Raw genomic sequence first — 72,089 nt, 5'->3', positions numbered from 1 at the left:
GATGGACTTACCTGTCTAAAATGTTCTTATTAACACAGGGGACTCTAAGTGGAACAGTCACTGCACGCTAATGAGATTTAGCTTTTCATCCCAGACAAATAATTAGGATGTCTCTCGCCTCTGGGCACATCAGTTAATTGCACACTGTAAACGCCAGGAGTGCGGAAACAATTCCCTGGCTATTATGTTGATATGCAGCAAGAGTTTGGCTGGTAAAGTTTGTGTAGCTGAACAGATCTAAACTTTCAGGCCTGTTACGATATGCAGGATATTTTGTTCTACTGGTGTCTGGAGTAGTGATTCCTTAAAGGTGCTATGTACTGTAGAGTCATTTTTAATATAAAACATTAAAAAATACCTATATAACAACAGAATGTGAAGATGCCACTGTTATGACGTAGTGCTCTGTGTTGTCCAGATATACACTGAAATTAGCATGCAAACCTGCTAGCAGCAGGCCGGCTCTCTTGTAATAGTACGCTGTACCATGTGTGGCCTCTGTATTAAATACATTAGAAAAGTGTATTTCTATTGTCAGTAGAAAAGTGCCCTGTGGCTGCGTTCAAGACAACTGAAAGCCTATAGGATTTCACACAGCTGCTTTAAAGAATTCTTTAAGCTCTAAGCTATGTTGGTCAACGTCACTTCTGTTGACGTTCAAACAAAACAGAGAGCTAGCTCGCTACTCTCTCCCCCTCCCTCCTATGCAATTGAAACTCTTCTAACCGTCCATATCGTATTGTATAATAAACTACTTCTAGTAAGGACTTAAAATGATTTGTATTGTCCGGTCGCTCTCTAAGTGGAAACATTTTCCTTCCGGTGTCTGTGGAATGACCCAACTCTTTCTTGTGGACTTAAAATCAAATCTCTGTGGAATAGGCGTGATTCTCATGTGTTGAAAATGGCTGCAGAGTTCCACTGGACTTTAGATGTAAGAGAAAGAGGGGTAAGTGTTACTCTCATAAGAGTGTTTTCCCTTCTTCTGTCTGACAGAAATAGGAGCTCTTACTACACTGATGAAAGGCTTTGGCATTGATGTGACATGTTGGCTGAGGTGTTAGGGGTAATACTTGTATAATTGTTTTAATTGTTAAGACAGGGGTATGATATGTAGAATATGTTTAGGTTAAGGAGGCGTTCATTTTGATGTTTGAGTATCCCATAACCTGTTGGTAGATGCTAATGCAGAAACGTTAAAATTCAGAGCACAGGCAGCTTGCGGATGGTGAGGTGATGTTTGCTGTATGTGAGAAAAATGTTTTAGAAACTATACGTAGCATCGCTTAGAGCACCTTTAATTTAAAGATGAATGAAGGGAAAATATTCAAATGTTTCCCAGTAGATTCATTCACTTGAATCTCCCTCTCAGAGTAATTACATCTTCCGAAATTAATTAACCTCTCAGGTAAAGTCATCAATGAAATTGTCATCCCTATCCCACATATGTACAGTATGTGTGCAACAGGTGGCAAAGTATCTATAATGAGTGATGCCCCAGAACTGACCACAACTGACCAGACTACAAGGTCACACCTGCCAGATTAAAGCTTCTTCCTTGTTAAAGAAATTATTATCCCTGTCAACTACAAATTCTCAGGCTTTTCCAAGTCAGGTCTTTTTGTGCTCAGAGTGAAGAAGCAAATACGCCAACAACATAAAAAAAAAGCCTGATGATGAACCAACCCAGCCAAGAGAGAAAAAGCTGACGCGTGCAAACAGGTTTGGCTGCAGAGCACTAAAACAGCACTCTCCAACTAGTCCACAGAGAGCAACAGATGCCCATATGCATTTTACATGAAGCCAGGAGAGGAGCACAACTCCAGGGCAATGGTGTCTAGAGTCCAGATGGACGCCCACACAAATGTCAGGGATTTTTTTCTTTCATTATTATTATTAATTATTTAACCCTCAGACAATGTTTCATTGATGTCCATCCTGGATTTCAATACATTAATATTGATGTTCTTCATTTTGATTATATGCCCAGTGGGGATATGAGATGTCTGGAGCTTCACAAAAAAATGTGAAGACATTGTCTGTCCTGTGTACAGTTTAGGAGACTATATAATGAAAATGTTGAATCATAACTTTCCTTTTTTATCATAATGTTGCTCTTATGTGAACAGCCATCATTTTCCAGGTGCAAAGACTGTTGTTACGTTGTTGTTGTTAAGACTGTTGCAAAGGTGTTAATAAGGGATTTAACAAAAGAGTTATATTGGAATGTAGCACTTAAAGGCACCCTATGTACGTTTTTTTACCTTAAAGCGGCAGTTGGCAAGATTTTTTTGATCATATTCACTGAAATCGACACTATGCTCCGACAGAACAACATAAATCAGCCGGTTTTAGAAAAAAACCTGCACTTCTACCTCCACCTAGAGCCTGTTATTTGTTTTGCAAAAATCCATAGCTCCCAGTTCTTCTGGTCCAATCAGAGCAGGGCTGTGTGAGATCTGATTGTCAATCACAGTCTGGTGCAGTCTGGTGCGCACTGATGAGCACAAACTCGATGAGAGGATGCTTGGTGGTAGTGGGGGAGGGGCATGAGTTGTAAACATTTAAAACTTTGGCTAAGTCTCCTCAATCTGTCAGACTTGCCAACTGCAGCTTTAATGTAACAGCTTCAAAGTCATTTTGATGGTAAACAAACTTGTGATGGGGAGAATCGTGCACCTACTGTAGCATAGCTTGCACTGCAGTACCCGACTTGCAATTTGGCTGACAGCGACTCGGAGACATCTCGCGAGAATCGTGAAACATTACCTGATCTGGCTCTTTAGAGATGTTGCTAGTCCTGTCATTCGGTTTCAAAACAAATGCACATGTACCATGTGTAGCACCCACCAATGTAATAACTTCCCACCAATGTAATAAACCACCAACGTAATAAACCACCAACGTAATACAAATCTGCACAAATCTGCAAAACCAATAATTTTTACGTTTGCAGGAAGTTATTACGTTGGTGGGAAGGTTAAAAAAGTTATTACATTAACTTCCCACCAATGTAATAAATGACTGATTTAGTGAAATGACATCTGTTTTGAAAGAAATGTATCATATGAAGGATAATCCCTTGAGATGCAGCATCTAATTTTTGAGGGGGTCAACTGCTTATTTTTGTGAAAAGTAATTTTAACAAAAATGCAAAGGATGCAAAGGATTCTCATTTGGTATAATAACTCAGAAGATAGATGTGAGGAAACATTAAGTAGCAACTCCACCACTATGAGCGCACCCCTGTCTGCTCTGTACAAAAAATAATCATGAAGTTTAACGTCTTCATCGCCCATATTACTATTTAACCAAGTCTCAGACAGTGTAATGACACTGGGCTTGTTATAAGAAAGCCAGCCACACATGGTTATCCACATATCTGACTGATGCACATCCTGAAAACACACACTTAATGGTGACCACGAACCAAGTACACGTTATGCACGTACAGTACACACACACACGGCCATAAGATTCCAGACTTATCAACACAAACGTGACCTGTGACACCGATCCTGAAAAGCACTGAGCCAATCTGCTCTGGTTCTAAGCTGCGTGTGTGTACAGTATGTGTGTGTGTGTGTGTGTGTGTTTGTGTGTGTGTGTGTGTGTGTGTGTGTGTGTGTAGAGGGTTCAGGGTGACTCTGGGGCTTTGAGTTGAGTCAGAAAAATTAATTTTGTGAGGTAAACTCCTGATGTTCAAACGAATAAGAAATAAGTCTTTACCCATGTTGATTACTCAAAAAATGGGTAAGAAAAGGGGTCAGGGAGTGAAGGGTAGGGAATAATAGAGCAACACATGCAAACACACACACACACCTCCATACTCCATGCACACACAAACAAACAGACTGGCCAAACCAAAACATAAAAAGAAAAAAAGCAGGCTCTCTCTGCTAATATTAACTGGAAATACATTTACTGCTTCCCTATGTACAAACCAAGTTATACAACAGCCAATATGAAATAAAAGATATATATAATATTCTGATTCTTGGATTGCATGGCTGATGCACAGGGAAGTTCTCTCCCCTTAGAAGAAGCTGGATCAGGCCGGCCCATAAATCCATGGATATCATTACCCTCCGACTTTTCAGGAACATTTATAGAGCGCAGGTTATAGGCCCTGCTTCGGTTTTCAGCATCCTCCACCTTATACTGCAGGTAGGAGTTTTCACTCTCCAGCAGTTTAACACATTTTCCTAAGTCGGATCAGTCGTCTTCGTTAGCGCTAACTCTGTTTGAGCTCTGTGACATGATCTCCTAAGGTAGATAGGGAGCTCGATGGAATATTGTCCATCGCGATTGAATATTGTCCATCTTCGCATTTTTTTGACTTCAGAAAAATTATTTGGAGACTGACGGCTCCATAGTGAATGCCAGGTGAACAAATCAATTTAAAGCTCAGAAGACTTTGTTGCAAAACTTCAGTTCGTAGGCTAAATTAAGATACAGTAGTTGCATTACAATATAGGGAAATCTCAGGATTAATTGAAGGCAGAGATTATCATGTTTGCATACCAGTCTGTATGAAATGCTCACACCACCGCCATGACAGTGTTTTTATCAGTTGTAAGGGTATAGTTGTCAATAATTGTCACCGTCTAAAAACAAACAATAATAGTAAATAACAGCATAAAAGGGCAATAGTTAAAAAAAGATAAAAGATACATTTAAAATGTGTAAAATGCATTTGATCAGTAAGCAGAAAGCATCTGAATACAGTTTGGTCTTATGTCTAGATTTAACTAGGTTAGAAGTTGAGGAATAAAGATGTTCATTTTGTGTTTGAGCTTGTTTCAAATCTGAAATCTATGAAAATGAATCTGTAATGTTAATCCAGGAGTCAAATTCAGTTCTTCACCTCTGCAATATGATTTAACTGAATCTGTGATGGAAAAGGACAGCTAACATGATTGACCAGGAGCTTCAGTCTCCAGCTCATACACTCTTAGACCATATTCAATCCTTTTCTGGTTCCTTCTTTTTAAGCATTTTACTATAATTACTTGGCTGATGGCCCATGAAATGCTGCTGTGGCATGTTACCAATGAATACTATTGGAACTGTCCAGGGTCCTGAGTCTTTTCAATGGGACAGTCCCTCCAGCACCCGAGACAGTCTGCAAATGAATATGGTTGCTCTCCATGGTACTGATAGGGTTCCTTAACAGTATTGTTGCGCTCAGATAACAGTTTTTAAGTCCAGGTGCGTTATAACTAATAATGTGTGAGGCTATAAGTGGTTCGCACTCGCAAAAGGCGACTAGACAAAGTCTTGCAAAAAGAGCACTTTCTTAATGAAGAGCAAGAGCAGACGTTTTAGCCATCCGGCTATTCTCAATGCTTGCCTGAGTATGATGGCCTGGTTATTTGATTGTTTATTTACTTGTTACTTGTTTGTATATCTATCTATCTATCTATCTATCTATCTATCTATCTATATTTATTTATTATAGTGGATGGAATCCACTATCTTGAAATCTCCTGGCTTCTTCTTATTATTATAACCTTTTTTTCTTTTTACCTTTTCAAGAATTAATGCGACTCTAACCGCTTAACGTACAGACATGTTGAAATAACCGTTTTGTAGGTCTGGAGTTGGACAACAGAGTAACTTTTTCAGATTTTCTTAAAAATGTATACTTTTTGAGATATAGGGGATTAAAAATGGTAAAAAGCTATTTCCCCCCATAGACTTGAATGGCTGTGATGTCATAATGGCCTAAAGCCAGCTGCGCTCGTTAAGCTCCCAGAGTAGTTCCCGGGCTAATTAGAACACTGGCACAGGTGTCACCTGTGAATTCAACTGTCTCAGCTTCTAATGCATACAATCTGGTGCTCCCTAAAACTACACATCCTGTTTAAGTGCTTCCTGTGTGTCAAAATAAAAGTCACAGCCATATCTCATGCTTTGCGCATTATATCTCCAGAACGGTTTGACGTATTTGCTTCAAATTTGGCACAAGTGTTTGTATGGACTCAAAGATGAAGTGAGTTGATGTTGGAGGTCAAAGGTCAAAGGTCAAGTCAATGAACACTCTGAGTGCGATATCTCAAGAATGCCTTGACATACATGCCTGAAATTTGGTATGAGTATTTGTATGGATTCAAATATGAAGTGAATTGATGTTGGAGGTCAAAGGTCAAATGTCAAGGTCAAAAACACCTTGAGTGTTATATCTCAAGAACGCCTTGACACACAAGGTCTTTTGGCACAAGGGTTTGTATGAACTCAAAGATTAAGTGATTTAATGTTTTTTTTCCAGGAATTTCCCCACCAACTTTAGCAGCTTTCCATCCACTATTGTAATTCCTCTGGCATTACATTCTAGTTATTATTATAACCATTTTTTCTTTTTACCTTTTCAAGAATGAATGCGACTCTAAGCGCTTAACGTACAGACATGTTGAAATAACCGTTCTGAAGGTCTGGAGTGGGGCAAGAGAGTTATTATTTCAGATTTTTTAAAAAGTTTATACTTTATGAGAAATAAGGGATTAAAAATGTTAAAAACCTAATTTTCCCCCCATAAACTTCAAAGGCTGTGATGTCATAATGGCCTAAAGGCAGCTGCGCTTGTTAAGCTCCCAGAGTAGTTCCCGGGCTAATTAGAACACTGGCACAGGTGTCACCTGTGAATTCAACCGTCTCAGCTTCTAATGCATACAATCTGGTGCTCCCTAAAACTACACATCCTGTTTAAGTGTTTCCCGTGTGTCAAAATAAAAGTCACAGCCATATCTCATGCTTTGAGCATTATATCTCCAGAACGGTTTGACGCTTATGCTTCAAATTTGGTACAAGTGTTTGTATGGACTCAAAGATGAAGTGAGTTGATGTTGGAGGTCAAAGGTCAAATGTCAACTCAATGAACACTCTGAGTGTGATATCTCAAGAATGCCTTGACATACATGCCTGAAATTTGGTATGAGTGTTTGTATGGACTCAAAGATGAAGTGAATTGATGTTGGAGGTCAAAGGTCAAATGTCAAGGTCAAAAACACCTTGAGTGTTATATCTCAAGAACGCTTTGACACACAAGGTATTTTGGTATGAGGGTTTGTATGAACTCAAAGATTAAGTGATTTAATGTTTTTTTTTTCAAGGAATTTCCCCACCAACATTAAGCCAGCAGATTTCCATCCACTATTGTAATTCCTCTGGCATTACATTCTAGTTTATTATTCATTTTCCCCTGGAGTCTATGAGTACAATATTGCAATCACCAAATGGGTAATTAACTGAAAATATTCCCTAAGATGTGGTGCTTAATGTGAATATTAGTTTTTTCATAAATAAAATGAAAAAAAAAAAAAAACAGAGATCAGTTCAGTGGCAATAATGCTGAACCTTGATCCAACAGGAGAATGACCCGTAAATTAATTTACTATCACACTATTGACAAGTGCTGTAATGTGATCAGGAGAACATGCAGAGGTGCGATTCATGAGTAGAGGGGGTGAGGGAGGGGGAAATCAGACAATACCTCTGTGAAGGAGAGATTCCAGACCAATTCCGCTGAGTCATGGGCTGACTTATTCCCCCAAATCCACTCCAACAAGCGGCTAATTTGAATATTGTTCTCAAATTCTTCGGAAAATCTAATGAGAGTTGATGATTTGTTGGAGACAAGGTTGATCCCATGGAGGTATTATGTAGAACTGTAGAGAGAGAGAGTACAGCCCCCACTCATTTTAATATAGGCTACTTTCAGTTTCTAGTCATAAACATGGTTACTACCCCCAAAGCAGTGGAAAGGGGGAAGAGTGGTGAGAGTTATCTGTGTGACAGCACTGGGTAGTTTTGGTAATTTTTGGCAATTCCAGTTATTTCAACACTAACAGAACTATTTGAGTGGATTCATAAAGTAACTGTTTTCAATGGCCAGACTGTTTAGCTCGTTTTAGCAAGCTAAGCCTTATGCAATATAACACCACATACTCATACATTGCACCTTAATTCCTTTTAGAATGTTCATATAAATAATGTTACACTGACAATATACAGTAAAGTTAGCTAGTTAGCAAGCTAATGAAGCTAACATCAAAAGTTAGCTACCAGACAAAATTTTCTTCAACATCAGGACATTGCTACGGTGTTCATTTTAGGACATCTTCAGACTCAGGTGTCAGACTCAGAAAAACATCGGTCATCTTCAGACAAAACTGCCTCAGCGTCAGAAAAACCTCTGTCATCTTCAGATAAAACTGCCTCAGCGTCAGAAAAACCAGACTCAGGTGTCAGACTCAGAAAAACATCTGTCATTTTCAGACAAAACTGCCTCAGCATAAGAAAAACCTCTGTCATCCTCAGATAAAACTGCTTCAAACCAAACTGAGTCAGGTCTCAGAAAAAGTGGAGTCAGGTCTCAGAAAATCAGGTCTCAGAAAAGTATTAAGTATTAAATAAAGACAAATGTGCTATGCCATGATGTAATACCATATAATACCATTATAAAACGTTAGCAGTTGTCATTGTCATTGCACAACAATAATAGACAGACATAAAGATAGACAGGTAGGCTATTTGAAATGTAATCCCCAGGGGACAATAACTGCAGCGTTGTTGAATTCATTTGATATGAGATGTTATCTTAACTTATTTAGAGAAATGTGCCTTGTTGTTGGTACCTGCTATTTCATGTATTATCATAATGGTATTATATGGTATTACATCATGACATAGCACATTTGTCTTTATGGGGGTTTTGGAATAATGATGTGATGATAATGATGCAGGTTTCTTACTGGTAGGTAGTGTACAACTGGGAAACGGTTAGCAAAAGTAAGAAATAATGGTCCAGGTGTCGTTCTGGACTTTCGTGGTGGAAAAATGTTTAACCCACTTTTCCCTAGCTCATTGAATGTACCGTAATCCTACGAAAAACAAATTATTTTGCTGTATGTAGTACGTAGCTTACTCCGGTATATGTGCCTTACAGCAGCTGCTAATGTTACTAGCGAAGTGAGGTTAGCTAAGTTACATCCATGGATTTCCTACAATGTGTATACCATTGGATCACTTTCTACCTTTACTTATAATTTCTACATCTAACCAAGCACCAAATATAACATGCCAGCAGTGACAGAATAACGTATTAAGCATAATATTAAACTCACCGTTCTGTATCCGTCGTCTTCTTCTGTCCCCACAATAACTTTTCATTTGAGACTTTTTCGTCTGACTGTTTTTTCTGACAGCGTTTTTTCTGAGACCTGACTCCACTTTTTCTGACAGCGTTTTTTCTGAGACCTGACTCCACTTTTTCTGACAGCGTTTTTTCTGAGACCTGATTTTCTGAGACCTGACTCCACTTTTTCTGAGGCAGTTTGGTTTGAAGCAGTTTTATCTGAGGATGACAGAGGTTTTTCTTACGCTGAGGCAGTTTTGTCTGAAGATGACAGAAGTTTTTCTGAAGCTGAGGCAGTTTTGTCTGAAAATGACAGATGTTTTTCTGAGTCTGACACCTGAGTCTGGTTTTTCTGACGCTGATGCAGTTTTGTCTGAAGATGACAGAGGTTTTTCTGACGCTGAGGCTGTTTTGTCTGAAGATGGCCGAGGTTTTTCTGAGTCTGACACCTGAGTCTGAGAATGTCCTAAAATGAACACCGTACATTGCGGGTGAATTAAGTTGATAACGCTCATTGGACAGCTAAGTAAACATATTTGTGTTGTTGAAATTGTGTTCAGAAACAAGATGAACCCCATCTGAATTTAAAACAAATGTGTGTAAAAAAGTGTAACTGCATGCTAGCAATTTTCCAAATTGACTCAATGGGATGATGCTAGCATATTAAAAGCATACACTTTTTTGAAGTGTAAACCCAGTTTCGTCTTATGCTTTGTTGATGGAACTGTGGAAACTAATGTTAGAGTTTTACTGCAAGGCTGGTTACCCTACCAACGTACTGATATCACGCAATCTGGCAAAATGTTCCTTGGGTCACTGCTATCTGAGATTTGCAGCTCCTATTGACTCCCATTCATCCCAAAAAATTATATTTCAAAATGTGTTCAATACGCCAGTGAATTTTGACAGAAACCATGTCAATAATCAACAAGATTTTTGTACAAGATATGCAGTACAGTACAGCAAGAATAATATAAATCCATCAGAGCAACATGGAGAAATTTTATGAAAACTGTCAGCTCACATCTGACATCTGGCAATATGATAACAGGAAGTTCCGCTACCCGTCATTGATGAGCACGTCAGACACCATTTTTAAAGATGGTGGCGGCCTGCTGGGATGGTAACTGGCTGACCCTAACCCTCCAAATTCTGATCCCCTGGTTGATCCCAAGAGGGAAAAATAGTTGGGGGAAAATGTTTTTACTTTATGTGTAAAAGTATAGTGACTGCCCTGGAAACAGAATTTGCACAGATTATGTAAATTCAGGTTTCGTTTTATACACAAAATGTCTGCAAAATATTTCAGACAGTCTTCACTTTCCTATATTATCATCATTGATTAGGGATTCCAGTGGGCCTTGAAGATCAATACAACTTTGAACTTCCACATGACTAATCTGCATCGGCTGGTGATTTTGTTAGTCACATGAGATACACAGAATATTAGAAAGTTGGGCAGAAAAATGCTGTCAATCGATGGACCTCTATAGTCTAGAAAAATCAATGAGGATATCATGTTAGCATGCTAAGCACACTTTCATCTGAAATCTGTTTTTTAAGTACATTTCTGCCCAGAATATATGAATGACTCTGTAACTGACACATTCTTTTGTAAGTCTCAAAGAAGGGACAGCAACTGATGCAAGCCTATTTTTTTTATGAAATGTCAGAATGCTAGACATTTGCCAGATGTATTCACATATTCGCCTGAAATCCTGCTGCAGAGCTGCAGCATGCCCAAGAGTGCATTTGAATAGAATGAGAAAGGAGGATTAAAAAATCCCCCCTAACACTCGCTTGCGTCCATTTCTCTGCCTTCAAGTCATGTGTGTGACCTTTATTGAAATTGGTTTTTCATTTTCTTGTTGGAATAGGTCACTGTTCTGAGAGTGGTGGTGAGCCTAAGAGTCATAGTTCAGTTTAGCGTGCGTGGAGCAATTGAGGTTGAGCTTTGACATCTCAGTTATTACGACTCCCCACCAGCGCAGCCACACACTAGACAACAAGACGCAGCTTTGCCTCTGCTGTCTGCGACGGCTCTGGTGAGAAATGCCACACGCACAGGTGTGACGGAATCCAGCTATCAACAGCCCCCATGAATATTACACATTCATATTTACGTGGATGCCCTTCTGATTCTGCTGCTGACCTTTTAAGAAGCGTACAAGGTCAGGTGACAGTTTTCCCTTCTCTTCCACCATCTCCTCTATACAAAAGTATGTGTGGTATAAATTGGCGAGAAACTGCCCCCTTCTTTCCAAGTCGGGATAACTACATAACTTTGGGGAGTCTCTCGGAATTTCATCACACCTCGCTGCACAAGTTTGGCCCGCCTCGGAATGGAAAAGTACTGTTTCATCACCTCGGCAGAGTGAGTGATTGTTCCTACGGGGCCGAGGAGCCCTTTTCAGTTAGAAACCCTCGGGTGGAACGACGTCTGAAAGGGGAGGGATAAAAGAGCTGTGTTAGGACACTGTGCCCTTCCATCTTAAACTGTCTTTCCACTTCTGCGATACCCCAATTTTCATGAGCCTCACTGTTGAATTACACCCCCCTCCACACACACACACACACACACACACACACACACACACACACATACACGTTTCAGCGCCACAAAGCTATGGACGAGAAAATCAATTCAGTGCACTTCACATCAACTTCAGTGCACATTACTTACCAATCCACTTCGTCATTGCAAACCACTGAACTCTTGAGCATCTCTTAGTCGTATTGGAGCTGAGAAGACCCAATGGGGGCATTGCTCCAGCAATTTCACAGGTCAGATTTCACATAGCATTTTAAAAGTGTGAGCTCCCAGTGTTGCACGCCAGCTAGCGTTGGTGCCCCAGCCAGGCATCCACATTCTTCAGTTGAGTCATACAGTATATGCTTATCTTTCAGCAATTAAAACAATTATATTTCCACAAGAAAAGCCTTATAGAGTCTCAGCTATCGTGGAGTGCAGTTACTTTGACATGGCTGACAATTAAAGGGCCCTTTACTTTATAACAATAGTAAAAACCAATTAGCTAAAAGCCAAGAAAGCACAATCCATCTCAAGAACCCACCCTCCTTCTGCTACCTCAAGTGAAACAGATATTCATGAACTTTAGAATAGATTTCAACCCATGCATGGTAAAATAGGCATGATTATGTGAAGATCCTCGTAACCTATCATTATACACTCATCAAAATCTTTTATTTCTGCTGGATTCCCTGCTCTTTTGACTGTGAACTGCATGCACTTTGTAATACCGCCTATATTATGTATTACACACTCACTCTCTCTCACACACACACACACACACACATACACATGATCAAGCAAGAGTTCTGATATTTTCCAAATGATGCTGCCTATGACACCTGCATGGAAAAGCTGTGCTTTGCACACCCCTGCAGACAAATGGGGTTTCTGTGAATCAAGGACTAGGGAAGTGATCTGTCACTCCAACTAAGCTTGCCATTCAAAAAAGGAAGTAGCTGAATAGAAATTTGCGAATGAAAGCAGTGGATTATTTATTATGCTCTGGATGCCATTTAACGACAGATGCTCAAGGGAAAAATTGCTCATTTGATAAAAATAACAGTCAGTAATGAGCCTTCAGCAGCACCCTTTGTAAAAAAAAAATGTTTGTTTCAAAGAAAAAAGAACATAATACATATCTGCAAAAGCTCATTTCAAATTACCCCTGATTTAAGAACAAAGCAGCCGGTGGTGCTTCAGGACACTCTATTTCGGTCATTTGATTAATTCAATGACAATTACGGGAACAAATCCCTGTGGATAGCTTTCTCTCCCTTTTACAAATGTATGTATCACGCTGTCCTCACGGTCCATTACTGACATACTAATATGTCAAACCAGTGAAGCAAGAGCTGGAAGCTTGGACGCATCTTTTTTCCCCCTTTCTTTTTCATTCCACATTACAAACACGGCACTCTAAGCGGATAAAGACAATGGATGTGTCTCTGTGCCCCCCTTCAGGGCAAACAGGACGGGAAGAAGTGATGGGGCTGTATGATAGGTATATGATTACTCACCCCCCCCCCACCCCACATATACCCCCCTGCCATCTGCAGACTCTCATTGTCTTTGCCAACATGAACAACAATATCCAATTAACACTTAGACAAGCAACAGAGGGATGGAGCAGGCCCTGGCAGTTGTGTAGTCAATGTCCAATGGATCACATTGTTTTTCATTTTTGGCTTTCATCTGTATCCAATTGGACTTTAATAATAGGGTTTTATTGCAGGGAAATTAAACCAGAACGTGTCAAGGGAGAGCAGACTGAAATATGATGAAATTAAGGCTGTGAAATTGGTTGACAATTACAGTAAACAGTGCGCCCATTTTCATGGCGCCCTTCTAATGTGAAAAGGGCATTTTGTGGCAAGAAAGCGCAGTCAGTATATCATGGAAAACGACAGAAAACAAAGCGCTGCTCAGGAAAAAAACTCACTAATTGGACACAATAGATCACCGAGAGGGTAGTCACATTGAGTGCACATGATATGAGAAGCCAGTCTGGCCATTACTGAATTGTCATTCATTACGCTGGGAAACTCAAGGATACATTAGAGGATACCCTGTTTCTCTTTGCAAGTACAATATTGACACTTTCATTAACAGGATAAAAAACATTTTGTGATTATGTTTCTTAAAACTGAGTTGGTATATTATATTGCAAGACTTCCTTTAAGAAATATTATCTTCATTACAGCCCACTTAAACACTGGGGAAATTATACTGCTTCTAATAAACAGCTTATGTGGCACAGTTAAACTATTGTACTGTAAAACTCATAATTAATGTAAGGAAACAACTCCATGCTCAAGTTCTCCTATCATGCAATGATTTGAAGAAAATAAGGACAAAGTTTGCATTCATTTTACTTTTATTTGTCTAGCATAGCCACATGTACATGTGTCCTGTATGGGCTGGAACTATCCCATTGAATACCAGTAGCTGAGGGATATAACGAATTAACATCCATCCCATTTTTAAAAGACATTGACTACAGTAGATTAAATAGATAGATAGATAGATAGATAGATAGATAGATAGATAGATAGATACTTTATTGATCCCCAGGGGAAATTCAAGGTCTCAGTAGCATACAGACATCACACACACATTCACTAACAGCAGAAAAAGTAATTAATATAATATAAAAAACACAACTAAGCAATAAGGACAGTAGAAGATAAACAATATACTAAATATACTAAAATACAAATTATACTAAATAACACTTAATCTAAATCAATTCTAAAAACAGTATCCACATAGTGGGTGATTAATCAATCAAGATGCGCTTGCAATGACTGAGGCAGGGACTGAGCCTGTGATTCTCTGTGCATAGTAAGGTAAGGTAAGGTGCTCTGTGTGAGTGAGTGTCATGGTGCAAATGAGTAAGTCCAACAGTGCAAGAATAAAGTCTATATATATCTATATATCTATATATATATAACTATATTAAGAAAAGGTATAAGTGTGGCCACAGTTCGGTTGTGGCATGGAGGGAGGGGTTATGCATATGTGCTAATATAGCACGCAAACAGTGAGGCAGAAAGACAGTGGTAAAAAGTGGCTAGTGGACAGACAGTATCCAAACATGGAGGGGGTGAAGAGGCAGACAGACGAAGTCTATCTCTCCTCTTCCCTTAAGTGAAGCATTGAACAGTTCAATTAGCCTGGAAACCAGACTCTGACTTCACAGAGAGTCTGGCCTAGATCCATAGGCGTACGTTTATTTCCGGGTGGGAGGGCACAGTTTGAGGTTTTAAAATCATTGGAGTTCCTTTGAACCGCTTTGAACCATTTATAACAACCGGCGTTTCGTCATACAGAGAAGTTTCTCTGCATCACGCCCATAACAAGCAAGCGTGCCTCTTGTATGCTAGCAAGCTTGTATGCGTTGTCGTTTTCGGGTGAAATTACCTTTTGAATGGGAATCCTATAGGGCCACTACTTTTTTGATACTAATCGCGTCAAAATCGCTATTTTTCAAACACTAGAAGGCTCGACACAACATGAAACTTTGATCGAAGTATCATCAGTGTCTCTACACATGAACTCGAGCATTGAGAACATTGTTGGTGTACACAGAGTTTACTAAAAGAGAGATTTTGAACAACTTACTTGTTTTTTCTGCTCGCTTCCATCTTGCCATCTTGCAAGGAGTGTGTTGTCCAAAATCTTTCTTTTTAGTAAACTATGTGTACACGAACAGTGTTCTCAATGCTCAAGTTCATATGTAGAGACACTGATGATGAAATCCAATATCAGGCATCCTATATTTCATGGAAAATATATGTTCATTTTGAATTTGATGCCAGCAACATGTTTCAAAAAAAGTTGGGATGGGGGCATGTTTACCTCTGTGCTGCTTCACCTCTTCACTAAACAACATTCTGTACCCTAAATGTTTAGGGACTGAGGAGACTAGTTGCTAGAATTGTGAAAATTAAATGTTATATAGGATGCCTGATATAGGATTTCAGTTGCTTAACAGTATGGGGTATTCTTAATCTTGTTTTTCATTCCATGATTTCCCTAATTTGACAGGTCTGGACTGTAGACAGGCCATTTTAGCACCTGGACTCTTCTATGGAGAATTATTGTTTAAATATGAAGAAAATAAATATGGAGAAAATTAAATTTGGCATTGGTTTCCTGAAATATTCAAGGTATTCCCTGGAAAAGACATTGTCTAAATGGCAATATGTTGCTCAAAACCTGTACATCATTCAGAATTGATTGTGCCTTGCCAGATACACCTCAGGCCATATCATGACAGTCTAAAGCGTATGTCACTGGTGATTAGTTTAAACAAATTTCGGGGTTTGTCCAGTCCATATTGGGTGTGGTTTATGAAATGTTATGAAACGTCTGGCGCAAGAAGGTGGGCCTTATGCACGTTCTCTTTTTTAAACAATGCGCCAAGGGGTGTGGCAATTAACAACCTAAGGAGTGGTATAGTGCACTGTCTAAAAATCACTATCGTACACTACCTAAAACACATTACGTCACTTACCAAGAGAAACCTGGTCAGAAGTCCATGGCGAGTTTTTCATAAGTTATTTTAAGAGCGCATTATCAACAGTGATATGGTCGGATGCACAATGCACCATCCTTCTATCATCCATGAATGCGCACCAGCGCACATCCATGCAAAACATTAAAAATTACACGATTACAATGGGAAAAATAATTAGAATAAAGATATTACGAAATGCATCTCACAATAGTTATTCACCATTTGCAAATTGGTAATGACGGTTAAAAGTGATTAGGCGAGAGGCAAGACACGTACTGTACTGTACTCTCAAAGGATGTCAGGTTAATCATACACATGACATTTGGTGCAGTTCAGAACATCTCAACTGAAGATAGAGGCCGTGTAAACAATATAATATTGAATTTTTATTTTTTACTGGGGGTGGGGGTGAGGGGGGGTGGTGTGGTTATGGGCTAGGTTGATGCAGGCCCTAACATACCATATAAATGTCGTCATCCTCCATGGTTCAGGTAGTTATTTAGGAAAAACTGCATTGAAAGACTGGAGTGTAATTCTCTGGCCCCTCTAACCCAAGGTCTCATCTGAGCTGTGCTTATATTTAATTATAGGGTTAAGCCAGAGGTGAAGATATGTATAAATGCTCTTCTCTAATTGCATCCTCTGACAACTCCGGGGCACCTTGCTGACACCGGGGTCTTAAACTGTGAGCAATAATTAGAATAGGAGTTGCAATCAAGACTACAGCTAAGGCACTGCCAATGTGTGCAATTAACTCTCACCAAGTATAAATTAATAGAACCCCCCCCCCCAAAAAAAAATAATACAAAAAAATGAAGATTTATAATAAGATGCTGATCCCCTAAATATCCATCAAAGCTAGGGTCAAGTTGAAACATGAGGACCAATGCTAAGTCAACTGTCTTATCACTTCCTTTAGTTTGTGTGTTGATGCGCACAAAACAACATCTATTGTAGAAAATCAAACCCCACTTTGCGTTTGATGTGGGTTTCCGATTGAGCCAAATGGATATTGACTTGTGAGAAACATCTGTTGATTGAACTAAGGAAGTGAAAATGAAACGTGGTGCCACATGCTCAATTTGATCAAATCTAATGTGAGAGCAATAGTTTTCTAGCCTTCTAACTCATCTATTTCAGTCAACGGTTGTGCTGTCTACAGGTGATACAGACAGGGTTGGGTCAGATTACTTTGAAATGTAATCCATTACTGACTACAAATTACATGCCAATTTTTGTAATTAGTAACGTAATCAGTTGGATTACCAAAAACTAGGGCTGTCAAAATAACTGATTAATTTTGATTAATTAATTTGAGAAAAAATAATTGATTAAAAAAATTAAGTGAAAAAAAAAACTGTTGAAAATAAAGTCCTCTGCAATGTCTGCAGCAAGGAATTTGCATATCACCGGAGTTCATCAACTCTATAGTCGCACATCAATGCAAATAAATAAGTGTTGACATTGACAGGGGAGTGTTAATTAATTTTCATTGTGTCCCCTAGGTTATATCTGTGGCCTGAAATGCCTTGTATGTGAAAATAAAATAAAATAATTTCCTCAGCATATTAGGTCATATCATAGATTATTATGGCAATAATAATAAAAGAGTTTTAAGCTTTAATGTCACTAATGCTGATTATTCCATGATTCATTTGAATTTAAATATTTAAAATACCTTCACAGCAAAAATTATATATGCGATTAATTTAGATTAATTAATCACAGAGTATGTAATTAATTAGATTATTTTTTTAATCGATTGACAGCCCTACCAAAAACATGTAACGTAATCTGATTACTTTAGGATTACTTTTAGATTACTTCAATAAATATGCCCATTAAGTAAAAGACACCACCACAGAAGAAGGGCACACCTGGACAAAGAATTTAGCTTTCGCTGGATTTTTTTGACCCAGGGACATGGCCTGAGATTGGCATAAAAAAGGGAAGCATTAAACCCAAATGACACCATATCCATTTCAATTGTGGGGGTGAGAAAGCTGTGGTGGTAAATAAAGATGTGTCCAGTGATTGGTATGAGAAAATCAATATTTGCCAGGGGTATTAATAATTTTGTTCTTAACTATATCTTAAAAAAGTCTAAAAAGTGAACATCCGAATGAACTGCTTGTCAAATTAATAGGCTATCCTTAAAAAGTTGCATTATTTGCATGATAAAATGTAATCAGGTAATCCCCAACAATGTAACTGTAATCTGATTACACAATTTTTTTTATTGTAATCTGGGCTGATTATAGTTACTTGATTTTTTTTAATCTGATTACGTAATCCAGATTACATGTAATCCGTTACTACCCAACCCTGGATACAGAAGACCCGCAGTATCTGAGTGTTCAATGTTTTCCTTCATTGACTACATTTTTAAGATGTGCCTTTGCGAGAGCCACTCATGTTTGAAATTAGGGCTCAGTTGTAAAGCTGTTTCAAGGTAGAGAATAATTCAAAAAGCACTGAAATTATCATCTGCTGAGCATTTCATTGTTGTGCCTCATTCATGGAACAGTTTGATATCAACAAATATTCTCTGGCTTTAGAGTATACATGGGTCATCGGCAAAGAAAAAAAAGATGCACTCTTTTGGTTAATTCTGATTCTTTTAGTGAAGAAGTTCTCAGTGTCATTTCCATGCAGACATCTCTGAATCTCTGAATATGAGGCTCTTATGTGTCCCCGCCAGTTCACCAGAAATGTTCCCTGCCACCTTCAGCCTGATGAGCACTCGTTATTTATCCATTTTCACTCTGATTGCACATCCTGTGCGCTAATGTAGACTAAGCTAATTTCAATTTTGTCATGGATAATACCACCTCATTTTCTACTGCAGAAATCCAAACAAAGAATCCATCCATCACTCACCATGATATCATCCTTGTCAGGCATTTAAAAACTAATACATATTTAATATGAAATCATAGTTTTAAAAAACACAGAGGAGGAGAGAGGCTTTGGTGTCTCCTTTCACTCAATTGTAGGGCTATCCATGGAGTGGCAAAATACACTCAGTGTCAGCTGTTCTGCATATTCATGAGTTTCTAGCATAATCCAAGACTACACTGATTATTGTTGGCATTTCATTCTTTTCTTTTCTATTTTTTTATGGGGGGGTACGTTGACAATACATTCTGATGGTTCAGCTGTGAAGAAATTTACAGTTTTTTGTTAAAACACTTAGTAAATAGTGAAATTTGGCCAAAGCTGATCCATATGTACACTGTATATCAGATTGAAAAGTGTTTAGGGTGCAGAAAAGTCTAAAAGACAGCTAAATTATTATTTCAGAAAGACAAATACTGAGCAGAAGAAGAGCATAGCATTACATTTAGTATCTACAAACCCACTTCAGTTCATGTGAACGCCTTGAGTGAGCAGGAGTTATTTACAGAAGTGGCCAGCAAGACTTGTGAACTCATTATTTATCAAATCTGAGACAGAAAAATACAGGTCTTCACAGTGCCATTTGCAATAAGATCTGTTTCATTTTCACTATATGACTGCTGTCATTTCTTTCTCTGTCATAACATCAGCAGTCATTCAGTTTTAAACAACTACCAAGCAAGTGATGTTCGCACACATGAAGGTGTTTTCCATCAGTCACAAAGACCTCATCATACTCGGGCTTAGCAGACTAGAATGAAAGCTGAGACAACCAGAAAATAATTAAAGTACATTCACTCCCTGCATATCAGAGCAGGTGGAGACAACTGATAAGGAATGTGTCTTCCACTGCAATAAGTTCACAACTTCTCTATATTGTTCAACAGATTGGTAGTAATTTATTTTAATTATGGCGAAAAAATGAGAAAAACAAATATGTAAATACAAGTTGAGGGCTAATCTAGACTGACATGGATTTGCAGTGACTTTCGGAATGAGATGTAAGGTTCTATGGTTATCATTTAGCCAAAGCTGTTTTCTCTATTTTCCGACCTATCCAATTTGTTTTACGGCAAATTAGCATGGGTAAGGCTGGTGGATAATGTATGTGTCAGTGTTAAAATCAATATTTTTCACTTTCACAATGCAAATTTTAATTAAGCCCTTCAAATTTCGTGAACTCGCCATCATTAACTTTGAGTTTCTTTAACAATGGCAGAAAACGTTAACATATTTTTACATAATGCTTGCTCTGCGAGAACAGGTATTATTTTGCTAACTACAGCATACATAACATATTCAACATACACATAACACAAACATATAGTGGCCTTTTCTATGGATCAGAGTGGAAAGCAAGCAGCAAGGTGTACATCTATGCTGTGCTGACTGTTCCACAATAATCCAGGGGTCACAGAAAGGGACAAAGGATAAAAAGAGGTGATAAACGTAAAATGAAATATTCTACCTATTATTTATGGCTCATCAATAATATGGACTAAATGTCTGAAACTGGCCTTTTGATTAACTCTCCTCATTGAATTCATTTATCTGGGGCACTGCATTCCAACAGAGCTGCAGTCCACACTCGCCATCAAACACCAGGGGTTCTCACGAGGTTTCGTCACTGTACTTGAGAGAGGTGTCTTTGAAGTGTGTTTTTGCTTTGCTGTTGATGTCACACAGCCTATGTCATGTTTGAACAGCAACAAGTCCACTGAGGGAGAAAGCATAAATTGATTTTTATTTATAATCTTGTTAATAATGTATGTAAACTTGTCGACATTGGTGCCATGTTTAGTCCCTCTTGCTCTTGTCTATGTGCCATTTAATGGTCTCTTAGGATCCTGGGGATTTGTTTATTTGAAATCACTATAAACATTTCGGAGGAGAAAATGAACTGCAGCGCTGCTGTAGCAAGGCAGCTCACTGCTCCGGGTTAGTGTGTGCTTCACCTCACTGTGTGTTCACTGTGTGGTCTGTGTGTTTACTAATTGACGGATGGGATAAATGCAGAGACGAAATTCATTGTATACACAAGTATACTTGGCCTAGAAACCTGATTTACATTTACATTTTTTTCTTTACAAGATAGGCAAAGATCAAAAGCCAGTGCAATCCCCAAAAAGATATGTTCCTACAGTGTCAGTGTAATATTACGTGATATACTGATAGGGTACTGATTGCAAGCAGTACCATAAATAAGTGAAGAGAAAGAGAAATGTATGACAATGTTTTTTTGTTGTGTATGTGATAAGTAGAATGGAAGTGCACACATTCTTACAGTCTGTGTTGCTTTTTAGAGCATGTTTGTTTGTCCCTTTTTTAGCAAAAGACGTCAGTTAAAACATCAGAAATGTTATATTCAAATGCAAAACTCTCCAACAGATGCTTAGACGCTGTAATGTAAAAGCACATGTTTACAGATTCAAGTGTAAAAACTGCTGCACATTTTCTACTGCAGGTGTTTGCAAAATCTGATGGCATGAAAAACACACAGGGTCCAGTTCACATTGGGAGTGTTTTCGCTATCAAACATCGGGCGGATGGCGCAACAAGGGGTTAAAGCAACACCAAATAACTTTTCCTCTGTCGCACGCACTATTTGTTTATCCAGCACCAGCTTTGCAAATAACAATGTCCACAGACAAGATAAAATATGTTGCATGATTTTATGAAAGTACGATGTATTGCGACATCAGATGCAAGTCAAATTTGTAGTTTCTCATGTCTTATTCCATCGAACTACAGATCCGCTACCCAATCTGGCAAACTTACATAGTGCGGTTATAGCCGAGAGAAGGCCGCGAAGCGAATGCAGAAAGTGCCGTTCACCCTGTTACGAGTTGATGAACCACTGAACCGATTTTGGAAACATTATTTAAGATACAAAAAACTCTTTGGTGTTGCTTTAAGTTGGCTGTGTTTCATGGTTGTGTTTTGGGCGTAACATAATTTAAACCAATAAGAATGACATCTGACTCATTCCCTTTCACAGCAAGCAGCGCAACTTCAAACAGCGCATCGGTATTTTGATAGTCAGCGGCGCATTTGAATGAAATCTGCTTGCACGCGAGATCGTATGGAACAGTTATGCCACTAAACCATGCTTTACTAAAACCTAGCAGAGTATAGCCTACACGTGGTGTCACTTTACCGTGGTGTCAGTGAACGACAAAACAGTTAATTACTTTCACCATTGACTGACAATGGGTTACCATTGAAAACATAGCCTGGAAAAAGCAACACTTACCCCGATAATGTTCGAATGACTGAATAAAAAACATTTATCCTGCAGAGGAGTTGCTGCTTACATCTCGTGACAGTGCGTCTTCAGCTGTGCTTCATATTTGCCTCTCGCCTCTCGCCTAATCACTTTTATCCGTCATTACGTATTTGCAAATGATGGTGAATAACTAGTCATTGTGAGATGTATTTTGTAATATCTTTATTCTAATTATTTTTCCTATTGTAATCATGTAATTTGTAATGTTTTGCATGGATATGCGCTGGTGCGCGTTTGTGGATGAGAGAAGTAGGGTGTATCTACTGTACTGTTTATAGGGAGATAACTACAGTGTGTAAACTGCACTGCCTACAGCCACATGGACCTTTGCTTTAGCTCCCATACCAGCACACCCTCAAGCTGTGCCTGAGGTTAGAGGTTTGAGATCAGTGTGTGACTGTGAATGTGATTGTATGACTGTGTTCACACAATGCAAGCCACACTCAAGGGCAGATTCACTGTCAATGTCAATTGTATTTATAAAGCGCATTTACAGACGGCTTAGCCGCAACAAAGTGCTTCACAATAAAGTGCAATAAATAAAAACAGGAAGGCACAAAACAAAAACAAAAAGGGCTACAGTTAAAATAAATTAAGAAATGCAGAAAAAATAACATTTAAAACTAAACACTGGGGCATAAAGGGAGACACTAGCCAAAGGCAAGTGAAAAGAGGTGGGTCTTAAAAACATTTAGAGACTGAGCTGAATGGATGTGGAGGGGGAGGCAGTTCCAGAGTCTAGGGGCTGCCACTGAAAAGGCTCTGTCCCCCCTAGTTTTCAGCCTGGCCCTGGGTTCTCCCAGCCGCATTTGGTCTACTGACCGTAGTGCTCTGGAAGGGGAATGGTGGTGGAGAAGATCAGACAGGTAGGTGGGGGCCAGACCATGGAGAGACTAACTGACTAACTATGGACAAATTAGAGTATGTGTGCCTGTGCCCAATGGTGGCCTATTCAAGCCCCATGCAAATGACCTCAATCACAATTTCATTTCAAGAAGGCCAAGGCCTATTCAAATGACTGTTTTGCGCAAGAGTGCTTTCTGTTTAGAAATGCAATGGCTTCGTTCAAGCAATTTAAAAGCTGCGGACAGCATATGACAGCTGTGATGTCCCTGAGCCACATGCCACAGTATGCTAAAAAAGGGAGAAAATCACAATTTAACTAGCGGTACGAGACAATTTTCTTCAGATTTCATAAACGTCATAGCCAACAAGTTCAGCAAAAACAAGACAATTTACGTGTTGTTTACAGACATTGTTGTTTTCCAAGTATTAGTAAGACTCTGACTACCATCAGGTTTGATAAATCAATGCTAGTTGTTGAGCCACCCAGTCTCTATAAGACCTATTTTGCAGTGCTGTTGCTGGGGCATGGTGCATGAAATTTCACAGGCACTTGAACAATAAATTAACATAAAATAACATCACATTTTTACTGCAAAAACTACATCCTTTCCCTTTAACCAGCTAATTAACCAGTCATTTTTATTTTGGCACTGAAACAGTGCAGGAGATCTATATGAATGTGCTCTCTGACATTCAATCAATATGGAATACATTATTTATATATTGATTAAATAAGCAAGTCCTATGGAATGCGTCATTGACGTAATATGACATAGCACTTCTAGATGTATCCAATCCCAGTGATGTTACAGCCAGTAAAGTCAGTCCTGATATATGTAGGCTATAAAATAATCTCTCCAAAGCCCCCAAACAATTAACACAATAATTATTCATTTTATTGTGTATTACACAGCAAGAGAGACCCTCTTATTATCCCGTCTCCTCAAGTTAATTTCCCATTTGTGTTCTATTTTTGTTCTGTGTACTTTTGCATGTAACATGTGGTAGCTGAGATAAGACAGAATTACTGAAACTGCTCAGCTTCGTCAATACATTGCTGTATGAATCTGATTAGCTCTGCAGATATCGAAATGCATTTTAAAGAGGGCTTGATGGAAACAGGAGACATGCTCGCACCATACCAACTAGCTTGATATGCTGAGATCACACAAAATGACTTGGAGTCTCTGTGCCCGGGAGCCTAATGAACCATTGTTGATACAAGGACAGCTCCACTGAAGCAAAATACTGCAATTACCCCAAAACATTTCTGTCGTTAACACCACTACCTCTACAAATGAGCAGCTGCTTCATTGACTGCTCCACAACAACTGTGCATTTCAAAGCCCAGGCCCCTGCTGAAGAGCTGCATATCTATCAATACTGCTCCTCATGGACCATTTTCATGCTCCTCAGGTAGCCCCCTCTGCATGGCTTCCTATATCACATAAAATGCAGAGAGCGCTGCTAATTATCTGTGTAGCTTCATGCATCAGTAGAGACCGGGAAGAAAAGAGACCTTTTAATGGCTAGCTCAACTCTTGTCAAGCATGGTTTATCAAGAGGCTGCCCCCCACCCCCCCCACCCCCCCAAACTCTGTGTTCACCGAGCCACCATGACTCATGACTCATCTAAATCCATCTACTGCATGGAATCAGATTATTATTACAGATGTTTTTAATACACTACCACTTGATCACAACCATCATGACAGAATGTAAAATTCTTTGATTTGCAATATGCATCATGTATTAAGTGTCTATGTGTTTCAACTTGTTTGCTGCTGCCAATCAACTCCACTGTAGAACAGATTATGCACAGAGGGACTAGATTGATTCCATATGCTGTTTTAAGCATTCAAATTTAAATGCTAATGCAATTTATGTATGCACACACACACACACACACACACACACACACGCCAGACTGATAAGACCAGTTGTTGCACAAGTGTATACTTAAAATCCAGGAACTGCTACGTGCAGGGATTGCCATTCCTGTTGTTTTAGTTGGGGGATGCTAATGACAAGACTTTCTGCTGGCTCCTGTGTTGATACTGTCAAAGTGTCTAGTTAAACAAGGTGCTTGTGAGTTTTACAGGCAAGGAATGTGATACATGTTTTCACATCTTAGGCTTGCTGCATTTGATACCCTACAGATGAGTAATGCTATTGGAACATAAACACACCCAATATAGCCCCATATAAATACCATCAGAGTCAAGTTTCAAATTCAGATTTTTTGCTCAGATCCGATATTTTTGTTTGGCTGTTCACATTACCTAAATGTGGCCTATATCAGATTGATTGTGAACTGTTTGCGGTTTCGAACTTTCGAACATGCGCAAAAGAACAATAACAATGACATCAGCTAACTGCCGTGGCGCATAATTGTGACAAATGTCGATGTAGATTGATGTAAAAGTCACATCAAATCTGCCTTGGTTGTTCACACTGCGGCCGCTTTGAAATAAAAATCAGATCTGGGTCTGATTCAGGACCACTTATGGAAGTGGTCTAAATCTGATTTGAAAAAATCAGATCTGGACAAGGTTTGAGTGTTTACACTACTTCTGAAGAAGTCTGACCTGGTCACTTGACCCCCAAAAAACAGATTTGGGCCACTTTTGCCTGCAGTCTGAACAGGGTCCAAGGTTTTACACAGTATTCACATGAGGCCTGCCAATATTTGATATCACTATGCATGTACATGTATTTGTCAAGTAGCAGCAGTGTTGAACTTGTAGGCAAACACAACTTTTCGCTCTTCATGAATTGAAAGACGTAGGACCAACTTATTTGTAAGTAAGTATAAGTATATATACTCTTTTGATCCCGTGAAGGAAATTTGGCCTCTGCATTTTCCTGAATCCCTGAATTAGTGAAACATACACAGCACACAGTAAACACACAGTGAGGTGAAGCACACACTAACCCGGAGCAGTGAGATGCCTGCTACAGCGGCACTCGGGGAGCAGTGAGTGGTTAGGTGCCTTGCTCAAGGGCACTTCAGCCGTGGAGGTGGGCATGGGAGAGCAGTGCTCAACCACTTTCCCCGCCCACATTTTTCCTACTGGGTTGGGGATCGAACCGGCAACCCTTCAGTTACAAGCCCGAAGCCCTAACCAGTAGGCCACAGCTGCCCCACAATGCCCATATAGCCTATGTTGCTTTTTTCAAGGCACCATTTGTGAATTTAGAGGTTAAGGCCCAATTACCGATTTCATGGCTTCTCATGGTGGATGTTCTTTGCCAGGAACCTGACATTTGTATGAAACTCTCTCTTTCTCTCTCTTCTGATATCTGTTGATCAAAGCTATGAAGATTAAACTCTGTCCTTGCAGTGCTGCTGGCTGAGGTACCTGTGGTGAATCTCTGCAGATTTCCATGTTTCATGTGTCATTCTCACAATCTTTTCCTCCCTCAGCCACATTAAATCACTAGTTTAGGTATGCAGGGTGCTAACTTGAAGAAATGGCATGTCACAGCCAAAGTACTTGTGATATTCTTTGAGTTGTGTATCTCCGCCATGTTGGAATGCACATTAAACAATTTTAAACTATCACTTACCCTTCAGTGCCGACTGCAACTTTAAGATCTCCAAATCACTGTGTGTTTTATGTTGGGCAGACACTGCAATTTTTTTTTTCAGTCGCATACGATATGGCAACTCGCAGTACCAGTTTCCATCAGATGCAACAGCTGTGCTCACACTGTACATTGGACTGCTGACGGGAAAATACCACAACGGCTTGGACTGAGCCGTACAACCAAGTCACACATCGCTTCAGCTGAATGGAGGGAAAGGGCATCTTTTGGTTCAAATATCAGCAACCTTTTCATGAGCTCAAAATATCAACAACATTAGACTCAGATTGAGGATCAAAGGGTTTGAATCATTTTGATTACAAATAAACATAACTGAAAGCTGTGACTGTCAGAGACAGCATGAACCACAGGGTGGAAAAATCAGTGAGTTGTTTGAGCTCATGGCAAATGTCTGTATCTTAATTTACTTCAAACCCCAAGGGTCTATCCCAGTCAGTATACAGTACACAAATGTCTTGTTCCTTGTCCTGAATACAGTATGATTGGGATTCAGCAGATGCAGTCATCTAAAGTGACAAGGACTCGCAGCAGTGGAGTGACCCTACCATTACCCGGTGGCAACGCTAATCACTGCTCCACTGTGCCCCTTCTATCTATTGATCAAGATCAGAGGGGATGACCAGGATATGAAGAGGTGTAGATTATTTCTATTCCTCTGGATCTTCACTATATGTGTAAAATCCATTTTACGACACATACAGTATGATGAAATACAGCCTTATAGAATCCATTTTATTTGGACACACTACTTTAATTTTAGATACTTGCCTACAGTGTGAGATGTGCTTGTGTGGGTGTGTCTTAATTACAAAAATGGTAAATAACATTTAAGGCTACAATGCTATTCTTCATTTTTGTAAGTTGCTTTAGATAAAAGCTAGCCTTGTTGACACCAGACCGTACCCTTCTCAATTCAGAGTGGGTATAGAAAAGGTTAATTGACTTACGAATTCCAACAGGGACATAGCCTAGCAGTGAAATTAAACTTAAATTGGTGCATTATACTCTTTTAAATGCAATTGTTTACTCAATTCCAAAGAAATACACATCCATGGCGGATTAGGGATTGTATTTGCGTGCCCGTGTTTTAGGGACATTGGAAATGGGCTTTAATGGCCTTTTGGCCAGACACACCTGCAGAGCAAATCCCAAATGTGCCAAAGGTTGGTATGGGTAATCCCAGGCTAGATAAAAGTGTCTGCTAAATAATAAATGTAAATGTAATGTAGCCCTATATCACCCTGCCTTAGACACAACCAAAACACAGACACATAGAGCTGGCATTCAGCTGTAGGCTACTCTCTGACGCAGCAAGACCCTGAGTCACAGAATCATTCCCAGAGAGTGTAGGTGTTATTCAGAGAGACGCTTTGCAAAAGCTTAAGCTCAAGGACTTGGACATTGTGGTTTTAACATGGCAGACTGTGAGTGGAAAATAACTGTGTTTTCTTTACAAAGTTTTAAGTAGCACCAAGCTTTTGACTTGTACTGTATGCTCTCGTGTTTGTCAAAAAAGTTGCTTCCTCTAAGTTATATGCCTCAGGGTCATCTTGGGCTTTGAAATCCCGAAGTGTGTTGCTTGCTCCATCTTCGCTGGGCTGTTATGTCTTCCAGTAAATGCCCAGTTGTCTTTGTGGAAACATAGTTCTCTCTACATAGACCTAAGGGTTTATTAAGTCTGACTTCCAAGCCATTCGTTTTCCCCCACTGATCCCTCCATAGCTGCAAATCCCATCGCTACTTCTGTGCTGAGGGTTAACTGTTGTTGCCATGGCACCCTGGTCTGCAAGCAAAAGAACTTTAAACTGCTGCAGAATTTGGAGAGGAAGGAGAGTAGTTTATCAACATATCTGAGGCTGTAGGCTAATCTTCACATTTCATAATAAGATTTAAAATGTAGTATTCTGGTGTTTGTGAGATGTATCTCTTTTTGTCTTTGAGATAGGGCAGAACTCATTAATATGTTAATTAATACAGTTCAAATTCATTTTATCCAGAAGTCTAAAATCGTTTCCTTCTCAAGGTCCTTAGGGACATTCTGTCTAGATACTATTACGATCAAAGCAACATTTTAGTCCATTGAGAGTATTTGAACCTTATTGTTGCTGAGGAAATGCATTCTACTTGAGATCTATTACGAAAGCAATGCCATTGTCAGTACCGCCTTTAAAATATTGCTACCAAGAAGAGAGAAATGTTGCAATTTAAAAGTGGTACTAGACAGATCTTTAGCAAGTAACAAGACAAAACATAAACGTCAGTTTGCTATGACACGTGAATGCATCAGTAACAGTGGTGATCTTTTGGAGGAAGAATTTTTCAAACCCTGACAAGGATAATCAGAGCTAGAGATGAGCACCCCAAAAGTCTGAGCCCTTCTAGTTGATTTCAGCCTTGATCCACTCGGTGTGTGCTGTTGACACAGACTTGTTTCCTGGGGGGGGGGGGGGTGAAGGCACTGTGGGGTTGTTTATTGATGTGCTATGCACATGTCTGTGGCTTCCAAGGTCTAATTGGTGTCCAAAAGTACAGACCAGGGCTTTGATCGTGCATCCGGTGAGTGTGAAATACAGCACCGGGCGTCTCGTGTAAGGCACCCCCAATACTCGCTCACCGCGGATGAAGCCATCCCTTAATCAGAGAGTCTCCACCACCAAATGATGGCTTTTTCCAATGAGGAAAACAAAAGCTAGGGCTGACTGTCAAGCAGCTGAGAGCACAGACCATAATTATGCCTCCAGGGTTCACATCTTATAGATGCTATAAAAATCTAGCTATTGCTCTTATTGTCATAGACACACAGTAATTAATGAAGTTTCATGTGAGAGTGTAAGTGCTCCTTCGGGATAATCGCTCTGGATTTATGCCTTCAAAAAATGACATGCCTGAAAGTATATGACCAACAAGCTTTCACAGAGATATATAAAGAATGATTTGAAAAAAGCAAGAGAGAAAAGCTTCCTGCCTCATCATTATAGAATACTCATTAAGGAGGACAGACAGACACGCTGACTGAAAGACTTTATCATCTCCCCATAGCATGGATATAGTATTTAGGCAGGATAGATATGAGAGTTCATCATGAGTAATCATGAAACTGATCATATTTTGTCTCTGTTTATTCATTTTGTTGTGTTTTCTATTTCCTGTGTCAAACCTTAGAACTCAGTGGCAACATCTGTGGCTTAGGTACACTGAGCTCTGAAGTCCACTTCCCTCGGGTGTTCCCATTGTCGAGAATTGAGTGACAGGTTTTCAATACTACTGTTAACAACTGCTTGAGGGTAATGTCTGGGGATGAATGTGTCATATTCTCAAGTCTAGGCGCTGTCAGTCACTCATGTCTCAATTCATTATATAATGCCATCAAAGGCGCCTGCTCAAAGTCACAAACTATGACTTCAGTGGGAAGTGAATTGCCAGGATAAGACAGACAATTAAAAATTGTTGAAATCTGTCCAAAAACTAGATTAGGGTGGAGCTGCGAGTTTAGTTTTCCGATTTTCTTTTCTCCCTCTTGTAATTCTTTCCCAAATCCTCAGCCAAGTTATAGTTCTGTATGTTATAAGAAGCTGTGCCATGCAGGCAGCTGAATGACAGCATTCTCATTCCACCAGCATTAACTATGAAGACACCGGAGCATCACTGCTTGAATACACCATTGTGTCATTGCCACCAACCTTTGATGGTGTGATTATGTTCTTTACTCTGATCTCATCATTATCTGCCCACAGCCTCTGAACAGGATGGTTCTTGATTGAAGGAAACGTTAACGATTTATCTTAATCCTAATAGAAAATGAACCACCTTTTAGATGCACACCGGCGCGGACTCATAAATGTATCTCATACAAATGAACGGAGGTAAAAAAGCAATAAGTAATCTGCTCTTCTCAGAGATAATGTCCAAAACTCCAGTCAATTTCTCACTTGTCAAACATAGTTCATTGTTGTTGGGGGAGCGGTGGGCAGTCATGCAGACAGCAGCTTATGGAAGACCATAGCATTTTCACCTGTCATAGTCGGACTTGACTTCCTTTGACATCAAACTGAAAACCACCATACTACCAACTGGAATGTTCAGAAGCCTCAAAGTCGTCAGCAGTAAAAAAAAAACCTGATCAACAAAATCTATATGGTTCATCTAAATCAAGCAAAGTGCATGCATTTCATATATTTTTTTTTTCATTCTAAATGTGCTTTCCGTCATGTAAATGTACTTCAACTCTACAGCTGAACACAGGGTGACATACTTTTTCAGATGTGATAGGCATAATTAGGAAGATTTAAGATTCTGTTGCCTACAAATTAACTTCAAAGGTTAATCTTTTGCTCATTATGTCACTTCCTTTGGCACTCAAGCAAAATAGAACAGAAAATCCTTGTGCAAATGCAGTTGATGCCACTGTGGATACATACACACACATCAGAGCATGACCACTTGATTGGCTTCTCCAGGGACCACACTTTTTTGATATTCATGCATTTTTGATTTATTATCCAGTAATGTGTTAATTAGGTGGAATTGATGTTTGGGCAGTTTCCACCTGCGTATCTCCGTTGAAGGGTACATACACAGCACATTATTTCATCAGGAAGCTTCTCCAACACACATCCCCAACATACTTACAGCACACTGCCTCCCCCCCCCCACAATACACAGCACATTGTCTCATGAGGAAGCTTCTCCAACACACATATTGCATACTGCCCTCTCCCCACATACACAGCACACTATCCCATCTCCCTTGTCATCCCCCCCAACACACACACCAAGACCCCTGGCAGTTGGGTTAGCCCCTTGAGCCGTGGATCTGCCCAAGGTTTCTTCCTTGGTAAGGGAGTTTTTCCTTGCCCCTGTTGCTCTTGGGTGCTCCTTGTTGGTGCCCCCCCCCCAAGCCCAATTCTCCCCCACCTTTCTTATGCAGCCCTTGCCACTTAATCCCCCCCCCCCCCCCATAAATACACAAATAGGCTGACACCAGACATAATTTCACTGCATTTCTTACATCCAGTAACTATATGCATGTGACAATAAACTTCCTTGTATCCTTGTATCCCATGTAGCTAGGCTTGGGTATCATAGACCACCTTTTGAATCACATACTTTTACTGTCTTTTGAGGAAACATTTTTACCCACATTATACCTGATTCATGTTGAACAATATACATGTAGCTATGTAAATAAAATATGTGTAATTATGTCCAAACTGTCGCAAAGCACAAACATTCTCAGGGGTAGAAGGAGTCAATAGGAAACTTGATTCCCATCAGTGCATGAGAGTGGAAACAGCTAAAAAATTATTCCAACTGGTCAGATTTTAAAAGGAATCCTCCCAAAACTCACTCTACTCCATGGGAGGAAATCAGGCCATTTTAGAGAAAGTTCATCCAAAGCCATTACCCCTCTCTCGCCTGTCTCTCTCTCTCCTCCACACCAAGGTACACTATACAAATCATCCTAAATTGCCACAGAGGTACGTTCCAGACTAATTATTTTGTGTGTGTGTCAGTGAGTTATTATGCATGGAATAGGGGACATAAAATCAAATCATTTTCCGCACATCTTGCAGAGTGGGTTTGAAGCATATTCATTTTGCAGGTCTCAGTGTGATGTCGGGACCATTACGAAGCTGCACGCCTCTTAAAATGTTATGTCTGAAAAGTTATTTCAGTGCATGGGTGAGTTTGATGCTTTGGTCACATTGAAACAATGTTAGCTGTGTTAAATGTGTTGAAATCAGAATAGCAGTTGTGCAACTCATAGACAATACAACCACATCGTTAAAAATAGAATTTTCCATATGCCCCAGGTCACTGACCTGGCTCCACTGGGAATAAAATTAATGTTTATGTTCTTGACAAGATTACTCAGTGGGGTTTCGTTTGGTATCTTCTTGACATGACATGTGAAAATCATCTTTGAGAATTTGCATTGATCAGAAAGAAGTGCCAAAGCAAAAAGGAAAAAAAAATAGTAAAAGAACACACTGTCAAAAGCAAATACTTGGTGAGTGCTTCTCTAAAAAATGTTTAATTCAGAAAGCTTGTGTAATAGTGCAAGCAGTCATATTCCATTTTCTGTCGCCCGCTGTTCTCAGTCTTGAAGCAAGCGTCAGATACCTTGCCAGAAAGTCCTCGCCTCTGTTCCTCTGGCGGTGACATGTGAACTCATGCTGGAGGTGTTGTGCTCTCTCTCTCTCTCTCTATCTCTCTCTCTGCATCTCCTCCGAAACCACAGCAGTCTGAGGCCCCCCCGGACACGTCAGATCTCCACGGAGACCCCTCAGGGCTCTTTCAGGGAAAACCCGATAGACATTTGCTAACAACACTCTTGAAGGAGCGCTCGGCCCTCGCCGCGTGACAACTACCTCTCCCTCCACCAAGGCAGAACCCCCACAGACCTGACTGCAGTGATGTGTCAAATTCTGCCTTCAGCATCTTTAGGAAGATTAATGACCCTGAGATCCCAAAAAGACTCTCTGGCTTCCATCTGGCCTGCTTAAGTAAGCCAGTGGGGCAGCCAGCCATAGCTGGGAAATGCTAAGTGGATGTCTCTGACTCGATGGGGTCGGATTTGATATGCAAGGATCATTTAGTGAAATTAAGAGCGGGCGTGAAGGTGATGAACTTGCGCATGCTTCAGTGAGATGTCAATAACGCCCCCAGAATATAAATCCCTCAACTCTCCGGGATCCTCAGCGACTTGGCAGGGAGCAAGAACAGCAACATTTCTTTGACCTGCCGTGTCTGAGGGCACAGAATGCAAAACAGTGATAGGCTATGACAAAAACGCGTCACAGACGCCCAGCGAGGGATTACTACCTGACTGCCCAGAATAGTTTTTCCCGAAAAAATGTCCCCATTTGCATCTATTGAATCCAAAATGAAGAGAATAAGAGGACAGTGTGCCCCCTATATATATCTACAGTGTGCCCTAGCACTGCGTCATCAGCAACGTCAGTACTCGCTTCCTGCTCGTCACTGTTTACGCCACCTGTCCTCTACATCTCTATCTACCATACTGTACCTCTAAAAAACAAACAAATATCTTTAATTACCATACTGTACCTCTACAAGCAAACAAATATCTTTAACTACCATACTGTACCTCTAAAAACAAACAAATATCTTTAATTATATAATATTATAAAAATATGTACCTCTTGATTGCCTAGCCTTTCTGCCCCCCCCCCCACCCCACCTCCATCCCCAACACACACACAAAAAACACACACACTTACATCATCACTGTCATCACCTCACATACATACAGCACACTGCTTGCTACAGTAAGCCTCCTCTACATACTTGCTGCACACAGCAACCCCCCCCCCCCCCTACATACACAGCACATTGTCTTCAGGATCTTCTCCAACACAAATCCTCTACATACTTACAGCACACTGCCCCCACCTACCCACACACACACTACACACACACACACACAGGCACTGCTCCACTCCCCTCCCGCCCACACACACATCTTCACTGTTATCACTCTCATACATCATACATACAGTACTCTGCTTGCAATAGTAAGTCCCTTCACCATGCTTGCAGTACACTGCCCCCCCCCCTCCCCTACATACACAGCACATTATTTCATCAGGAAGCTTCTCCAACACACATCCCCAACATACTTACAGCACACTGCCCCCCCCCCCCCAATACACAGCACATTGTCTCATGAGGAAGCTTCTCCAACACACATACTGCACACTGCCCTCTCCCCACATACACAGCACACTATCCCGTCTCCCCTGTCATCCCCCCAACACACACACCAAGACCCCTGGCAGTTGGGTTAGCCCCTTGAGCCGTGGATCTGCCCAAGGTTTCTTCCTTGGTAAGGGAGTTTTTCCTTGCCCCTGTTGCTCTTGGGTGCTCCTTGTTGGTGCCCCCCCCCCAATCCCAATCCTCCCCCACCTTTCTTATGCAGCCCTTGTCACTTAATCTACTAAACCCCTCTTCTACTGCACTTTTTAACCCCCCCCCCCCCGCCCCCATTAATGCACAAATAGGCTGACACCAGACGTAATTTCACTGCATTTCTTACTTCCAGTAACTATATGCATGTGACAATAAACTTCCTTGTATCCTTGTATCCTTAAAAAACAAACATATATCTTTATTTACCGTACCTCTGAACACTTACACATGTACCAAACAGTTTGCCTATTGCCCACAGGTAATGTGGCTAAATGAAAAGAGATATACCAGAATTAGCTCCAGGGCCAGCTGTCTTTCATCCCTTTATTCAATCCCTGCTGTAACTTCTCATTTATCTGTCCACCAGGGGCAGGGCATGAGGCTCAGGAACCCCATGCCCCAGGTCCACACCTGTCCCTTGACAGGTTAATTAAATGAGGGGAGTAATTGGTCCGCAGCAGCGGGGCCTGGGAACTCTGCACTCTCAAGCTGTCCAAAGTCTCTCTCTCTCTCTCTCTCTCTCTCTCTCTCTCTCTCTCTCTCTCTCTCTCTCTCTCTCTCTCTCTCTCTCTCTCTCTCTCTCTCAAACAGAGAACTTTTTTTATATATTGCAAACATTACAAGGGGATGTTGCCTTGAATATAAAATGTCCTATAGTGCCTCCCTGAAGTCCCAGTGCTTTTTAAATATCAGTATTGGGTTAAAACTACAAAAAACAGAGGTCGTAATTCGTCCACCGCTCACGGCCCTCGAACACACCATCTCGACACACACCAGCATGGGAATCGAACGCTCTAACCACTGAGCTAAAAGCCCAGGCTTCCAACTCAGTGGTTAGAAGCATTCTTAAGGTTAGGGGTGTGAGGATTTACACTGGCAACTAGCATGCTAGCTCAGTTCCCTCCGTTACACAAATGGTTATATGGAAGATTGATGACATCATGTAAACGTAACAATTACATTAGTATTGACATAATTACATTAATTTGACATAATTTGCAGTGTATTTCTATAATGCTCCAGCATTAGCATGAATTATTGGAACCCTGTAACTTAAGGTAAATGCCATATATATTATACAGACCTATGTACAGCACAGAATGTAAGATAACAGCCTCATCATAGATGACTGCCTTGTTTTGGGTAATCACAGGGAGAATGTGCGCCAGTCTGTGACTGGGAACATAATACAGTTCATGAAATCGCTTGCTGCAGCTGTTGAGGATTTAGTCAGACCGAGAACTGAAATGCAAAAAAAGAAAAAAGAAAAACAAGGAAACAAACAAGAGCAAATAGTAGAGAATAATACAACCAATCATGTGCTCCATGACACCACCATTATTTGACATCACATTCCAATTACCACAAATGCATCACTCATCTTCACAGTGGGATGGTCAGTTTTAATGCGTCAGTCTTTCTATATTTCCTTAGGTGGCGGATGATCTCATTGCTGCCCACTGAGTGGCAGGTCCAGCTTTGGTATTAGCCCTTGCTTCTCTGCCAACCACCCCCCATGTCACAGCCAGGCTGCAGAAGCCTTGAAGGTTAACTGCTTTCAATAACACAGTCTCCATTCAGCTCACAAAATCTCATTGTCAGGCACATAAAGGCAGGAGTGAGCAGCTGCTCCTTGTGATAGCAAAGTTGTCCTCATGAGTAAACACACTCGGAATGAGCCAAAGGCACCCTCGCTTTCTTTGTTCTCTCTCTCTCTCTCTCTCTCTCTCTCTCTCTCTCTCTCTCTCACCAAGATGGACCCATGATAGGGTTGTGTTTTAATGGAAGTTTAAGTCAGTTGCAGCACATCAGACAATGTGCTGATTGGTAAACACAAAAGAGGGCAAATGATGGCGATGGCCCGCTCTTCTCCCCTTGACAAAGATTGTGTAACAGAAACAATATTTGTTTCCTTGAAATCAAGCAGCCTGATGAAATTCGGCGAGGTCTGCCTAGTTTATCGTTGCTCATTCCACATGGACCATGCCCCCCCTTACAACAACTCCCTCATGCTCATTCAGAGAGGTATAAGCCCCAACAAACTCTTGATTACTTTTGGACATGCATGGTTTTGTAATGCCACATTAATGCCGGCGACACGTTTGTAATTACAGGGAAGCCTGCACACACCAGTGCAAAGCATTTGGGTGATTTAGCACTGCTTCACAGTGTGGAGGCCCACTTGAGCACAGCCTGTTACAGCCTGGCAAATGCACAGCCTTGCTCAGAAATGAATATTCAAATGCATGCTTCACCCCCTACCCCCTATCCCTTTCCAGGAGTCACGCAGAGTATGAATGTTTACAGAGGGGGGGCACCCAGGTTTACAGCTGTTTGAAGGTTGGTGTACATAGATGTCCCTTGTGGATGGATAGCTATGATCTATTCCTCTCTATGAATAGTACAGCGGTGTTCTTCCTTGTCATGAAGTGCTTAAAAGAAGGAATTGCCAATCCACTCACCATATTATTAAATTGTTTTTCATTAAACCGAACTTAAATTCAATTGATTTTCAGTGAACCTACACTAAAAGAATGATATGATAAAGAATGGAGGCTCACTAATCATTTGGGACTTACACCAAGACACCTTCGGCCTATTTCACATTGTTAAAAGTCTGTCTCCAAAGTTTTGCCAAAGTTATAAGACATCCCCACCCCCATCCTCTATACCCTCATGGTAATTGTTTGTGTTTGTCTGACGCTGCATAAACTGACGCCATCACTGCACTGCCACCACCACCACCCCTCTGACCCCCCCCCCCCCTCTGATTTAGCTGCTGGTGGAGGAGAGAGCACTGTAATCTGCGGTCGGCAGGCCTACAGCGCTCCAGCAAATGGGCTCATTCATTCAGCTGCTGGGGTAGCAGGTATCCATCCATTAGTGGCCCATGAGGGAGGCCATCCATTGTGTGCTTGGAGCTCTTTCAGTCCTGGTGATTCATGCCGACGGGAGAGTTCCAGTTGGATTACCAAAATGTTTTCTGTGGCACTTCAAAATGTATGTGAAATATGCAAAGTTTATAAATAGTGTATATCCTGGTTGAAATAGTTTAAGCAGCCTAAAATTGTGAGAGTACAAGTTGAAATGCATGTAAATTTTCCCTGTTCATTAACACCTCAACAATTAAACAATTAAACATCACAACTAGAGGAGGTGATTTCTCACTCCCTTAGTTGTAGTTCATAAATGAATGATCATTTCCATCACATTAATAACACGTCTAACAAGTGCAGGGAAGAGGTAACTGTTCCAGACTCTGTTTGACTGTTTTAGCCTCTGCACAAAAGACTCAAAAGTCCACAGAGGTGATCTCTGGTTTCTTGATTAACGTTGCAGCAAATATCTGTTCCCTATAACAAATAATTTGTTTCCTTTAATAGACTGCTCTTCTGTACAAGCCACCAGCTGTCCCAACAAAAGCAAATTAACCTGGAATGTAGTGTCCCTATGGATTGCCCAAAATAGATGTGTTTAAGACTGGAATAAGTGGTTTGTGCCCCTAAGCAATGGCTAAGTCATATCTGAGGGGAATTATATGATCGAATCTAAATATGTAACAGCTTAAAGCTGCAGGCGTATTATTAAAATGTGATCCAAACATTAAAGAATTTTGATGACCGGTGAAAGAGGAAGTCACTGTTAGTTAAAGGCAAGGAAGCTCAAATAGGGATTTCAGAGAGGCAAAGCAATGTTACTTTTTGTGAACTTTTTTGTCACTGTAGGGGGGCTGTGGGCGTGTGTGAACCATCAGTAAGGTAGGGGTACTTTTGAGTACAGTAACCACCCTTAAAGTGACAGACTAACCAAAAAAGAACTACATAAGAAGATTTAATTAATACACTCGTGTGAACTGCCTTCTTCTGGTGCCACAAATGCATGCAAATCCATTCATAATTAGGTTTAAAAATCTCCATTTCATGGGATGACCAGACTTCAAATAACTCCATTTTATGTTTTAATCAGATTTCAACTGGGATATTAATTTGAAGGACATTTATTAGCATGAAGTATATTTAGGATTAGGGAGACATTGATAAATTAAATAAAATTAAACCATTACAGATGTGTATTCATCCTCAATGTTAAAACACAAGCAGGGCTAAAGGGAAGTATTTTGCCACACCAATTAAAAGGGCTGTAACCTCCACAGCCACACACCAGATGAATTGTGCTCATTTCCTTTTCTGGCCCACTGTTTATATTTTATTATATAGTTAACTTGCCACTTCAACTTCTTTCACACAACTTGCATGATGCACAGCAGCACATCCCAGATACTCTGAGATGCAACCATAAGTGTCCAACCTAATTTTCAATTTTGAACCACATGTAGTCAGAACTTACAATGTTGTACAAAGTTCACGTTGTATTCATTCCTCACGAGTTACACGGTCATGATCTCACCAAAACGATGTGTTGGGAATGGGATCCATCTATGGATGTCATAAAACTGGCATTCAGGCCAGTACTACAGTCAAGTATGATTTTAACACTTACGGGCAGCATTTGTGAGGAAGAGCTCATTACTGAGTGATTGCAATTAACTGCAAAACCTCTCTTCAGAAATAGACGGGCCATTAAAATACTAAACCACAGATGGCAATGACATACAGAGCTTGGCTTCCGATTTCACTTTAAGATGCAAGATGCTCTCATGTTGTTGCTAGTATTTTGTCAGCATTTCTTATAAAAAATCTTTTGAAAGCTGCAAAAGGTATTTACTGTAGACTTGGGCTATTACTATTTAAGTCTGTTACTTTTTCATTTCTAGATGAGAAGAAAACAGTTCATAACAGATGGTGATAAACATCTAAGCAAACATTCAGGGACAACGGTCGTACATTTCCCTGATCATGAAATTACACCATTAACATGCTACAGTGGTATAGCAATGGTGTGCTTTAAAACTGGCAGTACACCAATCAGCCATAGTAGATCTTAAACCCATGTAAAGGAAAGGGTTAATGTACATACCAGACCACTCAGACCTAATCTTCCTTTCCTGTCCACTGGCAATGAATGGATTTTTGTGTTTAGCAAAGGAGCCTGGATAGGAAAATAAATGACTGAAATGAATACTTCCACATAACAACAGACCAAATAACTAAAGTTCAGACAGTGACTCAGTGTCTTGACATTAACAAAACACATGACAAACATTTTGACATTATGCTATACATTCATGAATTGTATAGGTTACATAATACAATCATGTTTTGTGTAGCACTACTTCTGAAGAGCATGCCATGCCATGATTAAAATCCTTTGGGCTGGGAGACACAACTCAAACGATGACTCAAGAGCTCCATCCTCTGGCTGATCCCAAATGCAGTAGACTACTTTCATTTCACAGAATCTTATTACCATCACATATTAGGCCCATGAGATATTTATTTTCTCTGTTTCAAGTCACAATCAATTTTAATACATATGAACCCAAATAACACTAAGCAATTTTTAAGCTTGCCAAGAAACAGCTGGTGATGCTCCGACGCTACCTGTGTCATCATCGAAGTCGTGTCTGATAACAGAATGTAAAGACCCACTTGTCTCCATGAGCCATACATCTCATTTTTCATTTCCCTAATTAAAACCTGTTGAGGAGTGAATTATTTTCCTGGTTCCTTCTAGAATTCTACGCAAACAATCTATAGTTTCAGTGTTCCTTACAGTCTATGGGGAAAATCTCTGAGGGTAATTGTGACATCATAATGTGGAACTCTCGGTTCGCGAACATTCTAATCACATATTTGTGACTGTACTCCTCAACAGGTTAATTACTGCTGAAAAGACCAGGCACAAAATCTGCTAAGGACAAATGCAAATTTGATATCCACCTTGTGAAGGACGTCTGTTGATCTGTTTGAGGCATATCAGCCAAATTGTTTGGACGACTGACCACAACTCAATGGAGACAATCTAGAGGAACCTTGCATGCATATGAGTGCATGTCCTTAATGTTGCATGAGACAATATCATTCAGTGATTAGTTCCCATTTACTAGGTAAGTATTGCTGTGATAAAATCTTCAAAAATGGTTATTAAAATGAGAGAAAACTTTATATGTAGAAAAGGAACAAGGCCACAGTTATACAATCTTTCAATATGAAAGATTTCACAATCTTCCGCTCTTCAGCTATGTATGCAATTAGGCCTCTCTTTCCTCAACCTCTTTGAGTCATTCAGTCACATTTCTGGCTGACTCACTGCAAAATGACAGGCTGAGAACATGTATCAGCTATTCACAATGAATAGATCTGAAATACCTACAACTAACTGCAGAGCTGATCATGCAAACCACATTATAAATTTAATTGTCGAATTTTACTATATGTGAATCTTTCCAGATCATTTTATATTTTACATGTCAAAGAGAGACATACAGTATCTCACCGAACCAGGAGCAGGTGACCATGGGATCATTTGTCAAAAATCAAATGATATGATGATAAATGTTTGATTCATATTCAAATATTCTATGGGCTACAAATGGCATGATCCACATTTATCTCTTTTTGAACAATTTTGCCAGAAAAAACAGTTCAGCAGATTCTTTTCTGCTCGCCTTTGGCTTAACTGTCTTTACTTCTTTAAATATTTCTGCAAGTCCCTGTTGGAGTTTCCAGGTGAGACCTCCATCCCAGCACTTGCAGACAAGGCAGCCTCCTGGCGTAAGCACCTTGTCAGAAAGGTCCAGCAAAGAAAGGCACATGGCGATCAGTCTCTCATGGTCCATCTCACGGAAACCTGAGGCGTTGGGTGCCATGTCACTGAGTATGACATCAGCAAGACCACCTGGCAGGAGCCTCTGAAGCTCCACATGGGTGGCAGGGCTGGTGATGTCCTGATTGGTCAGGAAGTGTGCACCGTCGAGAGGGGCAATATGCAGGAGGTCGACTCCGATGACAAACCCGCAGGGCTGTTCAGGATCTGCGACAGACAGACACCTGATAAGAATGGAAATTGTATAATAGGAGGATAACTCACAACTATATGGTCAGCATCAAAATTAAACTAGCCTACAACGAATATAGGCTACATAGCTTGCAAAAGGATGCTTCTGAGGAGGAATACACTCTCAAAATAAAACAGTGACCAAATATACTTTTTGATGGTAGGCTAAATAAAACAGTGTTGGTATTCCATGAATGAACATCTGAGTGGATCCTTACTTTCCCCGGTTGCATTTACTCTTTGCACAGCAACTTGACTCCATGCACCAGGAGCTGCACCGCAATCTACCACACTAAAGCCTGGTCTCAGAATCTTGTGCTTGTCATCTATCTCCAACAACTTGAAAGCGCTCCTGCAGCGATAGTTTTGAACGTGAGCAGCTTTCACAAAAGGATCCTTAAGTTGCCTGACAATCCAGCGTTGGTCAGCCGGACTCTTTCCCTTTAGATTTTGAGGCGCCTTCTTCAGTGTAGTAGCAGATGTTTGGATACACCTTCTATGGAGAAGCACTGAGTGTTTCCACATAACTAAATGCTCTTGTGGTAATAACCATATAGACAGTAACATAAAGGAAATAACTTGTGCCAGTCTGTCTCGTCAAAATGTGCTTGACTGTTGTTGTCCCAGGAAATGACATTTACAAGGAAACACGCCTTTTGCATCAATGATGCACTCAATTTGCGCAGTCGGTTGATTGCCGATCTGCGGTATCCCGACAACACACCAAAGTTCATTTTAAGTCCACAAATAAAAAACACACACATTAAATATCTCCCTTGTATCCTTAAGCATAAGGCCTTCATGTGCATGACAAATGACTAAGTAATCAATTATAAGAAGTACGATTATCCTAGTCAGTCATATTTAAGTGTAACACCACAGATCTGTACAAGTCGCGATGGTCTTGAAGTGCTTCTATTCATCTGGCATGGGTCGTTCACGTTTTCTATAATATGACCGGGTATCATTTCCATCATACCCTACTGTACATGCCGCGGGAAAAAAAAACTCACTGATCATAGGCTACGTTTAGTCAGAACTAAAAGATTTACGTTTTGAAGAAAGACAATCTAAACACCGTACAACCTTCAGTGAATCCGTGAGTTAAATGACCGCACAAATGAATCCTTTTGTCTTGACAGTCACGTGTTTGGACTCACGCCGGAGTCACCGAACTTCTGAATGTTGTCAGTGCTAAAGTAGGCTAGAATGAGAGAGCATGTTAGCATTTCACAACGTTAGTCTCTACCAAAGTAGCCAGCCTTTAACTCCTCTATGTGAGATTGTGTATGATCAGTCAGAGCCAACAGTTAGCACTACACAACATATTGTTGTCAAAGCCCATGTTTAGGTTTCTACAGGTGCACCATTCTGTATTTCCCTTACAAAAACGAACTTAAGGGACGTAAAACTGCATTTGAAGGTTTTCTGAAGTACAATGCCGTGCAATAATATTTCCATGTCCATAATATTGCATTTCCTGCATATTAACTGCAACTAATTCCTCCAAAACTCCAGTTCTGATACTCTGAAATGTCAGTTTTGACACTTGAAGTAGTGCAGTTGTTTTGTTAGGGTTTGACCAGCTGTTCTTGTTCTCCAGGGATGTCATGTTCACCTCAAAGCTTTTGACCCTTGTCTTGGTGGTGCAGCCAGGCAGGGTGTTACTGGGCATGAAGAAGAGGGGGTTTGGAGCAGGTAAATGGAATGGATTTGGAGGAAAAGTGCAACTAGGTGAAACCATTGAGCAGGCAGCCCATCGGTGAGAATCAATGCTCCTTTTCTACTTTAAACTGTTACTCCAGAACATTTTGACCAGCTCTCCTCTTAGCTGACGATGGCTGTCTTCAGATGAAACTGTCATTTATTTATGTCTTGACAGAGAACTGTTGGAGGAAAGTGGTCTCACTGTGGACACACTGGACAAGATTGGAAACATCAAATTTGAATTCATTGGAGAGACAGAATTATTAGATGTCCACGTATTCAGAGCAGACTCATTCCACGGAGAACCAACAGAATCAGATGGTATTTACCAGTTTTTTGTTGTTGGGGGGGGGGGGGTTTCATCAGTGTAACATACATTTGGACCAAGGATGTGGATTCCTTTTTTAAAAATTCCAATTCCCCATTTTGCCCCCACAGAAATGAGGCCTCAGTGGTTTGACTGTGACAAAATCCCCTTCAGTGAAATGTGGGCAGATGACGTTCTATGGTTTCCCATGATGCTTCAGAAGAAAAAATTCCTTGGTTATTTCAAATTTCAGGGCCATGATTTGATTGTGGAACACAAGCTTGAAGAGGTAAATGACGTTTCATGAAATCACCTTGTACAGTACTCCATCCTTTCCATTTTGGGCCAAATTAATTAAGTGTAGAGTGGAAATAAGTTGTCTGCTCTCTTTTGTTTATCAGTGAACTTTGACAGTTTCTGTTGCCAAGGTTTGGTGCTGTGTAAAATCTGACATATTTCTGAATCAAGATATAGAATGTACAGAACATTATTCTTTTATGAGCCCTTTTGAGATGAGCACAAAGGCTCCAGAGTGTTTAACTTCAGGACTCAGCTGTGTTTTGGTTAGTTTAAGGCAATACTTACCAATGTGCCTACAAGGCTGTGCTATTATTTATGAGTAAAACTGTTACTGTGGCTCCAAAATAATGTTTAGAGCACTGAAGACGAAATGGCACAGGACCAATGATTTAAATGAGAAAATTATATACTATTAGAAATACTTTTCCCTATGCTCATCAGACACTACCTAATCTGATTCATTTGAAATAATGCTCCATGTTTCATTTAAGCTTTCACAATTGTTTGAGTAGCTGCTTTCATGTTAAAATAGATGTCTGTAGATGGGTAATAATGTTTTTAATCTTTGAATAAAGTCGACTAATTTCACATGTGGTACATTTTATTTAGGGATTAGGTTTTGTTCTGGAGAAAAATGAATCTGCGTAGCAGGTTAATACATATCTGGCAGCTCACAATGGTACAGAATGAAGTAATATTTTTCAGATTGCTGTAAAGCAAACAGCAGTACTTTTTAAACATGATTTTCTACTGTAATGGAGTGTCTTAAAGTGTAAGCATTGAATCTTTTAGAGAAATGCAGTTTGCGGTAACACATTTGGCAACAGTCGAACACAAAAACACATCATGGATACTAGTTCCAGTTGACCAGAAACAAAAAAGTGTGAGATGAACATAATGTCATAAAGAAAATGGCATACCGCTAAATCAATACTTCAGCCTAAAACTACAGCAAAACAAATCAGTGTTAGATTTGAAGGTGTTAACCTTTCCTAGACAAATAGGTTAATGAGGCATGCTCAGCAGTGAGAATAAAGATCAACAATTAGCATACCTTAAACACCATTATGTCATTGTGTTTGAGAACATATCAAGTGTCTCATATTCTAACTCCCGCTCTAACTGACCCACTTGTCAATGATGCCAGTGAAAAAAACAGGCGTTGCAGACAGTTGCACATTAAAAGTGTTTTAACCTGAGACTGAGCATCTATTGACCCTGAAAACCTCGTCTGTTCTGGCCTGAAACAGTTCTTTGGCACTGTGTTTTGGAAACTAACTCTCGCTATATACAGTATATGCTGTGAACATGAACATATTGGGAAATGAAGTGAATGCATGGAATTTCTAGGCTCAGGCATAGCGACTACAGAGGGGATTCACAGTATCGAAGTGTCCTAGAATGTGCAATGCGAAAGTAAGAAAAATCCCTTGATGGAAATCACTAACTAAGAGATGAACAACTTTTTGACTATTGCCAGCTGTTCTTAGAAGTCTATAAACTTCAAGTCAACTTCATTCAACAGGGAACTTCAGGAATAATATGTAAAATAGAAATTAGTTTTTGTGCAGAAACTAATGGAATGCTTGAATTTCTTAGACATATTTCAGTTTTGTTTCTGTGCAAAAAAGTAAGGAGTGGAAGCCATCACAACACTGCCCCCCTCAGGTTCAGGGGTAAAACAAACAAACAAACAACAAAAAACAAAAAACAAATTATTCATCTGTAGCTCCAGCTTCAAAATATTGCACCATCAATTATTAGTGTGTTTTAGGAGTACATCATAGTCAATACAATTGTAGTACACAGTGTTTCAGTCCTTCCACTAAATGCACATGGAACACAATCCAAAACAATGCTGAATACACAACAAATGTATTAGCAACATATATATGAAAATACATCAAACTAAATCAAACTGTGTCCTGGGCATGTTAAAACATCAGACATTTTCAGGGGACACGAACATTCTGTTACCAGAAAAACATCCTGGTGAAAATCCCTTCTGTATCAGTATTATTTGTGCAATATTAAATTAAGGCATCATTTAAGGACTTTCGCACTGAAGACATTTTAGTTATGAAACTGTGTTACCATCATGTCAATAAAAACATGATTTGACAGAGTGTGAGTGCTGTCTTTTTCTTCAAAAATGTGTCCTTCATTTCCCAAACACCTTCTTCTCCCTCTCCTTGTGACTCAACGACAGAGGCCCAGGAAGACACTTCCACTGATCATACACTTGGTTATCAATTAAGGTTAGCCAAGGCACAGGGCGTGAAGGAATGTAGTGTTGCTCTGGGCTAGCACCTGCTGGGGAGTGCCCAAAGTGTTGTCATGTGAACACACCAGCACAAGATGCTGGGCACCACCTCTCTTCGTGTCTCCTCCTATGCTATTTACTTGGGTGAGAGAGGTGGAGACTGGAGACCATTACTGGCCCCAAACAGGCAGCTCAGCTTTGGATGGAGATCACTCCAAACCTCACCCATCTAGTTGAGAAAAGAGGGGGAAAGGCAGGTGTGTTTATCTTCATACAAAGCCTGTTTAGTCTACAAACCACAGGTGCTTCATTCCATTCTTGTCTTCTAATCGAAAGACTTGCCCAAATACAGTATACCACTGAAACCATGGCCTCAAAACTCAGAAATACTTGTGGCAAGGTTTTAACCGGGGCACTGGCTTAAAGTGATAAGTTCTGAACATACATTATAAAAGGTATAATAACAAACAGTAAAAATAGCCTTGGCAGGTCTTCAGCAGACTATTTTATCCAGAGATGTGGATTGGCAGACATCTGGTCAATATTTGTATTCATGGGGTATTGAGCTAAAGCTTTTGGCAGCGCTGCAGCTACCCCTATGCCATATCGGATACCTTTACCTGTTACCTTTAGAAGAATGTCTCACCTCTCGGTGTCCTTGCACCTGGGAGTTCACAAAGGCACCCAGGATGTGAGAGGTGATGGTCAAGTATGTGAAGACCAGCTGGGTCTCTTGATGGAGGCAGAACAGGGAGAAGTAGTTCCTCAGCTCCATGGTCTGGATGGCATTCTCTTGCTGTAACACAAACATAAAAACACATGTTGCAATGGCCCATGTTCTTTCTACAGCCAGGAGGTGATCATGCACTCAAAGTGAAGTTGATGGTGTTTCAATGTAGTGTAAGAATAACATAAGATTGCAAAGCCTAGTTAGACTTGTATTAATGTTTAGATGTGTATTAATAGATAGTCTATGGATATAGTACATGGCTTAATACAGACACGCAGTACAGTTTGCTGGAAAAGTACTGAAGTTCAAGTAGAACTCCAGCACTTTACCTCAAACAGTCTGTGGCACTCCAGTCAGCCTTTTGTAGCTATTGCATCAGATGCGTGTGGGACTGATGCCTGTGTGTGATCAAAGTGCTGTGAGTGCTAGAAACCCATCTGTTGTCTAATGTCTGCACATTCATTTCAGTGTGCATATTAAGCAAAATGCATGGGAATATATGTCTGGAGTTAATTTTATGTACACAGGTATTTACATGTTTACGTGTGTGTGTGTGTGTGTGTGTTGGGCCCCAGCCGTGGCGCAACTGGCTGGCTGTTCGATTACTGCCCTGTGGTCCTTTCAGGATCCCTCCCCGACTCTCTCTCCCACTCGCTTCCTGTCAATCTCAACTGTCCTATCACAGGCATAAAAAGCCCCAAAAATATATTTAATTTTTTTTTTTTAAAAAGAAATCTGTTAAGACTGTGCTCACCTGTACGATGCGTGACTCCAGCTGTTCCACTGACACCTGTTCCTTTGGCTGCACAGTGGCACTCATCATCTGCCTCTTCATCACACTGTACTTCTGCAGAGCACGCTGGTGCTCGTGCAGCACGCCCTTCTCATGCCGCTCACACAGGTCCTGTTGGCCACACAACCCACCACACAGGACCACAGTTACAGAGGGGCAAACAGCCCTTTAGCACAGGAAGGAACAGCTATTTTTAAAGTGATGACATTTTAAAAGCAACACAATGTAGGTCTTTTGCCTTAAAAGATCAGCTTCAGCCTCATTTACAATAAGAAACATGGCTTGCCCGGAGTGCCTGATACAGCACTATGAACCACTGTTTTTGTGGGTAGGAGCATATTCCCCTTTCCGTTGGTTTTAGATGAGTTTGGTAATCCCTTAATATTAAGAGGTAAATGGGAACCCAATATGTTGAAAATTGACACAAGGCGGAATTCTTCAGTGTTCCTTGTATCTCTGATGACCACAAGCTACAGTAAGTCTATTTTATGAGTAATCATAATTTTATACTACTGGTAGTTACTAATCTACTACTGACAGCAATTGACACCAGAAAAGTGTTAATGAATTACATACACAGATTATGAAGGTAATACACTGGGGTGCTACTGCATGTGTCAAGAACGTTGTCTTCTGAACAGTGATAATTAACGCAGTTTAAGAAGATTGAGAATTATTCAGTGAAATCAGCTGGGCTCAGAGTAGAGATGGACCAAAACACAGCAGGAGTTCAGCAACAACTAAAAGGACTACAAAATCACCACTTTGCAGAGTCGGATTTTTGTCATGCAGACTCACTCTGTAGGACTGAAGCAAATCCAGAAAGAGATTCAGTTTTTCCACCACATCATCCTCCTCTCTTCTTCCCTTTATTCGAAAGAAAATGAGATGAGAGAGAAAGAAAACTATTTAAAAAAATAATAGTCATTTTGGGAAGGCAGAGTCCCTCTGAATCTGTCCACTGGGGATTGCTTTTGAGCTGCTACTGGTCGGCTCTCTTTACCTGCTGCATAGCTTTGTCAGCAAGCAGCCCAAACTCCACCGACAGGCCTTTGATAGACTGTCTCAGGGACCCCCAGGTGCTTTGTGACGAAGCCAGAGGAGGGATGGGAGAGGTATCTGTCCCCAAGGTACTGAAACAAACAATTGACACGTTGGAATCTGTAACTAATTGGACACATGTGGTGGAAAGTACTTTTGGAGAGAAAAAAGAAAGAGACAAATGACTGAAACACTATTATGCCCAAGCCATTTCATCATGTTCAGCTGAGATAGGCACATTCACTTGCTATTCTGAAGCTCCTCGTGCTGACCAAAAGCAAAAACTAGGAGAAAAAATATCTATTCTGGACTTTGTGGAATGGTTCCAAGGGATGTCAATTTGATATGCAAAAAGTCCTCCAAAAACAGAGCATAAAAGTAGGTTACCTCTTTTGGCTGTAGCCAGGCAGTATGAATACTGTATAAATACATTTGAACAGTTTGCACACTTTAACCTCACAAAATCAAAGCTGTTTGCATGTCTAGGTACCTGAGCTCCTTCCCGAACATGAGCAGATCCGTGGCATTCTCCTTGGAGCGCTCTGCCATCCTCTCCGCCCGATCCCGCAGCTTGTGGAAGCTGTTCTGGATATTTTTGATCAGTTCTCTGCTGGATGAAAACTGGGCCTGGATGTCAGCCGGAAGATAGTCCTGCAAGGTAGCACATACACAGGGCTCACTGGGAATACTGCACAAGCTGTTTGGTATCACAGCATGGGCATGATGTCATTGGAAATGTAAACTGAATGACTCAAACCTTTGCTTGAGTTGCATGTCTGCATGTTAAAAACTCATCCCCCATTTTTTTGTATGCATCACGCAGTTTGGTTTGGACATCCTACAAGGGCAAAACAAATGTTAGACACACTAGCTGCTCTTTGCTTTGTATCAACTCATTTGGACGTCATGGTAACAATGTAGAGCCAGTATTCACACATTATGCTGCCCTATGATACTTCCTTCAGAATACTTAGCCTAGTTGTACTTAAAAAGTATAAAGGCTGCAGTTCAAATCCAATACACTTTTATGTCAAATTCAGAAAACTGCTCCGTATGGATCTCTCCATTCAGTGTGTGTGTGCTAAAAAACATGAACACAGTCCTGGCTCTGTAAACGCAAAACAAACATAGTGGCTCGGACCAAGCTGTAAACAATGCAGCAAATGAACACACTGTGTCAAGAAATGCGGAAGGAAGTGGTGTGACTTGATTAGCGGTGGAGCACAAAAATCATAACCTTTGGCCAAATTACACTCTTCCTTTAAAACCTGAGAGTAATCATTCAAACTGCCTTGGCCTTGTAAAGCCCAATGAAATGTTTGAACTTTGTGTTAAGTTTTTTGATACCTAATCCTGCTAACCAATTATTTCACAGGGAAAGGGTGAACATCTACAGTGTGTAAGTCTTGCAGGGGAGGGTTTATGAAGCCTTAAAGTATTTCACAACAACAAATCAGAGGCTCTTTAACCTAGTGAATGTTATATCATGCAGTATTACCAAAACAAAACAGTGTACTACTTCATCTTTTTACTTGAATCAAATAGACAAACATCTATGGCTCAGTAGATGGTCGGACTTGGGGCTGATTCATGACAAATGGAAAGCCCAGATAGAACTGCTTCTCCATCTCAGATGTGCGGGGAGAGAGGAACAGGGGGCACGCACCGAACCATTGAAGGTCAGGAAGGTCTTGAGCAGCTCATCCTCTGAGAAGAATGGATGCCGTGCCACCAGGTTGATGAACCTCAACAGGGCACGCCGTCTGCCCTCAATGAACTCCCGCTCCGATGTGGAGGTCAACACTGCCGGAAAGGGTCAGTGGTGGAGGAGAAAGAGTTTTAACTTGACTCAAATACGTGGACGGCATAAGGAGTACTAGGTTTTAGTTTAATACCATATCAGCACCTATGGCTGACAAACACAACGTCCAAATTAAACAAGACAAAATCTTGCATATAAGAGTTCTTTCTCTGCCTCACATGGGGTACAAGCACAGCTAGAGAATCTTGTGTTCCTTTCTCCATAAAAAGCTGTGGACAAGAAGCCGCAACCAGAGTGGGAGATTTTATATATGTCAAAATGCAAGGACTAAAACACTGTAATCTGTGGGTGTGTGATTATATGCCTTTGCTTGCTGTTGTTTTTTTGACATCTGTGAACTCGTACCTCCTTTCAGCATTCTCTTGGGTGGCAGTGCAGGCACCATTCTGTAGGCAAACCTCTGCAGCATGATCTCATGGAAGACGTCAAAGTCGCTGTATCGACGGTAGACCGATATTTTGAAGCGCTGAAAGGGTAACAAATCGACTGTCACATCCCATGAAGCGCACTCTGTCAACATTGCACTTGGCTGCGTTTTTTTCCGGCTGCGGAGACAGCTACACACAGAGTCAGCTAGCACACGTTCAGCCGTAGCCGCTTTGATTGTGAACGCTCAGTGCACAGAAACAACTAGATGCCTGTCTGTGTGCTGAGGCAGCATGCCTCTGCTCCACAAACTGGGAACACATGGTGCAGTAGCTCCCCTCCGTGCCAGTCTGGGACATTTTAAAAACACTAAACAGATACAAGGAAAAAAAGGAAGCACTGTAGAGGGCAGAAATTCCCTAAAGCTCTGGGGACTTTCTGCCACCAACGCAGACAATAGAAGTGAAAAATACGCAGAATAGCTGAGGGGTATTCCAAGAACTTGAATTAGTAAGAGTAAGCGGCACACCTCCTAAAGTAAGAGCCCTGTGGCTTTGTTTGGCAAGGGGAAGGAAGCCTTGTATCCATTCTGTTAGGTCATGGCCACTCACGCTTACCCAGGCACTTCACTAAAACACGCTCCTGGAATAACCCCCTGGTTTCACCACACAAAAAAACGACCATCTACAATAGAAAAGCGTCATTTTTAACTCCAGCAACCCCTATTCAAGCAACACCATGCTGACTTTGTCAAGTATTATTTTTTACATTTGATCTGTGGTGGTTTATGCAGTACTTACCTGGCTGGTGATCTGATACTCTACATGTTTGAGGAAAAGGCCCTTCTTCTCTGGGATGATCTCAATTTGTATTGTGTCCTTTCCCAACAGTTTGGCTAACGTCTGCGACACAATCAGGGGGTGCTCCTGAGCAGGCTTCATCTTGAGGCTCATCAGGTCCTTTGGATCACCCAGCAGGGGCTTGGGAAACTCTGTTAGCAAAATATGACAATGATTTTTATTACTCAATTAATACATTAAATGAAACCCTATTAAGTAATTGGTTAAAAAAAAAAAAAACATTAAAATCCTATGTGAAAAAAGTAATTTGTGATCAGATGTGATCACTGAAAACTGAACCAGGCATTGCTTATATTATGCTGGATCAATAAAGCAAAGCAACCAAATCTGAAGTAAAGGCAAGGCCAGAAGCTGACCAATAATGGTTTCTGTTACAACATAAAGTTTAAGTGAAATTAAGTCTGACTTCAACGGCCATCACTTTGTCACTTCCCTTTTTCTGATTCCTTTTTTTTTGTCTTGCATTTTTTGGTCAACTACACAAAATGGCCTTTTTTATAAAGAAAAAAAACACATGTGCAATGACAAACTAGATAATTAGAAAAAATGCACATGCCTTGTTCCAATACAAACACACTCTGCAATTGGGTGGGTCAAATTAAGGTTAAGGCTGACATAATTACAATGCAATATGGGCTGTGTTAGATATGATGAACAACAATAAAACATACTTAAAAATAAGATTATTAACAAAGAAATTGTCGCTATCCATGTTAAATTTGTAAAGAGAACGTCGAGCTAAAATGAAACATGAAATATGATAGAAGAAAATATGTTCACAGAGAGAGAGAGAGAAAGAGAGGGAGGGAGAGAGAGAGAGAGCATAACACAACTATTTCCAAGCACACACCACAACCATGTTGCCTGCACCTGTAACAATAAAAGCCTAAAGTAGGGTTTGGATTCTCTTCAGGCATTATGGGAGTGAAATAGAGAGGAGAGAATCTTTTGACAGCCAACTCAATTTCTAAACACCACAGAATGACCAGGTAAAATATTATTGTTTCAGAAGAAGTATCCTTTATGTAACAGAATATTAGTCTTACTCCGTGCCAAAAGCATTTTGAAATTGATTTAGCTGAGAAGCATTACACAAGAGCACACAAAATTTAAAAAAGCTGATCTGGCACCTTTTAAGCGACATACCAAAGGGGTAGAAAGCAGGCGAAAAGCCAGCACAAAAGACACTCCCCATAGAGAACAAATAAACACAATCCTCAACTAACCTTCTGGTTAATGTATATGAATCACCATATAGGCTACAAGTGAAACCTCATGACTTGAGATTTTACAACCAGGGGTCATTCACCCATCGACTTTACTGTTGACAAAGCTACTTATTCAACTCGGCTTTTACTACTTGAGGAGTGAAGAGTCATATGACAATAGTAAGAATTATATGACAATAGTAAGAATTCTGCCTCACCTTGAATGCAATTCTCCAACAGCTTAGGACTCGGCTGTTTGCCTTGCTGAGCAAGGGCAATTAGTGCCAGGCCTTTATAGAGCGATAACTTACTGAGAAAGCCATCACTGTTCTCCACGTGATCCGCAATCTGGGAAGGAAAACATAAACATAAACATAAACAACCATTAGCCATGATCTCAAGCACAATAAACGTTCTGCTCACAGAGTTCCATTCTACACTTCTTGAATGAGTACACAAGTTCTTGATCCAGAACTTGATCCAGCATAAACTTGATTCAAACTGACGGCCAAATGTTTAGATTGATTTATCACCCTTTCCTCTTCCTCTGAATATCGTGGAGTGATATCATAATCTAATTACCTCAAATTAAGGGACTTCCTCCATGTAATTTCACAGAGTGCTGTTTTAGAAAGCTTGGTGACAGACTCACAATATAAATCACAGCGTGAAATGCGTGTTGTGTGAGAGGCACCAAACTGATAATACTCAGAAACACAGACCTTTCTAGAACATGTCACAACCTTCTGATCCCTCTTCGAAATGCAAAACAATTCAGCTTTTATTATACGGATGGCAATCATGAGGAAGCACACTTACTTTCATAATAGCTTGTTAAAAAAGGGGATCTTAGGGGAAAACACAGAACTGTTTAGCGCCAAGCACACACGTGACTTGTACTACTGCTGTTCATCATCGCCCGAGTGGATAAACACATTCTATTTAATGCAAAGTTACCTCCTACCAATAGGTCTACTCATTCTCACTTCCCTTCAACAAATTGGGACATTCACATCGACTGTGGATGTCCCTGATTAGTGTTTCCCTTTGGAATTCTCTACCTCAGGGAAAAAGGGATATCCTGTGACTAGTCCAGTACCAGCAGGTCTAATGACATTCCAGTGCAGAACAGCCTTTAAAACTCAATTACACAACTGCTGAGTAAGCATCTGACTCTGGGAAGGCTGCAGCCCTGATCTAGAATGGATCCCTGATCCAGATCCCAGATCAGCAGATATGTGGGTAGCCCAATTACAACAGATTTACCCGAGGATCCACAACATTAACTGGATTGATCTATCTATCTGTTAATAATGCATGCATGAGCGGAACAGCTGGGCTCACCTGTGTTTGCACAGCTCTAGGGAGGTCTGTTCTGCTAAGGAGTCGCTGAAAAACCGGCAACTGCACTCGCTCGTCTGCTTGGCCGCTGAGGGCTTGATGCACCTCCCTGTAGTATGCAGGCACTGACCCTGTGGTCGGAAGAACAACACATGACATGGGGCTACAGCATGGACTCACCGAATTTGCCTGTTGCAGCTACATGGTGGCCGTCCTGTTTAGATTACCTTGAGTGTGGCGTAATTCTCCCAGTTTTAAAGTCAGAGGTAGGCCTATCGCACAGTGTATTACTAAGTCCATGTGCTCTCTGCATGTCCTTTCATATCAAGATTATTTCTTGAGTTTTGCATGAATGAGACTTTAACTAGTTTTCACAGAGTGACAGCCCTAAATGTTCAAATGCAATTTGATATCTTCATTAACACCTAGAGTAAAAAATTATGGAGAATCTCGTTATCCTCAAATTTCTGCAAAGACTGCAAGCATGTGCAAAACAGACCTCAACAACAACTTAAGTATGATCCTGTGCTAAAACAGGAAACACTGCATTTTCTTCAGTGTCAGCACAGCATATTCCCATCAGATCTGTGCCTGCATGGTGGACAAGAGCAGCACTGACCAAGGCATTTTCCTATACTTTTATTCACCTTTTATTTCCCTGATTACACAAATGTCAAATCCACTAGGTCTTCTATTTTCACTATTTACTGGATCGATGCATGTTGTCGTATTTGAACATTTGTAACGAGGTGTCCTTCAGTTAGTTTTCATTGGGCCGCGTGCGACATTTAACCCCAAAGAAACATTTTTTTTAAGACTGCGTGTGTTCTGACATCCCCTGCCATGAAAACCGAAATATAAAGTAGGCTAGGCAAATAGGCCTAGAATTTTCTTGAGACGTTCTGGGCACATTCTAGCTGAACTACAAATTCTACACTTCTTGGTGAAAGTCCTCTGTGTTCTCTGGCGTTGCTTACTTGATTGGTATGCACTCCCATTCCGTGAGTTGCTTTCGGTTCTACATAAAGACACCATTCTGGCAATAGTTAAATTACAAAGATATATATCACAACTAAGCACAATTGCCTACATTAGGATATCCCATTTATTTGACAGTCGCTTAACCCTGCGACACTGGACATCTTCGCGCGGGACTTCCGTGTCTAAACAGGTGAAACTTGTAAAGCAGCTTAATCTCAACATAAAATGTAAGCCATTATAGCTTCATATCGGTGACACTTCAGCGATATAGACATTACTACGGACACAACCCATGCTACCACTATGAAGACTAAATGCCCTAATACCAAACTACTTCTGTTTTTCATTGACAGTTGTGTTCGTATAGTGACACTGTATGCGCTACCTGCTACAGCCTACAACAAACAATATTGTTGGTCGCCAACAGTTTACTTAGCCTACCAAATATTGTGCTAAAACAAAGTTATCAAAACAGGGGGATGAAGATCCAAATATCATATGATCATTACCTTCATTTAACTCGCCTTCCATAGTTCAGATTGTCATGTGAGTGCGACAGCACCTCCATGTGATTTCCTGGAGAAAATAAAAGGAATTTCCCATTCCTTAAAGTTGTAGCAGACTCAGTCAGAAACCGGGAACAGTTTGTCTCTTGCTTGGAGAACAGTGGGTGGAGTTTATCCTTAGCACTTTTCTTGATTTTAACCTTGCTAATTTTGATAGCCTATATTGATCATTTGATTTGAATATTTAATATTGCGAATGCATTTTTATAACGTAGACTATCGGCCACATTCAATGCATGCTTATTATTATTATTATTATTTTGTATTATTATTAATATTATTTTGCAGAATAGAGTTGAGCTGCCTATACACACTCAAAACCATCAACCTTTGAACTTTTACCAACACGTCTCAAAATGAAAAGATAAACATTTTGGTTTATAGCCTATTAGGCATAGTTTTCTATTTAAATTAGAGTTAATTGTGAAGGCTTCCCTTACAGAAATTTCAGGTTTCTGGTGAACAATTGCCGCGAATTTGCGGTAAGGTCATTTTTCACATGCAAACAGTTAGTTAACTTTTGGCAATGTTGTAGCAAATTTGCAACAATGTCATATGCAAATTAGCCCTCTATGGCATTGCGTTGCCCTCAGGCAACAAACCACTTTTTTGGTCATTACACTGGCCTTTCAAAATGCATTTAAATTGTATTTAAATACAATGATACAAGCATGGAGGTATTATACATGGATTCCTATGCAACGTCACGAAAACATGCGTGCGCAACTAAGAGGCAGAAAGCCTCATAGCATAGCTGTGGGAAGTAGGGGTGCTGGGGGTGCGGCACCCCTGCAGGAAAGCACGCGTATTTATATGTCATACCACTCACGATCAGAAAAAAAAGAAGCTCTCCGTCCGTCCCCCTGTCTATTATTCTATTATGCACTAAAAAATGTTAGGCCTACATTAGACCTGGGAGATCTAAACAAAAACTAAACAAATTAACAAAACAAACCTGAGGGAGATATCCTATGACGCTAGCTTTATGGTACGACAATATGCCATATTAAGTAGGCTAGCTGAATATTAACGTGAGTTTCCCAAGGAGCTGAACACGGGCCGCCTCAATCTTCAGCTTAAAATGATGCATAGTGTTATCGGGAGTCTCGGTGCACCACGGTGAAAGGTGGCATGGATATTAAGTAAGCTCCATCCACAAACAAGAGCTCTCTTCAGCGAGGTAGATTAACTTATTCATTCATCTGTGTCTTTGCGTGCCTGTTTCAGTGGCCTCCTCAGAGCGTTCTTTCTCTTCTTTTTGAAAGTGTATATGTTAAAGGCTACACTGTGCGTTTGATGTCAGCATTTGTTGTAGGCTATATTTGTGATATGTGGATCAATTTAATGTAGGCTAGCCTATGAATATTGCGTTGTGTAGGCCTATGTTATGCATATGTTTTGAGTCAATGTGTTCTGTCTAATATGCTGTGCGATAGGGTCTTTAGCCTGTTTTGACACCCATGTCAGAAGCTCAATAATTATTACGTTTTATTAATGTTGGTGTTCAACAGTTTTATATTTCTCGTGTTCACCGTCGATTTCGGTGCAAGGCTACAGCAACTTTGTTACCTTACTAGTGTAGCGTCAGATAGCAGACAGTTACTTTGTTTGCGTTAGTATCAATCTGTGGTTTGCGACATTTTGTCGCATTTTTTCTGTAGTGTAGCCATAATGTTCTTGACAGTGATGTATGCCTGTGCTGTGTGTCATGCAATGCCAGTATGCTGTTGTCCATTAACAGGGAAAGGCGTTTAAATAAAATACAATAACTTTTTTTAACCCCCCCCCCCCCCCCACTACAGCACCCCCAACCAAAACTCACTTCCCACGACCCTGTAGAACAGCATACAGCAATGCTCTCCATGAAAACAATAAAATGAGTTTTTGTGCTGAAAACTGCACCAATTCGAAATCACGATGGCTAGAGAATGTTAAATATGTTCAATATCCCTAACGGAATGCATGTCTTTGCCAAAAATGACAAAATACGATGTTATATTAATAATTCAAAGGCAAACTTTGAAATATAGTCTGAAATGTTATTATCATTGAGACAACAGGGGTATACAAAATAATTCGATTGTAGCTTACAGCAGCCGACTATTTAGGTTAAGTTTATAACTTTGTGGACGGCCACAAAGCGTCTTCTGCCCCACAGCTGCGCGCGCATCTAGTTTTGTTGGTAAACGGGAAACCCGTGTATATAACTGGAGAGTGTGATTAAGTCCCGCCCAAACTGGAAATGACGCATAGTGGACCAACTCGATTTTTATTGGACATTCTGTGAAAAAGAGAGTCTTCCTCCAGTTCAGAGGGTGGCGATAATGCACATACCTTGCTTGCTCGGGAACGTGCGTGGAGTCCGAGTGAAGTCGCCCGTTTGGCTCTAGCCGCCGGATAGGTACCCCACCCACCAACATGAATACGTGCATGAGAGTTCGTGCCCAACACAGACTTTCGTGCACGGAGCTGGTTCAAAATGCTCCATGTGGCGCCATTGAAAATGGCGTATGCTAACATGCTAAAGCTAATCTGCACGCTCTTGACCCCCTGGATACAAGACATGTCTCTGACCAATAAAATGATGGGTAGAAGTGGGTGTGGCCTTTGATCAAGGGGTGGAGCAACCCTTTCAGGAAGCAACACTGGATCAGAGCGGCAACAATATGTAGGAAAAATATAAAGTTTTAACATGTTTAAAGCAACACCAAAGAACTTTCCCTCTGTCGCACGCACACTATTTGTTTATCCAGCACCGGCTTTGCAAATAACAATGTCCACAGACAAGGTAGAATATGTTGCATGATTTATGAAAGTACGATGTATTGTGACATCAAACGCAAGTCAAATTTGTAGTTTCTTATGTCTCATTCCATCGAACTACAGATCCGCTACCCAATCTGGCAAACTTACATAGTGCGGTTATAGCCGATAGAGGGCTGCGAAGCGAATGCAGAAGTGCCGTTCATTTTAAGGTACAAAAAACTCTTTGGTGTTGCTTTAAACTGAAATAAATGTATAAACAAAAATATATGTGCATAAATATGTAAATATGTTGAAGTTGTTCAAATGCATATTTAGTTTTCATTTATGTGTGTCTAGTGGTTATTGTAAGCTATTTGACACATTGCAATTGAATACTTTATTGTCATTTAAAGGAGATGGCCCTGACACTGAGTCTGATGACATGTGGAGGATGTTTCATACTTACCCTGTTGTTTGTTTAAATATACACAGGAGAGATGTTAATTTCAAACAAATCAACCTTTGTGGCCAAAAAACACCAACAGAGCAGCTTTCAAGAGCATTAACTTGCCCCTTTTACTGGGGTTATCAAGCAAAAACTTTCCTTCATAGGTGTTTCACTGACTAAGGCCCACAACACCTCCAGGAGGCTCAAAAGTGATATGGGGGGGGGGGGGGGTTATGATTGATATGTCAACAGGGATTCATGCCATAGAGGGTTAGGTTTGTCACCAGAAGTTCACTGGAAGTTTGCCATTATTGGCTAAGTGTGCAGGCAAATCACTGGCGAACACATTTGTCACTAGTGGCAAACTTCGCATTGTTGCCAGAACTTTTGAATTCTGGAAGTTTGCCTTTAGCGGCCAACATTGGCAAACTTCTGGCAATATTTTCTAGTGAACTCTTTTGCTTCCCACAAATCACCTACAAGTTTGCTGCAAATCTGCCGCAAACATTTCATTTTTGTAAGGGTTCTGGCTACTGTGTTCTATGCTAGACTTGTACTTGCTAGTATAATAAAAAATATAGCTGCAAGCAGCAATGTGGGGGCCAAGCAGACAGCTCAGCAGTCCAGATTTGCCATGCAACTCAATGCCGTGGCATCAGGCATATAGCATTAAGCAGTCACAGCAAGTTCCATGTCAAACAACCCAAGATTGGCTGAGTTACAAGGTCAAGTTTCACATCAAAACATAACTGATTTTGTGCGGCTGAACCAGGGCTGAGTGTCGCCGCCCCCTCAGCCAGGCAACCCACCGCCGCAATCGCCCGTGCCCGTCCCACCCTGCCCCAACCTTGCACGCACGCTTTAGAATTAACTGGATTGAACTCGCCGTCATCAGTTTCACATCAAAAATAAAAGATTGATTGAGATATGATCATGCTTGCTATGATTTCAATGCCCATAGAGGTCAAAGGTCACCAAATTATTTGTGCATCATCAGGATGAACCATACGGTTCTATGGGCTGCCATTGACCTCCATTGCAGAATAATGCAGCAACTACAGGCCAAAATACATTTTTGCCAATTACAGAGCCCCCTAGAGGTCAAAGGTCACCAAATTTCTTGAGCGTCCTACTGGTGGGTCCTGAGGACCATGTACTAAGTTTGGTTTTGATACATGAAAGCGTTGCTGAGATATGAGCTCACTTCCTGTTTGGCGGCTTCGCCGCAAATTTCGATTGGCTGTTACAGGCGAACGCTTCTATCAATTGTTCCAGAAAAAAATACACTGATAAGGCATGGTCTGAAGATGGTCTCTGCCAATTTTGGTGAGGATCAGCTGAAATTTGTGACTTGCGAATACTTATTCGTGTTTTTGATTAAATCCAATATGGCGGCCAAATCAATTATGGTGATGTCACAAGTTGTCCTCTGTTGACCAAAGGACCTTCCACAGTATTGTCAGACACCACTAGTGTGTTTTAATTCTAAACACAACAGCAGCTACAGGCCAAAAGGCATATTTCTTAATTACAGCGCCCCCTAGAGGCCAAAGGTCACCAAAATGTTTGAGCGTCCTCCTGATGGGGTCAGTAGTCTATATACTACGTTTGGTTATGATACAAGAAAGGGTTGCTGAGATATGAGTTCACTTCCTGTTTGGCGGCTTCGCCACAAATTTTGATTGGCTGTTACGGGCGAACGGTTGTATTTCCGAAGACAAAAAGTAATTCCTGAAAGTAGCGTGTTCTGTAGATGATGTGTGTGAAGTTTGGTGTCGATTGGACAAAATTTCTGACCAGAGAAGACATTTTAGTGTTTTTTATAAAATCCAAAATGGCGGAAAATCCATCATGGCGGAAAATGACGTCATAGGGTGCGTTGAACTCGGCTTGGCCCAAGGAATCCAACGATACCACATTTTTGACAATCGGCCATACGGGTCAGAAGTTACGTGCGTGAACGCAAGTCCAACTTTGGCCTGTTGGTGGCGCTAGAGCGCTGGAGGTGCCGACATGAAACTTGATGAAATGAATCATTGGACTGTCTCCAATCAGTGTGCCAAATTTCAGAACTTTTTGCCAGACGGTTCTATAGGCTGCCATTGACTTCAATGGCGGAATAATAATAACTAGAAAAGCATTTCCTGAAGGAAATACAGTGCATGAAAATGCAAAAATATGATGAGTTCATATGGTTAAATTATTTGCTTGGTAGATAAGGTTTACTATAGTTGGAATGACTGAACAGTTAAATAGGTTGATAATTTAAATGGTTAAATTATTTAGGCAGATAGTTGATGATAACTAACAGTTGGAATGGCTCCAATGTTTGCTAGTAGTTATGCTAACTATGTTAAAGATAATAATGCTAACCAAGTAACTACGCTAACTAGCATGCTAACAATATTAAAATGTTAACTATGCTAACCATATGACTTAGCTAACCTAGCTAATAATTTGTATTAGTTATGATAACTATGCTAATTAACATGCTAACATGCTAATTATGTTAACCATGTGACTTAGCTAATCATTTTTAACAGTTTTGCAAAAAATGCTAACTAGCATGCTAACATGTTAGCATGCTAACTATGCTAACCATGTGACTTAGCTAACTTAGCTAATCATTTTTAGCAGTTTTGTAAAAAATGCTAACTAGCATGCTAACATGCTAGCATGCTAACTATGCTAACCATGTGACTTAGCTAACTTAGCTAATCATTTTTAGCAGTTTTATAAAAAATGCTAACTAGCATGCTAACATGTTAGCATGCTAACTATGCTAACCATGTGACTTAGCTAACTTAGCTAATCATTTTTAGCAGTTTTGCTAAAAATGCTAACTAGCATGCTAACATGTTAGCATGCTAACATGCTAACATGCTAACTATGCTAACCATGCTAACTAGCTACAGTGGGTAAGAGTAGTCATAGTTGATGACAAGTAACAGTTACAATGGCTGAACAGTTAAAAAGTTCAGTAGTTTAAAGGGTTAAATTGTTTAACAGTGAAATATTGTAGTGAGGACTTTTATTTTGAAACAGTTTTCGGCAGAGGAAGCAGTTGAACAGGATGTGTAGTCTTAATAGGGCCAGTTTGTATGCTTAAAGCCTGAGAATGGCAGTTGATGCAGGTGGCCCGAACACCTGCCATAGGATTCTAATTGCTTAACGGCCGTATTGTGATGTCATAATCTAATGTTAAGTCAATGGGGAAATTTTGATTAGTTTTTAATTAATAGTTTAAAAAGTATAAAAGTTACAAAGTTGAAAAATACAAAGCTCACATGTCCTAAGTAAGACCTACGTAACATAGTTTGAATGAAGTTTCTACGTTAAACGGTTGAAGCTGCATTAAGTGCGTTAGAAGAAGAATAATAATAATAATAATAAAATGCCTTGGAATAACAGTACAGTGCATTTTCATGCACTGTAAAAAGCCTTGGAATAACAGTACAGTGCATTTTCATGCACTGTAATAATAATAAATATAGCTGCAAGCAGCAATGTGGGGGCCAAGCAGGCAGTTCAGCAGGCCAGATTTGCCATGCAACTCAATGCTGTGGCATTAGGCATATAGCATTAAGCAGTCACAGCAATTTCCATGTCAAACAACAAAAGATTGGCTGATTTACAAGGTCAAGTTTCACATCAAAACATAACTGATTTTGTGTGGCTGAACCAGGGCTGAGTGTTGCCGCCCCCTCACCCAGCCAACCCACCGCCGCAATCGCCCCTGCCCGTCCCACCCCGCCCCACCCTTGCACGCACGCATTAGAATTAACTGGATGGAACTCGCTGTCATCAGTTTTACATCAAAAATAAAAGATCGATTGAGATATGATCATGCTTGCTGTGATTTCAATGCCCCCATAGAGGTCAAAGGTCACCAAATTATTTGTGCATCATCAGGATTAATCAGACAGTTCTATGGGCTGCCATTGACCTCAATTGCAGAATAATGCAGCAACTACAGGCCAAAATAAATTTTTGCCAATTACAGAACCCCCTTGAGGTCAAAGGTCACCAAATTTCTTGAGCGTCCTCCTGATGGGTCCTGAGGACCATGTACTAAGTTTGGTTTTGATACATGATAGCGTTGCTGAGATATGAGCTCACTTCCTGTTTGGCGGCTTCGCCGCAAATTTCGATTGGCTGTTACAGGCGAATGCTTCTGTCAATTGTTCCAGAAAAAAATACACTGATAAGGCATGGTCTGAAGATGGTCTCTGCCAATTTTGGTGAGGATCAGCTGAAATTTGTGACTTGCGAATACTTATTCGTGTTTTTGATTAAATCCAATATGGCGGCCAAATCAATTATGTTGATGTCACAAGTTGTCCTCTGTTGACCAAAGGACCTTCCACAGTATTGTCAGACACCACTAGTGCGTTTTAATTCTAAACACAACAGCAGCTACAGGCCAAAAGGCATATTTCTTAATTGCAGCGTCCCCTAGAGGTCAAAGGTCACTAAAATGTTTGGGCGTCCTCCTGATGGGGTCAGTAGTCTATCTACTACGTTTGGTTATAATACAAGAAAGGGTTGCTGAGATATGAGTTCACTTCCTGTTTGGCGGCTTCGCCACAAATTTTGATTGGCTGTTACGGGCGAACGGTTTTATTTCCGAAGACAAAAAGTAATTTCATAATGTAGCGTGTTCTGTAGATGATGTGTGTTAAGTTTGGTGTCGATTGGACAAAATTTGTGACCAGAGAAGACGTTTTAGTGTTTTTGATAAAATCCAAAATGGCGGAAAATCCATCATGGCGGAAAATGATGTCATAGGGTGCGTTGAACTCGGCTTGGCCCAAGGAATCCAACGATACCTCATTTTTGACAATCGGGTTAACGGGTCAAAAGTTACTTGCGTGAACGCACGTCCAACTTCGGCCTGTTGGTGGCGCTAGAGCGGTCAAGGTGCCAACATGAAACTTGGTGAAATTAATCATTGGACTGTCCCCAATCAGTGTGCCAAATTTCACAACTTTTCACCAGACGGTTCTATGGGCTGCCATTGACTTCAATGGCGGAAGAAAGATGTTAAATAATAATAATAAATATAGCTGCAAGCAGCAATGTGGGGGCCAAGCAGACAGCTCAGCAGTCCAGATTTGCCATGCAACTCAATGCCGTGGCATCAGGCATATAGCATTAAGCAGTCACAGCAAGTTCCATGTCAAACAACCCAAGATTGGCTGAGTTACAAGGTCAAGTTTCACATCAAAACATAACTGATTTTGTGCGGCTGAACCAGGGCTGAGTGTCGCCGCCCCCTCAGCCAGGCAACCCACCGCCGCAATCGCCCGTGCCCGTCCCACCCTGCCCCAACCTTGCACGCACGCTTTAGAATTAACTGGATTGAACTCGCCGTCATCAGTTTCACATCAAAAATAAAAGATTGATTGAGATATGATCATGCTTGCTATGATTTCAATGCCCATAGAGGTCAAAGGTCACCAAATTATTTGTGCATCATCAGGATGAACCATACGGTTCTATGGGCTGCCATTGACCTCCATTGCAGAATAATGCAGCAACTACAGGCCAAAATACATTTTTGCCAATTACAGAGCCCCCTAGAGGTCAAAGGTCACCAAATTTCTTGAGCGTCCTCCTGGTGGGTCCTGAGGACCATGTACTAAGTTTGGTTTTGATACATGAAAGCGTTGCTGAGATATGAGCTCACTTCCAGTTTGGCGGCTTCGCCGCAAATTTCGATTGGCTGTTACAGGCGAACGCTTCTATCAATTGTTCCAGAAAAAAATACACTGATAAGGCATGGTCTGAAGATGGTCTCTGCCAATTTTGGTGAGGATCAGCTGAAATTTGTGACTTGCGAATACTTATTCGTGTTTTTGATTAAATCCAATATGGCGGCCAAATCAATTATGGTGATGTCACAAGTTGTCCTCTGTTGACCAAAGGACCTTCCACAGTATTGTCAGACACCACTAGTGTGTTTTAATTCTAAACACAACAGCAGCTACAGGCCAAAAGGCATATTTCTTAATTACAGCGCCCCCTAGAGGCCAAAGGTCACCAAAATGTTTGAGCGTCCTCCTGATGGGGTCAGTAGTCTATATACTACGTTTGGTTATGATACAAGAAAGGGTTGCTGAGATATGAGTTCACTTCCTGTTTGGCGGCTTCGCCACAAATTTTGATTGGCTGTTACGGGCGAACGGTTGTATTTCCGAAGACAAAAAGTAATTCCTGAAAGTAGCGTGTTCTGTAGATGATGTGTGTGAAGTTTGGTGTCGATTGGACAAAATTTCTGACCAGAGAAGACATTTTAGTGTTTTTGATAAAATCCAAAATGGCGGAAAATCCATCATGGCGGAAAATGACGTCATAGGGTGCGTTGAACTCGGCTTGGCCCAAGGAATCCAACGATACCACATTTTTGACAATCGGCCATACGGGTCAGAAGTTACGTGCGTGAACGCAAGTCCAACTTTGGCCTGTTGGTGGCGCTAGAGCGCTGGAGGTGCCGACATGAAACTTGATGAAATTAATCATTGGACTGTCTCCAATCAGTGTGCCAAATTTCAGAACTTTTTGCCAGACGGTTCTATAGGCTGCCATTGACTTCAATGGCGGAATAATAATAATAAATATAGCTGCAAGCAGCAATGTGGGGGCCAAGCAGGCAGTTCAGCAGGCCAGATTTCCCATGCAACTCAATGCCGTGGCATCAGGCATATAGCATTAAGCAGTCACAGCAAGTTCCATGTCAAACAACCCAAGAATGGCTGAGTTACAAGGTCAAGTTTCACATCAAAACATAACTGATTTTGTGGGGCTGAACCAGGGCTGAGAGTCGCCGCCCCCTCACCCAGCCAACCCACCGCCACTGCCCGTCCCACCCCGCCCCACCCTTGCACGCACGCATTAGAATGAACTTGATGGAACTCGGTGTCATCAGTTTCACATCAAAAATAAAATTACAGAGCCCCCTAGAGGTCAAAGGTCACCAAATTTCTTGAGCGTCCTCCTGGTGGGTCCTGAGGACCATGTACTAAGTTTTGTTTTTGATACATGAAAGCGTTGCTGAGATATGAGCTCACTTCCTGTTTGGCGGCTTCGCCGCAAATTTCGATTGGCTGTTACAGGCGAACGCTTCAGTCAATTGTTCCAGAAAAAAATACACTGATAAGGCATGGTCTGAAGTTGGTCTCTGCCAATTTTGGCGAGGATCAGCTGAAATTTGTGACTTGCGAATACTTATTCATGTTTTTGATTAAATCCAATATGGCGGCCAAATCAATTATGTTGATGTCACAAGTTGTCCTCTGTTGACCTAAGGACCTTCCACAGTATTGTCAGATACCACTAGTGCATTTTAATTCTAAGCACAACAGCAGCTAAAGGCCAAAAGGCATGTGTCTTAATTGCAGCGCCCCCTAGAGGTCAAAGGTTACCAAAATTTTTGAGCGTCCTCTTGATGGGGTCAGTAGTCTATATACTACGTTTGGTTATGATACATGAAAGGGTTGCTGAGATATGAGTTCACTTCCTGTTTGGCGGCTTCGCCACAAAATTTGATTGGCTGTTACAGGCGAACGGTTTTATTTCCGAAGACAAAAAGTAATGCGCTAAAGTAGCGTGTTCTGTAGATGATGTGTGTGAAGTTTGGTGTCGATTGGACAAAATTTGTGACCAGAGAAGCCGTTTTAGTGTTTTTGATAAAATCCAAAATGGCGGAAAATCCATCATGGCGGAAAATGACGTCATAGGGTGCGTTGAACTCGTCTTGGCCCAAGGAATCCAACGATACCTCATTTTTGACAATCGGTCATACGGGTCAGAAGTTACGTGCGTGAACGCACGTCCAACTTTGGCCTGTTGGTGGCGCTAGAGCGGTCAAGGTGCCAACATGAAACTTGGTGAAATTGACCAAGAGACTGTCCTCAATCAGTGTGCCAAATTTCACAACTTTTCACCAGACGGTTCTATGGGCTGCCATAGACTCCAATGGCGGAAGAAAGATGTTAAATAATAATAATAAATATAGCTGCAAGCAGCAATGTGGGGGCCAAGCAGGCAGTTCAGCAGGCCAGATTTGCCATGCAACTCAATGCCGTGGCATTAGGCATATAGCATTAAGCAGTCACAGCAATTTCCATGTCAAACAACAAAAGATTGGCTGATTTACAAGGTCAAGTTTCACATCAAAACATAACTGATTTTGTGTGGCTGAACCAGGGCTGAGTGTTGCCGCCCCCTCACCCAGCCAACCCACCGCCGCAATCGCCCCTGCCCGTCCCACCCCGCCCCACCCTTGCACGCACGCATTAGAATTAACTGGATGGAACTCGCTGTCATCAGTTTTACATCAAAAATAAAAGATCGATTGAGATATGATCATGCTTGCTGTGATTTCAATGCCCCCATAGAGGTCAAAGGTCACCAAATTATTTGTGCATCATCAGGATTAATCAGACAGTTCTATGGGCTGCCATTGACCTCAATTGCAGAATAATGCAGCAACTACAGGCCAAAATAAATTTTTGCCAATTACAGAACCCCCTTGAGGTCAAAGGTCACCAAATTTCTTGAGCGTCCTCCTGATGGGTCCTGAGGACCATGTACTAAGTTTGGTTTTGATACATGATAGCGTTGCTGAGATATGAGCTCACTTCCTGTTTGGCGGCTTCGCCGCAAATTTCGATTGGCTGTTACAGGCGAATGCTTCTGTCAATTGTTCCAGAAAAAAATACACTGATAAGGCATGGTCTGAAGATGGTCTCTGCCAATTTTGGTGAGGATCAGCTGAAATTTGTGACTTGCGAATACTTATTCGTGTTTTTGATTAAATCCAATATGGCGGCCAAATCAATTATGTTGATGTCACAAGTTGTCCTCTGTTGACCAAAGGACCTTCCACAGTATTGTCAGACACCACTAGTGCGTTTTAATTCTAAACACAACAGCAGCTACAGGCCAAAAGGCATATTTCTTAATTGCAGCGTCCCCTAGAGGTCAAAGGTCACCAAAATGTTTGGGCGTCCTCCTGATGGGGTCAGTAGTCTATATACTACGTTTGGTTATAATACAAGAAAGGGTTGCTGAGATATGAGTTCACTTCCTGTTTGGCGGCTTCGCCACAAATTTTGATTGACTGTTACGGGCGAACGGTTTTATTTCCGAAGACAAAAAGTAATTTCATAATGTAGCGTGTTCTGTAGATGATGTGTGTTAAGTTTGGTGTCGATTGGACAAAATTTGTGACCAGAGAAGACGTTTTAGTGTTTTTGATAAAATCCAAAATGGCGGAAAATCCATCATGGCGGAAAATGACGTCATAGGGTGCGTTGAACTCGGCTTGGCCCAAGGAATCCAACGATACCTCATTTTTGACAATCGGGTTAACGGGTCAAAAGTTACTTGCGTGAACGCATGTCCAACTTCGGCCTGTTGGTGGCGCTAGAGCGGTCAAGGTGCCAACATGAAACTTGGTGAAATTAATCATTGGACTGTCCCCAATCAGTGTGCCAAATTTCACAACTTTTCACCAGACGGTTCTATGGGCTGCCATTGACTTCAATGGCGGAAGAAAGATGTTAAATAATAATAATAATAATAATAAGAAATCATAGAAACACAATGGTTGCCTCGCAGCTTCGCTGCTTGGCCCCCAATAAGAAATCATAGAAACACAATGGTTGCCTCGCAGCTTCGCTGCTTGGCCCCCAATAATAATAATAAGAAAACTAACAATCACTATGGTTGCCTCGCAGCTTCGCTGCTTGGCCCCCAAATATAGCTGCAAGCAGCAATGAGGGGGCCAAGCAGAACAGGCCGGAGTAGCCACGGTGACAAGATAGAACTCAGCAGACACTCGGGATCAACAGGGCTGAAACAGGGCTGAGAATTGCCACCGCCTCCGCCAGCCAGCCCCCCCCACCTAATCACCCCAGCCCGTCCCACCACATCCTGCCCTGCCCTGCCCTTGCACGCACGCATTAGAATTAACTGGATGGAACATGTTGTCATCAGTTTCACATCAAAAAATAAAAGATTGCTAAAACATCAGCAACTACAGATCAAAATACAATTTTGCTAATTGCAGCACCCCCTACAGGTCAAAGGTCACCGAATTTTTTGAGCGTCCTCCTAATGGGGTCACAAATATATGTAGTAAGTTTGGTTATGATTCATGGCAGGGTTGCTGAGATATGAGCTCACTTCCTGTTTGGCGGCTTCGCCACCAATTTCGATTGGCTGTTACGGGTGAATGCTTTTGTCAATTGTTCCAGAGAGCAATATATTGAAAGGTTATGTTGTGAAGATGGTCTCTGCCAATTTTGGTGAGGATCCGCTGAAATTTGTGACCTGCGAACACTTGTATGTATTTTTGATTAAATCCAATATGGCGGCCGAATCAATTACGATGACATCACAAGTTGGCTTGGGTCAGCCTAAGGACCTCCAACAGTATTACCAGACACCACTAGTGCGTTTTAATTCTAAGCACAACTTCAGCTACAGGCCAAAAGGCATGTTTCTTAATTAGAGCGCCCCCTAGAGGTCAAAGGTCACCAGATTTCTTGAGTGTCTCCCTGATTGGGTACTGAGGCCATGCACCAAGTTTGGCTTTGATACATGCAAGGGTTGCTGAGATATGAGCTCACTTCCTGTTTGGTGGCTTCGCCGCAAGATTCGATTGGCTGTTACGGGAGAACGGGTTTAGTTCCGAAAACAAAAAGGAATAACTTTTGTGAGGCTTGGTCTGAAGATTATGTGTGTCAGGTTTGGTTTTGATCGGACAAAATTTGTGACCTGTGAAGACTTTTAAGTGTTTTTGATGAAATCCAAAATGGCGGAAAATCCATCATGGCGGAAAATGACGTCACAGGGTGCGTTGAACTCGGCTTGGTCCAAGGATTCTAACAATACCTAATTTTTGACAATCAGATCAACGGGTCAAAAGTTACGTGCGTGAACGCACATCCAACTTTGGCCTGTTGGTGGCGCTAGAGCGCTCAAGGTGCCGGTATGAAACTTGGTGAAATTAATCATGAGACTGTCCTTAATCAGTGTGCCAAATTTCAGAACTTTTCACCAGACGGTTCTATGGGCTGCCATTGACTTCAATGACGGAAGCGTAATAATAATAATAATAAATATAGCTGCAAGCAGCAATGAGGGGGCCAAGCAGTATAGGCCGGAATAGCCACGGTGACAAGATAGAACTCAGCAGACACCCGGGATCAACAGGGCTGAAACAGGGCTGAGTATTGCCACCGCCTCCGCCAGCCAGCCCGTCCCACCTAATCACCCCAGCCCGTCCCACCCCATCCTGCCCTGCCCTGCCCTGCCCTTGCACGCACGCATTAGAATTAACTGGATGGAACATGTTGTCATCAGTTTCACATCAAAAAATAAAAGATTGCTAAAACATCAGCAACTACAGATCAAAATGCAATATTGCTAATTGCAGCACCCCCTACAGGTCAAAGGTCACCGAATTTTTTGAGCGTCCTCCTAATGGGGTCACAAATATATGTAGTAAGTTTGGTTATGATACATGGCAGGGATGCTGAGATATAAACTCACTTCCTGTTTGGCAGCTTCGCCACCAATTTCGATTGGCTGTTACGGGCGAATGCTTTTGTCAATTGTTCCAGAGAGCAATATATTGAAAGGTTATGGTCTGAAGATGGTTTGTGCCAATTTTGGTGAGGATCCGCTGAAATTTGTGACCTGCGAACACTTGTATGTATTTTTGATTAAATCCAATATGGCGGCCGAATCATTTACGATGACATCACAAGTTGGCTTGGGTCAGCCTAAGGACCTCCAACAGTATTACCAGACACCACTAGTGCGTTTTAATTCTAAGCACAACTTCAGCTACAGGCCAAAAGGCATGTTTCTTAATTACAGCGCCCCCTAGAGGTCAAAGGTCACCAGATTTCTTGAGTGTCTCCCTGATTGGGTCCTGAGGCCATGCACCAAGTTTGGCTTTGATACATGCAAGGGTTGCTGAGATATGAGCTCACTTCCTGTTTGGCGGCTTCGCCGCAAACTTTGATTGGCGGTTACGGGAGAACGGGTTTAGTTCCGAAGACAAAAAGGAATAACTTTTGTGAGGCTTTGTCTGAAGATTATGTGTGTCAGGTTTGGTTTTGATCGGACAAAATTTGTGACCTGTGAAGACTTTTAAGTGTTTTTGATGAAATCCAAAATGGCGGAAAATCCATCATGGCGGAAAATGACGTCACAGGGTGCGTTGAACTCGGCTAGGTCCAAGGATTCCAACAATACCTAATTTTTGACAATCGGATCAACGGGTCAAAAGTTACGTGCGTGAACGCACGTCCAACTTTGGCCTGTTGGTGGCGCTAGAGCGCTCAAGGTGCCGGTATGAAACTTGGTGAAATTAATCATGAGACTGTCCTTAATCGGTGTGCCAAATTTCAGAACTTTTCACCAGACGGTTCTATGGGCTGCCATTGACTTCAATGACGGAAGCGTAATAATAATAATAAATATAGCTGCAAGCAGCAATGTGGGGGCCAAGCAGTTGAGCAGGAGTTGTCATGGCAACCCAATGTTGCTACATTATACATACACCCAATTAACCACCCGTCCCACACACACACATATACACAGATAAACTTCCTCTCCCACACACCCCAATAACCCCCCATACATATGCACACCTCAAACATCACCAAATGTATTGTGCATAGTCAGGTTGTAGTCACGAGTCCATATACCAAGTTTGGTGTCGATACGAGAAAGTGTTGATAATTATAGCACCCCTAGTGGTCAAAAGTCACCAAATTTATTGTGCGTCCTCAGGTTGTAGTCACGAGTCCATATACCAAGTTTGGTGTTGATACGAGAAAGTGTTGCAAATTATAGCAACCCTAGTGGTCAAAGG

General features: G+C 41.0%; 3 protein-coding genes across 8 annotated transcripts; 1 reads left to right on the top strand and 2 right to left on the bottom strand.

The window, feature by feature from the left end:
* Window positions 1–37,618: 37,618 nt before the first annotated feature.
* Window positions 37,619–42,334, bottom strand: mrm2 (mitochondrial rRNA methyltransferase 2). 3 transcript variants are annotated; one of them, XR_012982680.1, is made up of 3 exons: window positions 41,935–42,334; window positions 39,737–41,692; window positions 37,619–37,691 (listed from the first exon to the last, which is right to left on the bottom strand). XR_012982680.1 is itself a non-coding variant. In XM_076266768.1 (2 exons), exons 1-2 carry the CDS (start codon window positions 42,281–42,283, stop codon window positions 41,268–41,270), a joined length of 774 nt encoding a protein of 257 aa, XP_076122883.1. In that variant the 5' UTR covers window positions 42,284–42,334; the 3' UTR covers window positions 38,757–41,267. The 3 variants fall into 3 exon arrangements, 1 of the variants encoding a protein (XP_076122883.1); XR_012982679.1 differs by lacking the exon at window positions 37,619–37,691 and having other exon boundaries at window positions 38,757–39,808; window positions 40,600–41,692; XM_076266768.1 differs by lacking the exon at window positions 37,619–37,691 and having other exon boundaries at window positions 38,757–41,692.
* Window positions 42,335–42,690: 356 nt separating this feature from the next.
* Window positions 42,691–44,618, top strand: nudt1 (nudix (nucleoside diphosphate linked moiety X)-type motif 1). The gene is made up of 4 exons (XM_076264930.1): window positions 42,691–42,815; window positions 43,320–43,478; window positions 43,599–43,744; window positions 43,862–44,618. The coding sequence occupies exons 2-4, from the start codon at window positions 43,327–43,329 to the stop codon at window positions 44,035–44,037; spliced, it is 474 nt and encodes a 157-aa protein (XP_076121045.1). The 5' UTR covers window positions 42,691–42,815; window positions 43,320–43,326; the 3' UTR covers window positions 44,038–44,618.
* snx8a (sorting nexin 8a) lies at window positions 44,614–56,062 on the bottom strand. 4 transcript variants are annotated; one of them, XM_076264926.1, is made up of 13 exons: window positions 55,945–56,062; window positions 54,458–54,585; window positions 53,332–53,461; window positions 51,846–52,036; window positions 51,025–51,145; window positions 50,524–50,660; window positions 49,615–49,695; window positions 49,348–49,508; window positions 48,820–48,949; window positions 48,615–48,683; window positions 47,778–47,927; window positions 46,940–47,089; window positions 44,614–46,522 (listed from the first exon to the last, which is right to left on the bottom strand). In XM_076264926.1, the coding sequence occupies exons 1-13, from the start codon at window positions 55,964–55,966 to the stop codon at window positions 46,430–46,432; spliced, it is 1,563 nt and encodes a 520-aa protein (XP_076121041.1). In that variant the 5' UTR covers window positions 55,967–56,062; the 3' UTR covers window positions 44,614–46,429. The 4 variants fall into 4 exon arrangements, with proteins under 4 accessions (XP_076121041.1, XP_076121042.1, XP_076121043.1 ...); XM_076264927.1 differs by lacking the exon at window positions 54,458–54,585 and having other exon boundaries at window positions 55,945–56,035; XM_076264928.1 differs by lacking the exons at window positions 54,458–54,585; window positions 55,945–56,062 and adding an exon at window positions 53,836–53,913.
* Between the last annotated feature and the right edge of the window lie 16,027 nt (window positions 56,063–72,089).

The sequence above is a fragment of the Alosa pseudoharengus genome, unplaced genomic scaffold (assembly GCF_046254945.1).
Source record: "Alosa pseudoharengus isolate Yale_2024_CS ecotype anadromous, Long Island Sound unplaced genomic scaffold, YU_APseudo_1.1 YU_APseudo_1.1_scf_4, whole genome shotgun sequence".
Lineage (NCBI taxonomy): Eukaryota > Metazoa > Chordata > Actinopteri > Clupeiformes > Clupeidae > Alosa > Alosa pseudoharengus.
Note: the sequence above shows the minus strand (reverse complement) of the source record. Positions and strands in the feature narration are given on the sequence as shown.

Bases quoted from the DNA above. Each gene is read 5' to 3' on its own strand.
- mrm2 (XM_076266768.1), bottom strand. From the start codon at position 42,283: ATGTTACTGTCTATATGGTTATTACCACAAGAGCATTTAGTTATGTGG. The intron at 41,693-41,934 runs GTAAGGATCCAC...TGTCTGTCGCAG, and splicing joins AGTAAATGCAACCGGGGAAA to ATCCTGAACAGCCCTGCGGG.
- nudt1 (XM_076264930.1), top strand. From the start codon at position 43,327: ATGTTCACCTCAAAGCTTTTGACCCTTGTCTTGGTGGTGCAGCCAGGC. The intron at 43,479-43,598 runs GTGAGAATCAAT...ATGTCTTGACAG, and splicing joins ATTGAGCAGGCAGCCCATCG to AGAACTGTTGGAGGAAAGTG. The intron at 43,745-43,861 runs GTATTTACCAGT...TTGCCCCCACAG, and splicing joins AGAACCAACAGAATCAGATG to AAATGAGGCCTCAGTGGTTT.
- snx8a (XM_076264926.1), bottom strand. From the start codon at position 55,966: ATGGAAGGCGAGTTAAATGAAG. The intron at 49,509-49,614 runs GTTTGAGTCATT...GCTACCTTGCAG, and splicing joins GACATGCAACTCAAGCAAAG to GACTATCTTCCGGCTGACAT. The intron at 46,523-46,939 runs GTGAGACATTCT...TTTCTCAACTAG, and splicing joins AGGTGCAAGGACACCGAGAG to ATGGGTGAGGTTTGGAGTGA.